Genomic DNA, 71,558 nt, shown 5'->3' on the forward strand with positions numbered 1-71,558 from the left:
CTATCTTTATTAGCCAAGCATCGTTGCCCTCATGGTTGGAGGAGGAGGGAGACGACATAGTGCCTGGCCTTGACAACCCTGACAGAAAACAGCTTGAAACAAAGACAGGAGATTTTTGCGTGATACGGGGGTCAAAACCTTCGGGAGATTATATAATGAATTTTTACCGACCAAAATACGTGTCGTGTAAGAAAACGGAGTCCGGAAAGCGCACGAGGTGCCCACGAGGTAGGGGGCGCGCCCAGGGGGGTAGGGCGCGCCCTCCACCCTCGTGGAGCCCTCGTGTCCTTCCCGGACTGCTTCTTATTTTTCTATTTTTCTAAATATTTCAAAACGGATAAATATTGCCTTAAAACTGTTTTGGAGTCGGTTTACTTACCGTACCACATACCTATTCCTTTTCGGAGTCTAAAACGTTCCGGAAAGTGTCCCTTATGTATTCCTCCGGGGTTACGGTTTCAATAACATTGGTTTCACCATTTATGGGATTACCTGAGATATAATGTTTGATTCTTTGACCGTTCACCACCTTCGGATTTGTACCTTCGAAGTTGTTGATTTTTATGGCACCGGAATGATAGACCTCCTCGATAACGTAAGTACCTTCCCATTTAGAGAGAAGTTTTCCTGCAAAAAATCTTAAACGAGAGTTGTATAGCAATACATAATCACCTACATTAAACTCACGCTTTGTATTCTTTTGTCATGCCATCTTTTAACTTTTTCTTTAAACAACTTGGCATTTTCATAGGCTTGGGTTCTCCATTCATCGAGTGAGCTAATATCAAATAACCTCTTCTCACCGGCAAGTTTAAAATCATAATTGAGTTCTTTAATAGCCCAATATGCCGTGTGTTCTAGTTCGAGTGGTAAGTGACATGCTTTTCCATAAACCATTTTATACGGAGACATACCCATAGGATTTTTATATGCAGTTCTATAGGCCCATAATGCATCATCAAGTTTCTTGGACCAATTCTTTCTAGATCTATTAACAGTCTTTTGCAAAATTAATTTGAGCTCTTTGTTACTTAATTCTACTTGGCCACTAGACTGTGGGTGGTAAGAGATGCAATTCTATGATTAACATCATACTTAGCAAGCATTTTACGAAAGGCACCATGAATAAAATGTGAATCACCATCAGTCATTAAATATCTAGGGACTCCAAACCTCGGAAAAATAACTTATTTAAGCATCTTAATAGAGGTGTTATGATCAGGACTACTAGTTGGAATAGCTTCTACCCACTTAGTAACGTAATCAACAGCAACTAAAATATGTGTATACCCATTAGAGGAAGGAAAAGGTCCCATATAATCAAAGCCCCAAACATCAAATGGTTCAATAACAAGTGAATAATTCATAGGCATTTCTTGACGTCTACTAATATTACCGATTCTTTGACATTCATCACAAGATAAGACAAACTTACGGGCATCCTTGAAGAGAGTAGGCCAATAAAAACCGGATTGCAATATCTTATGTGCAGTTCTATCTCCAGCATGGTGTCCTCCATAGGCTTCGGAGTGACACTTGCGTAGGATCTGTTCATGTTCATGCTCAGGTACACAACGTCTAACAACACCATCTACCCCTTCTTTATAAAGATGTGGGTCATCCCAAAAGTAATGTCTTAAATCATAAAAGAACTTTTTCTTTTGATGGTATGTGAAACTAGATGGTATAAATTTAGCAACAATATAATTAGCATAATCAGCATACCATGGAGCAGTACGAGAAGCATTTATGACATTTAATTGTTCATCAGGAAAGCTATCATTAATAGGTAGTGGGCCATCAAGCACATTCTAACCTAGACAAGTTGTCTGCAACGGGGTTCTCAGCTCCCTTTCTATCAACAATATGTAAATCAAATTCTTGTAGCAAGAGAACCCATCTAATAAGTCTAGGTTTAGCATCTTTCTTTTCCATAAGATATTTAATAGCGGCATGATCAGTGTGAATAGTTACTTTAGAATCAACAATATAAGGTCTGAACTTATTACAAGCAAATACAACTGCTAAGAATTCTTTTTCAGCAGTAGCATAATTTCTTTGAGCATTGTCTAGGGTTTTACTAGCCTATTGAATAACATTTAATTTCTTATCAACTCTTTGTCCTAGAACAGCACCTACAGCATAATCACTAGCGTCACACATAATTTCAAAAGGTAAATTCCAATCAGGTGGCTGAACAATAGGTGCAGAGATCAATGCTTTCTTAAGTATTTCAAATGCTTCTACACGATCATCATCAAAGACAAATGGTATATATTTTTGTAATAAATTAGTCAGAGGCCGAGAAATTTTTGAGAAGTACTTAATGAACCTCCTATAAAATCCGGCATGACCAAAGAAACTTCTTATACCTTTGATGTCCTTGGGACATGGCATCTTTTCAATAGCATCAACCTTGGCTTTATCAACTTCAATACCTCTTTCAGAAACTTTATGCCCCAGAACAATACCTTCATTAACCATAAAGTGGCACTTTTTCCAATTCAAGACAAGATTAGTTTCTTCACATCTCTGCAAAACTCGATCAAGGTTGCTCAAGTAATCATCAAAGGAAGATCCATAGACGGAGAAATCGTCCATGAAAACCTCACAAATCTTTTCACAAAAGTCAGAGAATATAGCCATCATGCATCTGAAGGTAGCAGGTGCATTACATAAACCAAAAGGCATACGTCTATAAGCAAAAGTACCAAAAGGGCAAGTAAAAGTAGTCTTTGATTGATCCTTGGCTGACACAGGTATTTGAGAGAAACCAGAATAACCATCTAGAAAGCAAAAATGTGTATGTTTGGATAATCTTTCTAGCATTTGATCAATAAAAGTTAAGGGGTAATGATCCTTTTTAGTGGCCTTATTTAATTTACGGAAATCAATTACCATCCTATAACCTGTAATAATTCTTTGAGGAATCAATTCATCTTTATCATTAGGAACGACAATAATATCTCCCTTCTTAGGGACACAATGGACAAGACTTACCCACTGACTATCAGCAACGAGATAGATTATAACTGCCTCAAGGAACTTTAGTATTTCCTTTCTTACCACCTCTTTCATTTTAGGATTCAGCCGTCGTTGATGATCACGAACTGGTTTAGCATCTTCTTCCAAATTTATTTTATGTTGACATAGAGTGGGACTAATGCCCTTAACATCATCAAGAGTATACCCAATAGCAGCATGGTGCTTCTTCAGAGTTTTCAATAATCTCTCTTCCTCATGATCTGAAAGGTTAGCACTAATAATAACATGATATATCTTTTTCTCATCAAGATAAGCATATTTAAGAGTATCAGGCAACGGTTTAAGCTCAAACACGGGATCACCCTTGGGTGGAGGAGGATCCCCTAGGATTTCAACAGGCAAATTGTGTTTCAGAATAGGTTCCTGTTTAAAGAATACTTCATCTATTTCCCTTCTTTCATTCATAAACATATCATTTTCATGGTCTAGCAAATATTGTCTAAAGGATCACTAGGAGGTACGGCAATAGAAGCAAGACCAATAATTTCATCCTTACTAGGTAATTCTTCTTCACGATTTTGTCTACTAAATTTAGAGAAATTAAATTCATGAGACATATCATCCAAACCGGTAGTAACAACATCCTTTTTGCAATCTATCTTAGCATTAACAGTGTTTAAGAAGAGTCTACCAAATATAATGGGACAAAAGCTATCTTGTGGGGAACCAAGAACAAGAAAATCAGCAGGATATTTAGTTTTCCCACACAAGACTTCAACATATCTAACAATTCCCATTGGTGAAATAGTATCTCTATTGGCAAGTTTAATTGTGACATCAATATCTTCTAACTCAACAAGTGCAATATCATGCATAATTTCTCTATATAGGCCAATAGGTATTACACTAGCACTGGCACCCATATCACATAAGCCATGATAATAATGATCTCCTATTTTAACAAAAATGACAGGCATGCCTACCACAGGTCTAGGTTTATCTTTAGCACAAGGTTTAGCAATTCTAGCAGTTTCATCACAGAAATAAATAACATGCCCATCAATATTACCAGACAAGAGATCTTTAACAATAGCAATATTAGGTTCTACTTTAACTTGCTCAGGAGGTGTATATGTTTTAATATTGCCTTTACAAACCACAGTTGAAGCTTTAGCATGATCCTTTATCCTAACAGGGAAAGGTGGTTTCTCAACATAAGAAGTAGGAACAATAAGATCATTATAAGTGATAGTCTTTTCTTCAACTTTAATAGGTGCAACTAGTTTTACTTCTATGGAGGATGATATTTAAACCACTTCTCCTTGGGGAGATCAACATAAGTAGCAAAAGATTCACAGAAAGAAGCTACTATATCAGAGTCAAGTCCATATTTAGTGCTAAATTTACGGAAAACATCGGTATCCATAAAAATTTAACACAATCAAACTTAGGTGTCATACCTGACTCCTTACCTTTGTCGAGGTCCCAATCTTCAGAGTTGCGTTTAATTATTTCCAATAAATCCCATTTGAATTCAATAGTCTTCATCATAAAAGAGCCAACACAAGAAGTATCGAGCATGGTGCGATTGTTATCAGAAAGCCGAGCATAAATTTTTGAATAATCATCTCTCTTGAGAGCTCATGATTGGGGCATGAATATAACATTTATTTAAGCCTCCCCCAAGCTTGAGCGATGCTTTCTCCTTCGCGAGGCCAAAAATTATATATATAATTGCGATCACGATGAACAAGATGCATAGGATAAAACTTCTGATGAAATTCCAATTTCAATCGTTTGTAGTTCCATGACCCTGTATCATCATATAGCCTATACCATGTCAATGCATCTTCCCTTAAAGATAAAGGGAAGACCTTCTTCTTAACAACATCTCCGGGTACCCCTGCAAGCTTAAATAATCCACAAACTTCATCAACATATATTAGGTGCTCATCAGGATGCATTGTTCCATCTCCTGCAAAAGGATTAGCTAGCAGTTTTTCTAACATACCCGAAGGAAATTCAAAGCAGAAATTTTCATTTTCATTTTCAGTAGGTTCAGTTGGTTGAGGAGCAACTCTTTGCTCTACTGGTCGGGGTGAAGAAACCCCGAACAAGCCCCTCAAAGGATTACTTTCCATAATAACAAGTGACAGTAAATTTCAGCACACTATATAAATTTTTCCTTACCAAATTCCAACTACCAAAGGCGCTTCACTCCCCGGCAACGGCGCTAGAAAAGAGTCTTGATGACCCACAAGTATAGGGGATCTATCGTAGTCCTTTCGATAAGTAAGAGTGTCGAACCCAACGAGGAGCTGAAGGAAATGATAAGCGGTTTCCAGCAAGGTATTCTCTGCAAGTACTGAAATAAGTGGTAACATATAGTTTTGTGGTAGGATAATTTGTAACGAGCAACAAGTAACAAAAGTAAATAAAGTGCAGCAAGGTGGCCCAATCCTTTTTATAGTAAAGGACAAGCCTGGACAAACTCTTATATAGAGAAAAGCGCTCCCGAGGATACATGGGAATATCGTCAAGCTAGTTTTCATCATGCTCATATGATTTGCGTTCGGTACTTTGATAATCTGATATGTGGGTGGACAGGTGCTTGCGTACTGTCCTTACTTGGACAAGCATCCCACTTATGATTAACCTCTATTGCAAGCATCCGCAACTACAACAAAAGTATTAAGGTAAACCTAACCATAGCATGAAACATATGGATCCAAATCAGCCCCTTACGAAGCAACGCATAAACTAGGGTTTAAGCTTCTGTCACTCTAGCAACCCATCATCTACTTATTACTCCCCAATGCCTTCCTATAGGCCCAAACAATGGTGAAGTGTCATGTAGTCGACGTTCACATGACACCACTAGAGGAGAGACAACATACACCTCATCAAAATATCGAACGAAGACCAAATTCACATGACTACTAATAGCAGGACTTCTCCCATGTCCTCAGGAACAAACGTAACTACTCACAAAGCATATTCATGTTCATAATCAGAGGGGTATTAATATGCATATAGGATCTGAACATATGATCTTCCACCAAATAAACCAACTAGCATCAACTACAAGGAGTAATTAACACTACTAGCAACCCACAGGTATCAATCCCGGACTTGTAGACAAGAATTGGATACAAGAGATGAACTAGGGTTTTGAGAGGAGATGGTGCTGGTGAAGATGTTGATGGAGATTGCCCTCTCCTGATGAGAGGAGCGTTGGTGATGACGATGGCGATGATTTCCCCCTCCCGGAGGGAAGTTTCCCCGGCAGAACAGCTCCGCCAGAGCCCTAGATTGGTTCCGCCAAGGTTCCGCCTCGTGGCGGCGGAGTTTCGTCCGAGAAGATGGCTCCTGATTTTTTCCTCATCGAAAGACCTCATATAGCAGAAGATGGTCATCGGAGGGCCACCAGGGGGCCCACGAGGTAGGGGGCGCGCCCAGGGGGTAGGGCGCGCCCCCCACCCTCGTGGGCAGGGTGTGGCCCCCCTGGTGAACTTCTTGCACTCGGTATTTTTTATATATTCTGAAAACATCTTCCGTGAAGTTTCAGGACTTTTGGGGCTGTGCAAAATAGGTCTCTAATATTTGCTCCTTTTCCAGCCCAGAATCCCAGCTGCCGGCATTCTCCCTCTTTATGGAAACCTTGTAAAATAAGAGAGAATAGGCATAAGTATTGTGACATAATGTGTAATAACAACCCATAATACAATAAATATCGATATAAAAGCATGATGCAAAATGGGCGTATCACCGCCTATCCCTTCGCTCGCCCCGCAGTTGCGCCCCTGCCTCGCGCCCCCTCTTGTCACGGCCATCTTCTGCCGGCCGCACCCTCAGCCACGCCGGCCGCTTGCCTCGCCTGCTGCGTGCTGCTTCCTGCTGCTATGCGCTGCTCTACCGCTGGTACGGTGCTGCGCCATGTCCTCGACACCGCCGTGGACAAACATGGCAGAGGGATTGTCAATGGAGTACGAGGAGGAGGTGCCGGAGAAGGTGTGGAGAGGCAGGAGGTCTGGGGTGGCGTCAGCTGGCTGTGGTGGAGGTGTTTATGCGAGAAGGAGCCGGAGCGGAAGGAGAGGTCACAATTGGAAAGAATCGCAAAAAAATCATAACCTGGAGATCTCATTCCAAAAAACAATGCTAATATCGATGGAGGGGTGATTTCCTTCTATAGGTGGAAAACATAGGAAATATTGGTTGTTATCAAGGAAAGGTAAAAATTTAGGAAAGTTAGGATTTTGAACTGATTTCTATGCAAATGGGGTTTTATTGTTTGGTAACGTGATATCAGTACCTGCCCGTTTGTGACGGGTCTGATTAGAAAAGTTTGCAAATGTTAAGAAACTATTTATTGGGAGGGAAGTTTGTGATGTGTCTGTTATTTGTTTCCTAAAACAAATTTCACTAATGAGAGAAATCGATTGATTTAGATAAGTTAGGAAATTTAGATCAAAATATAATATTTGTTTCCTAAAATCTGTTATTTGTTTTCTAAGACAAATTGAACCAATAAAAGGAATCGATTGATCTGTATAATTTAAGGAAGTTAGATCTGTGATTTGTTATACGTTAGGAAAGTTCTGGTTGTAATAAAGAGTGGAGAGAAAAATAAACCGATGGACCAGGGTGGGAGGGGGTGGTGGGAGGAGAGACGAAAATAAACTAGCGAAAATAAACCAGCGAAAATAAACCGTGGAGACTATTCACCAACTGCTCCATTAGGAGTAGAGATAAGCTATTTTTTGTATGCAACCCACAACCTAATTTTTCTAAGCATGCAACCTTATAACATCAGCCATGCTGAAGATTGCAAAGGGAACTTTATTGCTGCTACTTGTATCTTCTATGCTAATGCAGTCACAGTAGAAGCTATGGCTTTGGGGGATGAATTGGCATTTGCAAGTTATTTGGGACTTCAATCCATACAGGCGGAAACAGACTCCTTGGAAGTTATAAATGTTTGCACTGGCAACAACCAATGGTGGAACACAAGGGTTGTTGTTTGTGCAGAAATTGTGGATTTAGCTACAGGACTTGGGAAGACCATTGTAATAGAGAGGTCAATAATTTAACTCATGAGCTAGCTCAGTTTAGCTTTTATAATAAGTTATCTAGCACTTGGGATGGAGATCCCCCTATTTCCTTATTGGTAAACTAATAGACGATGTAAACACTTTGATTAATGAATAAAGCTAAACATTTTGTTGTATGTTTCATATGTTTACCATTTTAAAACTGCAAATAGATAACACTGTTGTATTTGTTTTTGCATTTTTATTTGTTTTTATCGCATACATAATTATTTAACAAGTTCTGCACACGAACGCGTGGGCATCGTCTAGTATATCTTGTTTCTAGCGATCAATTGTCTTCAAAACTTGGATTGCCGAGGGTGCTTGTAGGTGACACTTTTTTTTACTGTTGGTTTAATGCAATACTCAAGCTCCGATGGTCGTCATACAATTGAATGAAGAACACACATTTGGTATGTTTTTTATGTAATTTTTTTATTGCCATTTTTGTGTCGTGTTGTCTTTTTATTGTATCAGTTATTGTTTTTGTGATAATTATCAGATATAATATACCTTTTAGGTGTATTTTCTCAAAAAAAAACACCACTGCATACGGTGATCAGTTGTTTCGATTTCCTGCTCTGCTCAAGTGGTGTACCACCTTCTCCATTTAAAAGTTTATAAAGTCATGTGAAAAGGCCAGTATTCATCTTTGATTTGTTTTAAAGTACTAGCGTTTGATTAAAACAATGCAGGTTAGCTAGCTATATATGTTGTCAATAGATTTAGCGCTAAAGATCATTTCATGGTACATTTTCAATATTTCTAATTACATGCTCCTTCCATTCTAAAATAGATGGGTATAAATCTCAACTCTTTTTTTAAGTAAGGTTCCATATTACAATTATATTTCCACCACCCCTTAATCCAACCTTATATATATATATATATATATATATATATATACAATAATTAATCACCTTAATTTACATACCTAAACCGATTCTACTTCAATTTAATTATCAAACTTCTCATCAAACTATAAGGTAAATCACGGGCGGAATTTGATATACATTTATTTACACAACTATATTAATATGGGTAAGTAATCACAAGTTTTTTTAACACAATACATACGCAGACACTCGTACATACGCACATATTAGAATATTTTACATCCCGTTACAACGCACATGCATTGTCCTAGTTCAACTAAAAAGCAAATGATTTTTAACTTTGATCATGCATATATACAAAAAATATGAAGATAAACGATACCAAATCAATATCAATATATCCACCATTAGATATATTTTTATGATGTATTTGTTCAATAGTTTAGGTGTTTGATATTTTTCTTCTATATATCTTATCAAACTTATAAAATGTTGACTTTTTAATTCAATTTATGCGCCACCTGTTTAAGGACGGAGAGAGTACTTGTTCTAAAACAATGGTCGAACTTGAATGATGGAAAAATTTCATGGTAAAAGACCATGTCTATTTATAAAATGGGAAGGATAGATGACATGGGTTTATCTCCTCCTCGTTTCTGCGAATTTACCATACTTAGCATGTGATGAGATTCCTGTCAACGCATTATGGCGCTTCAGTGGCCATCCAATGCTAGTCCTTTATTTGGAGAATCACAATACAAACGTAAATTCTCATAACACGTGCTCATACTCACCTATATCAACGCACACTCTATTCTTATGAGCACCTATAAAGGACCGGGCCGACTGGTTTTAAGATTGATGAAGTTGCTACCTGGACCTTATAATAGACGAACACGCTATACCATTGAAATAATAGCACTGAAAAAAGGAACTAAACATCACATACAACACAATAAGGGTCGCGTGAATGGCGTCTCCTTGCGTGTTCCACCTCGTCATTTTTACTATGCTAGCAAGAGAGAGAGAAAAAAAGAATAGGTAAAAAGGGGCAGACGCAATTGAACGGAGACGCAATTGGGCAAGACCTAGCCCGGGGTCTCCGCACCAGCCCCTTCTCGCTTTTGATGCCGCCACCTCCTCTCCTCTCCCTCGATTCTCCTCGCGCCGCCGCTCCTACTCCGAGCCCCTCCTCTTCCCCGTGCCACCAGCCTCCCTCCTCTGCGTCTCTCCTCGTCGGTCGCGGATCTCCTCGCCGCGGTTGCATTGGCCGAACAAGACGAAGAGGAGCTGCAGCGTCGGGTCCGTGCAGCGGCCTCCTCGCGGTGGCCGGCTGCTCGACGCGCCGCGCCACCGCTGCGGGAGATGGTGAACACGAGGAGATGCAGGGTGGCCTTGCCGGAAGAGGGCGATGCCGGGAACCACCCACTGGTGAAGGACCATGTGGGCTGGCACTTCCCCGCGACGCCCTCCTTCCCTGACTTCACCGTCGCCACTGCCCACTCCCCTCCCATCGAGGCTGAGCGTGCACAGCGTGGACGAGCCGGTCGCGACGGAACCAGAGCGCTTGAGGCCAGGGTGCGAGAACGAGATGATGTCCAACAGGCGGAGGGTGGCCATGGGAGGAGCAGCCCACAATGAAATCCATTTTCTCTTTGTGTGTGTGTGTGTGTGTGTGTGTGTGTGTGTTGGATTTGGATCGAGGAAGGAGATGGCGTGGCCGCGTGGGGATGAGGCGGTGGACAGAGACATCGTCTCGTCTCGTCTCATCTCTGCAGGTAGAGCGGCCAGAGGAGCAGACCAACATCCCTCTTTACCTTCCACGCAACACCAACATGGTGAGCTTCCCGTCTCCCCCATCTACTCCCATATCTGAACATCAACTGCAGTTTGTACATTTTGGTTATACTTTGTTTCAGTTTGTACACATCTCGTTTTGGTTAAACTCCTGTCTTAGATGCTATGGCTGAAACTAGAGCAAACTGTGTGTGCAGCACATTTTGGTTCAGTTTTGGATGACTGAGACTAGGTAGAGCATACTATGTGTGTGTGTATCCAGTGTATCATGACGAATTGACTTGTGCTAAAATTAGAAACGAGAAATGGTACACAGACATGTTAGTCTATTTAACCACCTTCTCGGATCAACTTGATGCGATACTATTCTGATTTGTTTTAGTAACAGTGGTTATATACTCTATAAATTTATTCATCAACATGATTTCTCTATTTTCCGTGTCGTACATTTTACATATCTTTAGTCATCAAAAATCAAATAGGGGCAAGACTGTTACAGAAAAATTACTTGCAATCATAATAGCATATTGTGATTTACTTCTTTATAGAGTATTTCGTAATGCAATTATCTGTATAATCTCCTGTGTTTGCCTGATGCTGACCATCTGAGAATATGTGAAACTATTTTCTCTCTGTCCTGAAGGTTGTTGACTGCAGAATCTGTGGTGATCCACACTCTGTTGGTTCACACTCATTGAGTTCGCTCGTGAAGTTATTATATCTTCACATGGTACATTTATGTTTTTCGGCAGTTAATTGATGGTTTGATACATGATACATTTCATGCACAGGGTGCTAGAGCTGCACTTAATTTGCTAACATCATCGCCTTGTTCTTCTTGGCAACGTAAGGACCATCAACTTCCATATGCAACTCTAGCACAAGTTAAGTAAGGAAGCCATGAATATTTCTTTGTTTGAGATGAACGCTAATTAAACCTGGGCTGCCAACCCCTTTTGTCTAATTCAAAATAGTTATAAATTGTTAATGGTTGTCGTTGTCGCTGTTATAGGAGTGAGGATGGTGAGCCAACCGACCGCCGCAAGGTTCTACAAATGGTTCTCAGAGGTTTGAACCGATTGGATTGGGTTTGATGTGTATATTGTAGTGAGATGGGTTGTTGACCGCTAATTTGGTGTTTCCCCTTGTGTTGTGTGGCGTGCGTGTTGTGCTTGTAGGCGCAGTCGATCAAGTTTTGGTTAATGTTTCATGGCTCAATCAACGAATGGTGTTAAAACTGCTAATCCTGAAAGCAAGGTACTCTCAATTCATTCCTCTTTTGTTGCCGGTGCTTATTTCCTCGTGGATATACACATTTAATATCACATATGGTGCAGATTTTGAATGATTCCTACCTCGAGCTTCCGCTTCACTTGTTTCTTGGTTGTTCAAGTATGCTTGGTGGTTCTTCATCGAGGGTTGAGATGGACCATGCACTGGTTACATATTCTCCTATCTCCATGTTCTTAATTTTCTTGTGCAATGAGAGCTGTATTAAGACAGAAGTTTGTGCGGTCCATGCTTTTAACATTGAAAATGAGAAGGTGAAATTATGGGTTTGGACAGTTTTGATGGTTTTTTTTTCTGGGCATTACATTACTAAAATGAACTATATTTACAATTGTTGAACTTCCATAGCTAATAAGATGATTTTTTTCAGCATTCGATATGGAACAATTATACCATATGTGGCTGCTTTCAGGTTAGTAAGTTTTGTTCTTCATTATATTTTTCTTATTATTCTGAATGTGTGACGCCCCGAGACCGATGCTCCAGTTGCCTTCCATTTATTGTAGTTGTTGTCGTGTTTTTTTATGTTTGTTGCATTATCATAATTGTTTTGCATATTTCATTCCTATATGTTTATGCCATGATCATCATACCTTGGTTTGCATATTTAAATTTTGTTGTGTGTTCTTGTGCGAACCCTCTTCTTCTTATCTTCACCCCATTTCTTCACCATGCACATACCCGCAGCCATTCATCAAGTTCACCCAAGTTCCTATCCCATCTAACTTCTCCTTTCCTCTTTATTCCATTTATATTTTCTTGTGACATTTTTCCTGTTCAGGAAAATGTTCAGCCTTTCCCTATAAATCCCAAATGATGCCAATAGTCACCTCTCCAAATTTCAGCTCATTTGGATGTGTTTTGGTTGGGTTCAAAAATGGCTCAAGTTTGAATTTAATTCAAACATGAATTATTTTTCTAGCCTTAAAAATGCCCAAACCATTTTATTAAAATCCTTCATAAATCCAGGAGCCTAGGAATATTTTTACTTCCTCCTTATTCTTCTCCAGAAACCTTGGTCTTTTCCCTTTTATTTGTTTATTTATAAATAAACAGATATTTGAAAGTAACAGGAGATGGGCTTTACCTGGACCCCAGCCTTCTAGCACCAGTAGCATCATCCTCCAGCCCACTAGTGCCGCGGCCCAGCAGCAGCTCCTTCGCCGCCAGCCACTTTCACCCACGCGGGGCCTGTCTGTCAGCCTCCCTTCGTTACCGTGCTTCCTCCTCCTTCGCTCGTTTCCCTCTCACAGTAAAACTCCTCGACCAGAGGCACATGGCCACGAGGGCAGCTACGGCCTTGCGCCTCCCCTCCTTTAAAGACCGCAACCCCGCGCCCTAGGGTTTCCCTCTCTCCCTCTTCGTGCCGCCGCCACCAAGTAGGTCCAAGCCACGCCACCATAGTCATTGCCCCTTCCACCCAGAGAGCTTCCAAAGCACTCTCATGGATCCGCCGCAGCTATAGCCCTCCTTCGTCATTGTCTTCGCTCCTGGTCGGCTCCCCGACGGAGTCTCCTTCGACTACAAGCAGATCAAGAGCCAGATGGGGACAAGGGCAACGCGATCGTCTTCTTCCACGACGTCCTTTCCTTCCTCTACTTCGTCTTCTTCCCCTGCGGCCGATCTGCTTCTTCCTCGATTCCGACCGTCTCTAACCACCTCTCGGCAAGCCAAGCACGCCGTGGTGAGCACCCGATCCTCCTCATGCCTTTTTCTTGCTCGTTTGCGTCTTGTCCCTCCCGATTCCTTCCCGGCCTCGCATGTCGCTGTGCGTCATTGTCGCGGGAGCTCCTCCGGTGGCCTCCTGCCCATTTCCTTGCATTGCTAGGCTTAGGATCCTCTGTAGGTGCGTTTTTCTTCCAGCTAGTTACCCGTTTCACCCCGCCGTTCGCCGTGTTGGGTTGGTCTCCGCCGCCTCTGTCCTCCCGACGCCGGCGATGTCTTTGTCGTCGTTCGGTGCCGCGGGTGGCACGTGGGAGTGCGGATTTGTCCCGTGCATCGATCGCGCCCCTCCGTCGTGGCTTTTGGTCACCGGAGTTTCCTCCGACGAGCTTGCCCCTGTCCTGCTCGCACGCGCCGGTGTGCTCCTTTGTTCTCTCTCTCTCTTTGTTTCCTGCTTGCGCATGCCCGCGCGCGTACCACAACTCTCCCCGCAAGTGTCCGCCTCTGTGCTCCTGCATGATGTGTGACATACGTGCTCATGCACACAGCCAGCGCCTCGCCGTGCCTCGCTGTCGCGGCCGAGACGAGCTCCTGCTCGAGCTCATTCTCGAAGCCCTTATTCTGCCGCGCGCGCACGCGCATGACACAAGCTAGTAGCAGACGTTCGTTCCCGCGCCCTTGCAGCCTCACCGTGCCCCTGTTCCGCAACCCCGTTGTCGCATCCTGAGCCCTGCTGTTCCGCCGTTGCTCGCCGGCGTCGTCACCTTCTTCTCTGGCAACGAAGAGGAAGCCATCTTCCGCTTTGTGCTGGTTCAAAAGGAACCCTGCCTCCCTTGTTTCAAACACTCAGAGCCTAGCCCAGTGGCTCGACCCTCGCCCGCTTAACCCGCAGACCCTGGTTCGAACCCCCCTGGGAACATATTTAGAACCCCAATTTTGGCCTATCTCCCCTCTATGACAATGGGACCCCACTCGTCATCCTCTCTGTCTCACACACACTCAGCGCTCACTCGGGCCAAGTCCTCCTAGGCCGCTGCAATCCGGCCCGTGCATATTTTTTCCCAGTCTGTGTATTTTAGTATTTTCCAACGCATTCCTATTTACAGAAATGCCACTGTTTTGCATTGTTAATAACTAAATATGCATGCATTCAATTTAAACAAACTATATATGTAAAATGCTTAGATTTTCCTCTAGTTTCATAATATGCCACTTTCATCCATGTTTAAAAATGTTGTTTTTTAAATTTGCATAAATGGCATGTTAAAATGGCTCAATTCATAACTAAATAACCGTAATTCGAAATTTAATAAACTTTATATGCATCTTGTCTAGAAAAATGCATAGTTTAACATGGTGGCATTACTTTGCATGTTTAATAACTCTAAAATTGTGTTTATGGCAGAACAGTACCAAATTCAAATATTGCATATGGGGACTTTCTGGAATTATTGTTTGTTGCTTCCGGCCTCATTTAAATTGCCTAGATAGGTAGTTTTCTTATGCTTCACCTCTTGCCATGTTTAATAACATTTAATATTGTTGGGTACATAAACGGGAGAGAACTAAATAAGTCATGTGGTGTTTTGTCAATATGCAACTTGATGCATATTGAGCTCCACTTAACTTGTAGTTTTATTTGTTGCAAATTGCCTTGTCATGCCATGCCTCTTTAAAACGGACATGCATCATACTTGGTTGTGCATTGTGCCATGTTTATGTGATGGTTGTTTACCATGTTGTTTGCTTTTTTCCGGTTTGCTTCTCTCGTTAGCTTCGGTTTCGTTCCGGAGTTGTGAGGTTTCGTTCGACTATGTCCGTTTGTCTTCTTCATGGACTCGTTCTTCTTCCTAGCGGGATCTCATGCAAGATGACCATACCCTCGATATCACTTCTATCTTTGCTTGCTAGTTGTCCGCTCTATCGCTATGTCGCGTTACCTACCACTTGTTTATCATGCCTCTCATATTGTCATGTCAAGTCTCTAACCCACCTTCCAAGCAAACCGTTGTTTGGCTATGTTACCGCTTTGCTCAGCCCCTCTTATAGCGTTGCTAGTTGCAGGTGTCTTGCAAGTTGTCATGTTGGAACATGATTTTGTTGGGATATCACAATATCTCTTATTTAATTAATGCATCTATATACTTGGTAAAGGGTGGAAGGCTCGGCCTTATGCCTGGTGTTTTGTCCCACTCTTGCCGCCCTAGTTTCCGTCATACCGGTGTTATGTTCCTTAATTTTGCGTTCCTTACACGGTTGGGGTTATGGGACCCCCTTGACAGTTCACTTTGAATAAAACTCCTCCAGCAAGGCCCAACCTTGGTTTTACATTTGCGTAACAACCTATAACTTTCCCTTGGGTTTTCGCGAGCCCGAGGGTCATCTTTATTTAACCCCCCGGGCCAGTGCTTCTCTAAGTGTTGGTATGAACTGAGTAGACTGCGGGGCCACCTCAGGGAAACTTGAGGGCTGGTTTTACTCATAGGATGTCTTATCCGGTGTGCCCTGAGAACGAGATATGTGCAGCTCCTATCGGGATTTGTCCGCACATTCAGGCGGTCTTGCTGGTCTTGTTTTACCATTGTCGAAATGTCTTATAACCGAGATTCCGAGACTGATCGGGTCTTTCTAGGAGAAGGAATATCCTTCGTTGATCATGAGAGCTTGTGATGGGCTAAGTTGGGACACCCCTGCAGGGTATAAACTTTCTAGAGCCGTGCCCGTGGTTATGTGGCAGATGGGAATTTGTTAATATCCGGTTGTAGAGAACTTGACACTTGACTTAATTAGAATGAATCAACCGCGTGTGTAGCCGTGATGGTCTCTTTTCGGCGGAGTTCGGGAAATGAACACGGTTTTGTGTTATCTTTGAACGTAAGTAGTTTCAGGATCACTTCTTGATCACTTGTAGCTTCACGGCCATTGTGTAGCTTCTCATCTTACTCTTACTTGCGTATGTTAGCCACCATATTTGCTTAGCGCTTGCTGCAGCTCCACCTCATTACCACCTCCTACCCATAAGCTTAAATAGTCTTGATCTCGTGGGTGTGAGATTGGTGAGTCCTCCTGACTCACGGATACTTCCAAACAGTTGCAGGTACCGATGATACCAATGCAGGTGACGCAACCGAGCTCAAGTGGGAGTTTGATGAGGACCTTGGTCTTGTTTCCTGATGATCAGTAGTTGTGCCCAGTTGGGATGATCGGGGATCTAGCATTTGGGGTTGTCTTCTTTTATTTTGGTTCTGTAGTCGGACCTTGATTGTACTCTGGATGATGTATGTTTAACTTGTTATTTGTGTGAAGTGGCGATTGTAAGCCAACTCTTTATCCCTTTCTTATTCAGTACATGTGATTGTGTGAAGATTACCCCTCTTGCGACAAAACCACCATGCGGTTATGCCTCTAAGTCGTGCCTCGACACGTGGGAGATATAGCCGCACCGTGGGCGTTACAGAATGCCACCATGGACTCTTAATTTCTTTGTAGTATATGCTTATGCTTTACTCGAGACATACATTTCCCTCAAACTGCAAGGAATGATGTAATATAAGGAGAAAATCATATCTGTCTCACACCTACCTTCAATAATAAGAGGTCTGATTCTAATCTGTTGTGCTACCATGTACAAACATTTACAAATTAGTGTGAAGATTAGAATCTTATTATTATAACCATTTATAAATTATATGTACCTTGAACCCACATGCCATGGTACCATTTAATAACATGTACAAACCACCAAGGACTTTGCTAGATTTTTATATTTACATAGAACTAATATTGATCTAATCTGAATGCTCTTTTTCTTAAACTGAGTAGGTCATATAGATAGGAATGGAGAATTATTTCTGGAGTGGTCTGTCATAGTTAATATGCTCCAGCCTCAAATTTGAAGCTAGATAAGACTTTGTTATTTCTATGTGTAGCTCACTGCTTGATTCACCTGTAGATAGAGCCATTCCTTGCAGATGCCTTCTCCTATATTGTGTGGTCAGTTTCTTCAAGTTCTGTAGACAAAAAAAACAAGTTCATTTTAATTACAATGGCTCCTGGTTGAAAGCTTTTGCCTCTGTAATTGATCTGAGGCTAACCATTGACTTCGTGTAGCTTATTTGTAGGTTCTTTGCCATTAATAACTCAAATTCATTATGTGGTGTGTAGCTAGAACTGCACCTCAACTGATAGGAAGCAACAGTTGCTAGCACATGCAGTTTCTTATCTAAATATTTTTGTTGTCAGTAAGCGAGCAAATATTGGGAGAATGATGAAATAGAATGGACCTATCCTGTTAGGATCATATGATCCAGTTCCAAGCTTTGATCTCTTACAAATATTATAAACAAAGCATCATGGGATTAGTTTATTCTAAATCAGAAGTGAAAAACCAAATATACTTTAAAGTTTTGTTGCTTCATAAATGTTGATGTAAGCTTACCCTCACAGGTGCTTTGTTAGGTGACACCCGCGCCTTCATTTCAAGTGCAAGCCGCCTCTCTCACTGTGCATTATCTCTAGCTGCACCACCGTCGACATCAGCTACCGGCTATACATATGATACATGTGTCGTGTTTAGTCTCTCTCTAAGACTTGATATGCCTTAGTTCTGATGATCCGACAGACTCTGCCTCTTTTGAAGATCATCCACCTTTTGGAAGATGTTCATCTTTGATTTCAACCGCTGGACGTGTCTCATGTGCTTCTGTTAATATAGACCCACTAGCTTGCTCTGCTTGCTATGTTTTATGGCTGAACACTCTAATATTGCAGTTCTGTCAAGTGTATTTCCTTTTAAGCAATTGGCGCTCATTTGGACTGCACACAGACGTTAACAAATAATACAACAAGATTAGTACACCCAGTCACGCAAAGGAGGCACGGCAGGGCGCGCCCCAGCCACTAGTACTAGTCAAAGTGACACCTTTTCCTTGATGGATGTCATCCACGCCACATTTTTGGCTAGACTTGAAAAAGATCGTTCTACCACCGCTAATCGCTAAATGGGATATCATCTGTAGACCGAAAGATCAAGGGGGTCTTGGTATTGAGAATCTTGAAGTTAAGAACAGATGCCTTCTTAGTAAGTGGTTGTGGAAGTTGTCCACTGAAACTGATGCCACGTGGGCGCAAATCCTTCGTAGTAAGTACCTTCAGACAAAAACTTTGTCCCAGGTGACAGTCAGGCCGACAGACTTACCTTTCTGGAAAGGATTAATGAAAGTCAAACAATCCTTGTTTCATAGGATAAAGTTTATTATTGGCAACGATGCCGGTACGCGTTTCTGGGAGGATACTTGGCTCGGAGAGACACCTTTGGCCATTCAATATCCGTCTTTATATCGTATTGTTCAACGACGCGAGGTGTTCGTTGCGACGGTATTTCAATCTATCCCCCTTAATGTTCAATTCAGACGGTCGCTAGCGGGCAATCGTTGGGAAGAATGACTCCATCTAGTTAGGAGACTGATGGAGGTTCAGCTTTCTCAACAACCCGATGAATTACGCTGGAAGCTGACTAGGTCTGAGTATTCATAGTTAAATCAATGTACATTGATATTATTAATTCGAGCTCCATTCCTACCTTCAAGCATGTTTGGGCGGTCAAAGTTTCATTGAAAATAAAAGTGTTTATGTGGTTTGTCCATAAACAAGTTATTTTAACAAAGGACAACTTGATAAAGCGTAATTGGACATGACCTACTAGGTGTAGTTTCTGTGATCGGGATGAAACAATCAAACACCTCTTTCTTGATTGCCCGTTAGCCCAAGTTCTTTGGCGCTCGGTCCACATTGCTTTTAATATTACTCCACCGAATTCTGCCAACATGTTATTTGGGACATGACTTGATGGGGTTGAGCGTGACTTAGCGAGACATATTCGTGTTGGAGTTTGCGCTTTGCTGTGGACTATCTGGAATTGCAGAAATGATTTGGTCTTTAACAGAACATCACGTATTCACTTTTTGCAGGTTATTTTCCGAGCCACGGCAGTGATCCGTTCGTGGTCGCTACTCACTCCGATGGAGGCCAGGGAGCATTTGGTTACTGTATCTATCCGCTGGGAGATGGTAACTCGGGATATCTTCAACCGGTTTGGATGACGGTCATGTAATAGGATAGACAATTAGTTTACCTATCTCTTTTTAGCCAGCCGGTTGTGGCGTCTTCGTTTCGGCTAGTTTGTGTATCTAGCCCTTTTTGGCTCTGTGTGAGCTTTCTTTTTCAGTTTTTCCAGTTTGAGACTTTCGAGCCTTTGTGGAACCTTTTGTTTTGATAATAAGATGGCCGTATGCATCATTTTGATGCAGAGACCGGGAAGAATCCCTTTTCGAAAAAAAATCCTGAGAAGACACAAATCGAGTCAATGTTGACAAGCAGACCAGCTAGTCATCTTCTTGCCGAACAAGCCCGGCAACGTTCAAATATCGCCACTCCAACTGCAGTGTGCCGACACGTCCTCGATCGAGACTTAGCTAAAAAAGCATATCAACATCGTGAAGCGCAAGAAGATACGCAGTGGGATCACTATTTAGCAGACACGGGCCACGCAACGCCGGAAATCATAGCGCCGGAGGAAAATCATGGCAGCCCCCGAGGAGCCCAGGGAGGTGAAGCTGTACGGCGCGTGGGGGAGCGCCCACGCCGCCATGGCCCGGAACGCGCTGGAGCTCAAGGGCGTGCGCTACGAGTACGCGGAGGAGGACCTGGAGCGCAAGAGCGAGGCGCTGCTGCGCCTGAACCCCGTCCACGGCGGCAAGGTCCCCGTGCTCGTCGTCGACGGCCGCGCCCTCTCCGAGTCGCTCGTCATCCTCGAGTACGTCGACGAGGCGTGGGCCGGTCGTGCGGGGCGGCTTCTCCCGCCGCGGGACCGGCCCCGCGAGCGTGCCGCGGCCAGGTTCTGGGCGAGGTTCTTCCACGACGAGGTGTCGCCGCTCTCGCACCTCGTCTTGTTCGCGGCGGGCGGGGAGGAGCGGGCGGGGCTGGTGAGGGAGATGAAAGACCGGATGGCGGTGATGGAGGCGGGAATCCAGAGGGACTTCCCGCTCGGCGGCGGCGGCGGGGGCGAGGGGCCGTTCTTGCACGGGCGGGAGCCCGGGCTGCTGGACGTCGTTCTGGGCTCGTGCGCCGCCGGGACCAGGGTGCTCTCCTCCGTGGCCGGGGAAGAGATCGTCGAGGCGGGCGCGCTTCCGCGAGTGCACGCCAGCCTGGTCGCCTTCGACGAGCTCGCCGCCGCGTTCGGGACGAGCGTGCCGCACGAGAGCCTACTCGCGCGTCTTCTCGAGAGGAAGGAGAGAGCGCGCGGCGCGCCCGCGTGAGCTGTGTCTTCATGCCGGCGTGGCATCGACACGTACGCATGCTACGTGAAAACCTGCTCTCGAAAAGAAAAATGGAGCGATGCTATTCCTAGGTACTGCTTTTACAAAAATTTGTGTACTACTAGTACTAGTGACTAGTGATATCCGGTGACAGATCAGGAAATATGTTACTTGGGAGAACATGGGCGTTCTCATAGCTTAGCGATTACTGACCGTCGGATCCGTTTTTTGATGCGTCCTGGACTGTTTGATCTCCCTCCTGATCGATATCGGCCGTCGGATCGACCCGGTGACACTGCTACAATGAACAGTCGGCTTTCCCTCGTTTTCCAGCGTTTTTCCACACGCCGCGATATGGCTCTCGTCTCGCTGCTGGGTGGCCCTCTCTTCTGTGGGCCACACCTGTCGGTCGCCGTGCCTGGGCGTGGGCTGCGTATGTCGATCGGCTGCGCGGGCGGTAAATATCTCCTCCCCCCGCCCATGCCACCGCCTGTTAATTCGTCGCCCCGCGGAGGGTAATTTCGGGATTTCATTTTTTGTGGCGCTGCGTGTCGCCCGTGGATTGGTCGCGGCCTGGCTACTCCTCCTCCCATTCGCCTCGTTCGTTTCCCCTCCACCGCACTGCTCCTCCCATTCGCCCCGCTCGCTTTGCCTCCGCCGCTCCCCCTTGGTCGCTCCCCCTGCGCTCCTGCTCCGGATCTCGTCCTCCTCCTCTAACAGCCGTTCGTCCTCCTCGGTGCGCCGTTCTCAGGTGGTCTTCCCCCTTCTCTCTTCGCTTGTTCTATTCGCCTCTTCTCTTACGTTTCTGCCTGTCTTGCAATTGGGTCAGTGGCGCGGCGGAGGATCTGTCTTTGGAGTCGCCGGAGAGGCCTTTGAGATGGCCCAGGTAGTTATTTGATCGGTTGTTTGCCTGGGCGTTCGTGATGTGTTGTGCGGGTGCTGGACTGATTTTCCCCCCATGGATCTGCTTAGGTTTTGCTGGTTGATCCGTCCTGATTAGGACCTGTCCGTGGTTCTGGTTATCTAGCTGGTGGGTCGTGCCGCTGCTGGTGTACGGACTGTCTCGCTGGTTTCCTTGCAGGTGATTCCTCTCTCTCGCCTGACCTTCGCCGTTCCGTATATGCTGTAAAGGGATATGTGTTGTAGTCTGATAGTTCTTGGTGTTTTTTCCAACACGGATATTGATGATAGTTGCAGTCTGGTGATAGTTGTGATATGGTTATTGTTGTTGTCTTTTAGAAGGGCTTTTGCTTCGCTTCATGGTACAGGGTGTGGCCATTTTGTTTTGTCTGATGCCTTATATGCAGACAAGATAGCAGTACTGTCATGGAATTTCAGTTTTGTATTTTCTTCTGCTCGTCCAGACAATATGGCGTTGCGATAATGGAGTTAGCATCCTTATTGGTTGGCCTATATGCTCTTATGCCGCGCGCTTGCAGCTGAGTCGTATGTGTATTGCAAGGTCACATGTGTAGTTCAGTACTGTACATACTGCAAGGGAAACTATATTTAAGTTCTGTTTTCTTATTTAAAGGGCCTCTAGCCTGAATCATGAAGGTCTAACTTTTGTCCTTGCTTGATGTTTTTTTTGGTGTGGAGTTTGCTCATTTTGGGTTCTTTCTTGTGTTGGCAGGATGTTTGTCGTGAGTTGTTCTTATGTGCACATGTTAGATGTCGTTGCCTCACGGTGTCGTTTGCCCTTTCATTCGTACTTACGAGAGGTCATGGATGATGGGGTCGTAATCGGAGGGGTGGAAATAGAGGTCCATGTCCTTGGAAGCGATGCCTTGACTGTGAGGAGGTTTTTCTGGTCCCAGGACGGTGTGGGGTATCTTTCTCTTTACAATGATGCTGCTTTCCAGGCCATTTGTTTTTTACAGGGTTTGTATGGGTTTGTTGTCTTATATTACAACTACCATGGTATGATGACCTATCGAGAGCTTGCACGCTCCGCGGTTGTTTTAGCAGCCTCGCTGGTTCGATCTTCGGGTTCTGTTGTTGGTGGTGATGCATCTGCTGCTGTGGGTGACGTCAATGCTGCTTCACGGCAGCAGATGCTACATGCTAGGTTGGTGTCTACAGCCTGCAGCTTCTAGATGTACTTCATGGATAGGTTGTGTTATCTTTGGGGTTGTTAGCTAGTAGTTGTTTCTTTACTGAGTCTGTTTAGTCTACATTCAGATCGTTGTGTATGTACACTATGATACATGGCTGTTTGTAATGACGTGTGGATGGTAGTTGTTCCTTTATTCAATATAATTCTTATCCTTTGCCTGATTATGTTGCTGGTGCATGTCTATGATGTGGTATACTTTCTATACTTGAGTGCCTGACGTTATGCTGTGTGCAGTTACATGGGTCCAGCTTCTTATTTGTCCAGTGTTCGGGACGATGTTGTCTGGTTGTTGACATGCCTCGTGATCCGGTTGTGTCTCGGGGTCAAGGCGTGTTTGAGGCTGGTACTGGGTTGATAGGTGGTCGTGGGCGTGGCCGTGGGCAGGCTGCTACTGGTCGTGGACGGGGCATCGACCGTGGAGGTTCTAATACAGGCCGTGCCCCTGTTTCTGGTCATGTCTCTGGCCGTGCGGGTGCTGCTCGGGGGGTGCCTGGCGCTGGAGCCCAGCCAGTTGCCGGGCGTGGGCGTGCTGCTCGGCGGGTGCCTGGCGCTGGAGCCCAGCCAGTAGCCCGGCGTGGGGGTGCTGCTCGGCGGGTCCCTGCCGCTGGATCCCAGCCAGAAGCCGGGCGTGGGGGTGCTGCTCGGCGGGTCCCTGCCGCTGGTGCCTAGCCAGTAGCCGGGCGTGGGGGTGCTGCTCGGCGGGTCCCTGCCGCTGGTGCCTAGCCAGTAGCCGGGCGTGGGGGTGCTGCTCGGCGGGTCCCTGCCGCTGGTGCCTAGCCAGTAGCCGGGCGTGGGGGTGCTGCTCGGCGGGTCCCTGCCGCTGGTGCCCAGCCAGTAGCCGGGCGTGGTGGTGCTGCTCGGCGGGTCCCTGCCGGTGGTGCCCAGCCAGTAGCCGGGCGTGGGGGTGCTGCTCGGCGGGTCCCTGCCGCTGGTGCCCAGCCAGTACCCGGGCGTGGGGGTGCACCTGGGTCCGCCACCCCTGACGGATGTCCGTTGGTCCCTGGGATTGCTCAACGTTATGTGCCTCGCCGGCTCGTTGGGTTTCCTTCTTCTGGACGTGCGTGTACGTCCCTGTCCATTAGCCTTTTTCGTTTCGTTTCTTAGGTTGCTGTGACAGTTGCTTCACTCCCGTGATGTTTGTGACATGGTTAGGTGATGGTTGGTTTCCTTTTGTGAGCTCTGCCATGGCGGCGGTCAATCGCAGAAAACGGAAATTGTGCGTTCAGTTTCGGCGTGCTCGCTATGAAGGTGCATGTGGATTATTAGTTTTCTTTTTTCCTGTTTTCTATTGCCGGGCGTATGGTACCTTAACTGGTTCTGCATTTCCTCTTAGAGCATGTTGTCGATGGCCCCTTGCCAACGGTCTGGCATGGTCACTCTGTTTATGTCTGTTCAGAGGTGACTGGGATAGATCGCAACAAACGAAAAATACGGAAAGTGTCAATTAGATTGCGTCGTCCTGGAAGCGAAGGTGCATGACCATTCTTTGTTTGTTTCATAGTTGTTGTTGTTTGCCGTACGGTTTCTTATTTGGTTTTGCGTGTCTTTCTAGAGGTTGTTGTCAGAGGGGCTTTGCCGAAGGATTGGCAAGGTTACTCGGTCGGGTTTGCTGAGTCCCTTAAAGGTACTTGCTGACACGACATCTTTCCTTTGGTTATGTGATGATTGTCTTTCTTTTACACTCGGTCCGCGTCTGATGGTATTGTGCCTTGGTGGTTGTTAGCTTGCTATGCAGATAGGTCGTACTGTGGCCCTCCTGATTTCTTGTGCCAATACTGTGGTGCTTCCTTTTGGTTTGCTGAGTGTTCTAAGTCAAGGTCTTCATGGGTACAGCGTAAGATGGTTTACAATCATTGTTGTAAAGGCGCAAAGGTCTATATCCCTCCCTTTAAGGACCCCCCGGCCTATCTCCGGGAGCTCCTTCGATTCGATGGAACTTCTCGTGCTAAAAAATTCATCCGGGCTATACGTGAGTATAATTGTATGTTCGCTTTTACTTCAATGGGTGCTACCATTGAACGTTCGTTTGGTGGCAGCCGTGGACCTAAGGTATTCAAGATCAATGGTCAGGTGTCTCATCGTATTGGTTCGTTGGTGCCGAGCGGTAATGATACTCCTAAGTTTGCCGAGTTGTACATACATGACCCTGCTAATGAGATTAGGCATAGGATGAATGCCTTAAATCCAGACGATAAGCCCACCGGGGGTGTGGATGATAGCATTGTGGTTGGTCTTAGAGATATGCTTAATGAGTCTAATCCATTGGTTCAGACTTTTAGGGAGGCAAGTAGGATGATAGAGGGCCGTGGTGATGAACCCATCGAGGATATCTCGATTTGTATTATTGGGCCTTCGGAGGGTGATAGTCCACAGTTTAGCATGCCTACAACCACTGGGCTTGCTGCTTTAGTCGTCGGTGGTGACTTTACGTTAGAGGCGTCTTCTCGGGATATTGTTGTTTGCAGTCGTTCCGATGGTTTGCAGCGGATATCTTCTCTGAATACCACGTTCATGCCTCTGCAGTACCCGTTGCTTTTCCCTTATGGTGAGCGAGGGTTCCAAATAGATGTTCCCCACTTAGCTGTTCCTGAATATGGTGATGATGATGGGGATGTAGGTTCTAATCTTCCACCTGGGAGTCCATCCATTGAGGCGTCCTCTTCGTATCCTTCTGGGGGTGGTGACTCAGATACAAATAGTCGGAATAGGATGACCATGCAGGATTACTATCGTTTTATGTGCCATTACAAGGGTGATCAGCCCAATCCATATATATGTTATGGTCTCCTCTCCTCTCAGTCGGTTGTCGATGCGCGTGCGTGCATTGATGAGAATAGACTGGTATATCATAAGAAACCAGGACCTGTTTAGGTCAGAGCACATGCAGGTTATTGCCGATGCGGTAGGTGATGGGTGTGTCGATGGTGATGCTGTTGGGAAGAGGACCATCGTGCCTTCCAGTCACATGGGTGGTCGTCGTTACTTTAATGAAAACTTCCATGATGGCCTTGCCGTTTGTCGAGTGCACGGTGCACCAGATGTATTTACCACTTTTACTTGCAATCCTAAATGGCCCGAGATCACTGCTGCTCTGGAGCCGGGGCAGACGCCTCCTGATAGGGCAGATGTTATTGTAAGGGTCTACCACATGAAGCTTGCTGAGTACTTAGACGAGATCAAGTCAGGCCGGGCTTTTGGCCCCATTAAGGCTGGTACTATATATGCTGTTGTGCTTTGTGCATGGTCATTGTTTCCTATCAGTTCTTTACTGCTTCTGCTTGGTTGTTTGTCTAATTTATCTTTCCTGTTTTCCTTTCCAGTGATGTACACCGTTGAGTTCCAGAAGCGGGGACTGCCTCACGCGCATATACTTGTCTGGAGGAGAGGGGGCAGCGGTGAGATTGGTGTTGAGAATATTAATTCATTAATATCCGCTGAAATACCTGATGCATTGCTTGATCCTTTAGGATATGCTTTAGTTTCCGAGTTTATGATGCATGGTCCGTGTGGGGAAATGAATGATAAATGCGTCTGCATGAAAAAGGGTGTTTGTTCTAAATTTTTCCCAAAGGATTTTAGAGATACTACTGTCGTTGATGACAATGGGTTTGTCTTATATCGACGTCGTGACGACGGTCGAAGGGTATACAAAAATGGTCATTACCTGGACAATAGGCATGTTGTTCCTTACAGTATGGCAATGCTCAAGAAATTTCAGGGCCATATAAATGTAGAGTGGTGTAATAAAACTCAGGTTATGAAATACCTCTTCAAGTATGTCACTAAAGGTGCTGATTATTCTAAGGTCATGTTAGAAAGGTTAAAAAAATTGACTACAACTGGGTGTCGTACGGTAGATGAGGTTCAGGAGTATTTGATATGTCGGTACATATGTGAGTATGATGCACTGTGGCGCATATTTGGGTTTGAGATACACTTTAAAATGCCGTCGGTTCAAAGGTTGACTGTTCATATGCCTGGTATGAATAATATCTGCTATCGTACTGGTGCTGACCTCACGAAAATTGTTGGTTCTGACTTCTTGCAAAAGACTATGCTTACCGAATGGTTTGTTGCGAATGATTTGTTCGAAGATGCCCGGTCATTGACTTACTATGATTTTCCATCTGCTTGGACCTGGGATGCTAAAAGTAGATCATGGCATCCAAGGGGTAGGGGTGAAAAGATTGGTCGCGTATATTATGTGCATCCTTTGAGTGGTGAGTTGTATTACTTACGCATGCTTTTGATGATTGTTAAGGGGGCTAGGCCTTTCGAATGTCTCCGTACATATGCTGGTCATCTTTATCACACCTTTAAAGAGGCTTGTGCCGCACGTGGTTTACTAGGGGATGATAGTGAGTGGTACACAACGTTTGATGAGGCGGTTGTCTGGGGGTTTGGGCATCGCCTTAGGGAGCTGTTTGTGACTATGCTCATGCACTGTTCTATCAGGGATGAGCTTGGTTTTTTTGAGCGGTACTGCAGTGGCATGTACGATGATATCCAACATAGGCTGCGCCGTGCCCTAGGTAATCCAAACTATGTTGTTCCTCCTGAGAGACTGAGGAATCTGCTTCTTGATGAGCTGGCCGATGTTTTTTTGAAGCATGGATTTGATATAATTTTTTTTAACTTGTCGTCCCGTTCCGGTGAAGGTGAACATTCCGATGATAATCGTCTCATCTGTGATGAATTATGTTATGATGAACCTGCTTTGGCTACACAATCCTTAGTCATGTTTGATAGTTTAAACGAGGACCAACTGGTTGCTTACAAGACGATTGTACAATGTGTTCAGTCGGGGGAGCCGGGCTTTTTTTTGTCTCTGGGTACGGTGGTACTGGAAAGACTTACCTATGGAGTGCAATCTGTGCTTTCCTTAGGGGTGAGAGGAAGATAGTGCTAACTGTTGCATTGTCAACAATTGCATCGCTGTTACTGCCTGGTGGGAGGACTGCCCATTCTCGCTTTAAAATACCCATTCTCCTTGAAGATAATACGCAGTGTGATAGTAAAAGAGGTTCTAAGCTTTGTAAGTTAATGATGGTAGCTTCGCTTGTTATTTGGGACGAGGCGCTTATGACACTCAGGAAGTGCTTTGAGGCTGTAGATAGAACATTGCGTGATGTCCTCTCTGTGGGTAATCCAGACCTTGCGGATGTTCCGTTTGGTGGGATAGTGATGGTCTTGGGCGGTGACCTTAGACAAATCTTACTGGTCGTTGAGGGAGGTACTAGACCTCAGATTGTTGATGCGGCGATCACAAATTCCCCGCTGTGGCGCTCTGTTAAGAAGTTGTCACTCTCTGTTAACATGCGCTTGTCTGTTCATGGTGTGGATAGTCAGGCACAGCAGGATGTTGCCTTATTTAGCAAATGGGTTCTTGATCTTGGTGAAGGAAAGTTGCCTGTTACAAGGCGAGGCGATGATGTTGAGGCTTCTTGGATACAAATTCTGGACGACCTATTGGTTTGTACAGATGGTGATCCAATATCTGCTATTGTTTCTTCTGTTTACGGTGATTTCTCTCAAAACTACATGAACTCTGGATACTTGCAAGAAAGAGCCATTTTAGCACCCACCAATGACCATGCTGATGATTTTAATGATCATGTTCTTAAGTTGGTTCCTACTGATAGCAGAGACTATCTGAGCGCTGATTCAATTGACGACTCTGTAGATTCTGTTAGGGACAAGGATATTTACTATCCAATTGAGTACTTGAATTCAACTAAGATTATAAATTTCCCAAACCATAGGTTGACTCTTAAGGTTGGTTTTCCGATTATGCTTCTTAGAAACCTTAGCCAGGCAAATGGTTTATGTAACGGTACACGCCTATTTGTGAAAGAATTGGGTGATCGGCTTATCGAGGCTGTTATTATGACTGGCTCGCATGTGGGCGATACCGTTTATATCCCTAGGATTGAGTTATTAGCAAAGAAGGGTAACGCACCCTTCGTGCTTAGGCGTCGCCAGTTTCCTGTTCGTGTGTGCTATGCCATGACAATCAACAAGAGCCAAGGACAGACCCTGTCTGCTGTTGGTATATATCTTAAGGGTCCTGTTTTTACGCACGGCCAGCTGTATGTGGCGGTTTCTCGTGTTACTTTGAGAGCTTCTTTGAAAATCCTTGTATTAGATGCTGATGGTAAGTGTGGATCTAAGACTAAGAACATTGTTTTCCCTGAGGTCTTCCGGGCCGCGGGGATGGCCTAGGTTTGTGTTTGATGGCAATCTCCATTTTTTTTGGTCGTTGGCACATGCTTTTGGGAATTATCTAATGTTTTGGTAGATGACTTTTGTGTTACGCTTGTTACATATGTGGTCCTATGCGATGTGGGTTATATTCTGGGTTGTACTACCATTGTCTATATTTGTGGTTTGCCTTATGTCGTCCGAACTTACTTAGTTTAACGGTAGTGCTATATTTTGGTGATGACCCCTGTGTTGTAGATGGCGATGGCTGGTTTGCAGGGTCTTGTTGTGGGGAACAGAAACCCGACAGTCCGTGTGTATGTCTCGCGACACTGGCATCATCGTGGGACCACTGATAATGGTCCTATCAAACACACTGACATGGTCCTTCTGGATACCCGGGTATATGACTCATCTGGCTCCGTCCCCTGTGTTGTTTCTGGTTTTCTTCTGGCTTTTTCACTTGGTAACTGATGTATGTTCTTTCTTGGCAGGGCAACCACATCTATGCTGAGATCGGTGAGAATCTTGTGACCAAGTTTATGGGTAAACTGTAAGAAGGATGTGCATATGAAATTTCACAGTTCTTGGTGTTCCTGAACAAGCGTTACTTCAAGCCAATTGATGCAGTACACATGATCAGGTTCAATAGGTTCACCACGGCCAGTCCTAATACCAACCCAGAGGCTCAGTTTCCATTCTGCACCTACTCACTCACTGAACTGTCACGCCTGCCTGCCCCTCTCGATGCACCTGAATTCTTCACAGGTGTGTTAGCCAGACTATCGTTGTATTAATGTGTTTGGTGTGTGCACCCGTAAGCTGACCTCCCTTTCCCTGGTTGTTCAGATGTACTTGGAGTTATCACTGGTGTGTCTGATGTTGTTCAGTATCATAGCTCGAACAGGAGCGAGCCTTCCACAAAGCATACTATCAACATCAAGGACCTAAGGTATGTTACCTTTGTCTGTCAGGCGCTTGTTGTTTGTGTTGTCGCCTTGATTGGTGTGTCATTCTTTTCACTCTGCTTTATTTGTATTATGTGCAGTGGATACCAGATAACTGTTGTATTCTGGGGTGAACGTGCCACGACCTTTGAAGGAGACTACATTATCGAGCTAGGAAAATCTGAACCAGTTGTTGCACTGTTTGTTGGGACTCTGGTAAAAAACTCCATGTTCAAGAATTCATCCGATTAACCAGTTAACTTGCCGATTAATCCCTACTCATAGGGTCACCGAGTAGCCGATAAACCGAAAAATCATACGATTAATTGATTAAATGTCCGATTAACTTGCCGATTAGCCGATTAATCCTCTACTCACTAACCAACCGAGCAGCTACCAGTTAACGATTTCCTCAACAATGAAAAAACTACGAAGGTAATTACTCTTCCTATGTTGTCTGAATGACTGTTATTTTGCCCAAGTATATTTGTGTAACAAGCTACATCTTTGGTTGCATTTGTAGGTCGAAGGGGTGTGAGCGGGAGCGCGGCATGTCGGTGGTACATAAATGACGACATTTCTGAGATGATAGACTTCCATACGAGGTACATGCTGTTTGTTTATGCCCGTGCCTGTTATGTGGTGTCCTTTACCTAATTTGGTTTTATGCTCCTGTTGTCGATTTTGTTGCCTGCAGGCTCCATGGCAAGTCCTCTCCCATAGAAAAGATTGTTCTTCAGGGACAGACGTCAGCTGAAGTGAGCGCCCAGGTTGATCTACAGACCAAAACAGTTAGTGAACTTCTGGCCCTGCACATCTACAAGAACCAGGTAAATACTTTTTACCTTTCCATGTGTCCTGGCTTCTGTATTGGGTGGTTGCTTCGGTTTTGTTTAACTTTGTCCATGACGTGTATCGTGCCTCCTGTAGGACGTGCGTTTCCTTTGCTAGGTTACCTTAACTGGGTTGGCTTCCGGCCAGAGCTACTGGTTTATGTCATGTGCAAAGTGCCACAAATCTGCCCAGCCATATAGTACTGTCTACAAGTGTGCTGGTGTAGATTGTTCCTGCACCGATGCAGTACCGAGGTATCTCTCTTGCATGAGTGTGTATTTGTTTTCATGTGATCTGTTCATTAGGTGTGTACCTGATGCATGTTGTGATGCAGGTATCGGATATGTTTCGTAGGTGCTGACGACACAGGGGAAGCTGAGTTCGTCCTGTTTGAAAGGGCGGGAAAAGATCTTGTTGGCAAATCTTTGATTACTCTGATCCGTGAAGGAAAATCCAACCGTGTTCCACTTGATGAGATAGTTCGGATGGCACGTGGGGATGACACTGTGCCCCGAGAAATTACTGCACTCATTGGACAAAGATGTGCATTTGTGGTGTCTATCTCCTCAAAGAGCTTCTTACCTAACACTGAAGTGACCTCATTCCAAGTCAATAGGCTAGATGTGCCCAATGAAACATCCGTGAGAAATGCGGTTGTGTATCATAAGGCAAATTCACCCAGGCAATCTGAGAGTGATACTGGTTCTCTCACTGGTGCTGGGTTATCAACTGGTGCGCCGCTCACTGGGTCCATTCCACCATTATCACTCACAGATAGCGGGAATGCTGACGAGATTGTTCATGAGGGATCATACTCAAAGGTATGACTCCTATGTCAAAATGTACCATTCATGTTGATTTGCATTTACCCTCTATGTGTTGTTTTGCTCAATTGCCATGTGTCTTCTTTTTTATAGGAGCTTGCCACTCCTGAAGCCAATAAGAATCGTTCTTCACCAGCTTCTGTCAACAAAAGGTATGAGAATCCTTCTAGCAAAAGTGATCCAGGACGCCGTGCATTAACACTTTTAGATGGATGATATGACTTTGTCAAATTTGTGACCTGCAGTGCCACTACACATATGGTGACAGCAAGTGGTGTGCCTAAGTCTGGGCTGCGTAAACCTCTGTTTTCCGATGGCCGTGCTCAGGTACATCCTTTCATTTGCTTGGCGGAACTTCATTTAGATCTCTCTACGTACTTGCTTGGTAGTCGGTTGACACGATGTATCTGTTTATGCCTTCTAGGGGCCTGCAAAGATGGTTGGCGGCTCCGCTGTTCTCGGTGATGAGCTTGCTGCTGCCTCAAGGTATATGTCTGGTCTGAAACAATTGCTTAGCAGTATATGCATAATTCTTGCCTTCTTTTACATACTGGCTATTTGTTGTTGAAGCAGATCAACCGAAGGCCTGGTGGAAGATGAAGACGAGGCTCCTGCGGCCAAAAGGGCCAAGCTGTAGATCAGCCGCCCTTTGGCAGGAAGTTCTTTTGGTGTGCTCGCTAGGCACCATCTTTATCATCGGCTACCTCTTGTGCTGTACGTGGTTTGGTTCTTACCTGAACTTGTGTTTTTTACAGGAGCATAGGGCGGTTGTTAGGTGTGCGCTCGAAATGATGGCCCAGTAGATGGATGACTCGATGTGGGTTAGATGGTGAAGCTTCTCTTTAGGTCTATCGCCCCTTTTGTCGTGCTGTGTTGTTTATGATGTGATGTTCCGGTCTACCAGTCTCAAAAAACTTCAGTCTGCTGCTTGTGGGCGAACATTCGCTGTCGGTATTAGGATCAGCGTTGGCCTTTGCTATTGTGTGGTGTTTGCTTAGCTTCTGGTTGCTGGTGAATGTAAAGAGAAGCTTGGCTATCTTATTTAGTATGCCCGTTGTCCATGCTATGGTCTATGTTGATGTATGCGGTCTTTGTGAATTTGGGTTATACCTGTTGCCCATTGTGAATTAATCGTGCTATTCGAACTGGTTCTGCTGCTGGATAGATTGCCTAATCAAATTTAACTGGCAGTTGTGGTGCCCCTCGATGTTGTTTATGGTTTGTATTTGTGTTTTACAAGTCTTTACAAACTTCTACTCTGTTCTGATGGTCCTTTCTTAATATATTTATTTTCCTGTTATAGTTGTCTCTCCAATTTAAGTGATTTGGGATTTCGGTATCTGCCTCTGATTTGTAGAGTTAGAAAATTGTGGTCCATCACTGTTGGTGTATGCGCCTCTTACAGATTTTAGCATATATCTATTTTACTAGACCGTTTGTTCAATAATTTTCTCTCTACTTCTACTATTTGTAAATATGTCAACTCTTGGGTGTAGAATTTTAGTATACATAAGTTGCTATTCTATCTGACATCTATTTATAGCTCCAGTTCATTCAGACGTTGTTAGTCCCCTTTAGATACATGGTGATAATATCATGCTTTTATCGCCCTTTTTATCGTCTGAATAGTAACTTGAGTTACTAATAACTTAACATTACACGCTTGACCAAAACGTTCGGACAGGCACCCTCGTGCCAAGACGCGTTGCCGATCTAGTTGATAATATCGTGGGGTAGCTTGCAAGGAAGAATGCACGAAGCTCTGTTTTGTTGATTATTTTTGGTTAAATGGTGCCGTTGACTTAAATAAAATGAAACATTAAGAGGATATAAACATAATAATAATACACCGATCTTTACATTAGTTGGATGCACACAACCAACACCAAGCACACAAGAATCTCATTAGTAAAAAGCAAAATCATACAAGATCGAATGTATGCCCAAGCTGATAAAAGAAAGATCATCTCTTGGAGAAAAGTTCTCCAAGAGCAATGTCTTCAGAAAGGGACCAATGTTCAAACGTCGTCATCGTCATCGAGCAGATCCGAGCAATGTCTTCAACAAGATAACAATGCAAAATGCCGTCATTACCAGGGTATAACCAACTAGGATCATACCTAGGTTTTCACCCCGTAGCTCGAGACCAGGTACTCTAGAAGCACCATCGAATTAAAGTCATCATGTGTTATTGCGACCATTTTTCATGATCTTGACAATTACATGTCTAGCACAGTCTTGATGTGATATGCCACACAAAGTGAAAACCTTGCGCACACACGAAGTCAGTCAAGCCTTGACAAGAGATGGTTGCCACCAAAAGGCTCCGAAAGGCGAAGGTGGTCGTTCACATGAGACAAAGATTGATGACGGAGGAAGATCATCGATAGCATCAAAATCCCAATTCAAGATGCTACGACAATCCCACATCGTCCTAGTGCTCCGCCGTCCTCGCATGTGCAACATACTTGTTGTTTGCCACTAGATATGAAGGTCTAACGCCTTTCGCCTCATCTTGACAACCGTGTCACCCGCGCGCCCGATTGGAGGCCCGCCTTGTTGGGAGGCAAAAGTTGCCGCGGTGCGCGTACATGTAGACAACATCGCTGCCGCTGACAACTCACACTTGACCGTTGGCCCAGTAGGAAACGACACTGCTGCCGCTGCACAACCATACCTTCCTCCTCATGCCACCAACCATAGATCACATCTCGTCGCCAAGTCTCCGGAGTGGAGGCCTCCCCGTTGCCACCTTCATCGACTAGTATTGGTGCTTAGCCTGGCCACAGGCAGCGGCAAGTGGAAGAGCACCGACTGTTGGGGAGGGAGGACGGGGAGGTCGTGATCTCTATCAGGTATCAACTTTTTTGGTACTATGGTGCTCTCCTTTTGTCGAACGTTTAAGTAATTTTATGATCCCTTTTTAATCTGACATGCATTGTATTATAATGACACCACATGGTATGTGTACTTCATGCAATTAGGTTACCATTTATCAAACGAGTATGATGCATTTTTTTCACAATTTTTCCTGTTACAAACGTACATAGGCACAACATAATCGCAACTTGCGCAGTTTGCGGTCTCATAAAGTGATCACAACTTTGATGAAAGATCACGATAAGACCAGCACAAAAGTCATTTTTACAAGTTCCCGCTATAGCAGTCTATCATCCATTGAACAGAGTTTGTTTGAATATGCAATAGCTTAACTGCTTTGAAATAAAAGTTGTATTTTTACAATGGAAATTACCATATTGTCCTTATTATCCAAGATGTACGTGTAGATAATACCTTGTGTGTTGTTGCGATAATTGATCATGTCCTACCTTAAACTACTACCGGAATAATTTCAAGCATCGATAGATTTCCAACAAAATATATTTAACAGAAAGGACTAAATAGAAGAAAAATATCATGTCGCAATGATTAGCACCGCAAAGGTGTTTACTTGCTCTTTGCTCTTTCTTAACCGATGTTGAAAGTCACTTCCACCTTGGCTTAATACTAGCTTTGTCTACCAGCGATAATCATTTTGAGATGAACTCTCACAATTTTGGAAGTCAATGAAACAATGAAGGAATGAGGGCGATTGGCTTGTGTGGCTCCAAATTTTTTTATGACTGCTATCATCAATTTGTGTGGTGTATTAACATGTGTCCTTGAGAAGCCAATTTGTGTTACCCATGAATTAACGAAATGGATGAACATTCTTCTATGTAGTGGATTGGGAATCTCCAAATGTCTCCATTCCCCATATTCTCAATGAAATAAATCCTATTACAATTTGTTAAAGAAGAATTTTGGTGTAAAATGGGAGAGTTGCCTTGGAGAGCCCTTGCCAATTCCCGATCTGCTCCAACCATGTTGCAGTCAGAGTCGAGACATGAGAGGTGCTTGGGGTTGTCATCTATATAGTAGCTATATGATAGATCTGCCTCAGGGGCATCTAGTCTGATGCCAATAGGGTGCGAGCTGCATGGAGTGGCCAGAGGTTGTTGCATTGCTATTCTTGCTACTCATTGGGGAGTTGTCATACATCGAAGGCATTATAGACGCATGCCCATAAGCTCGTATGGTCCTCTAACTCTGGTGACCGTTGTGATGGTGAAAGCAGAGACGGGGAAAGGTGGAGCTTCAGATCCCGATGATTGAAAAGGAGATCACCTTGGCGACCGCGGAGAAACTATGTCACTTACCGTGGCCGTTGGGCTAGAACGGTTGACGACCGTTCCTCAAACCTCAAAAGCATCACCTTTGTAGTTTTTGGTCCCAGGGCGACCTATTGGACCATCGTCCACTGGAGATCGACGCCGACTCCCTTTATTCAACCCGGTCTAGAGCCCTAATCACAGGCAATGCAATATTACTTCTCATACTTTCTTATGGAGTTGGAGGTGGCTGGCTAGCTATCCCAAGTGGTTTCGTCCCCAGCCATGTGAGCCTGTATGTGACCGGAGGTTGCTTTTTTAGACCTACAACGAGTAGGAATCTTACATTTCAACATATGGTCCTCTTTGCAAAAGCCAAGGACTAGCTTGTTATTTTCTTTCTTTTAAGTCCTATAAAGAAAGTTTCATTTGGGGTCGTATGTGAGAAAAAAAATAGACAAGAACAAACCTGGCCACTAGGTCGTGCCCGGCAGGCCAACCCGTTAGCACGAGTGCCCGGCCCGACACATGGTTGATCGGGCCGTGCCCGACACGTGGCCCGCCTAGGGTCATGCCTGGGCACCCATTTAGTTTTTTTAGTATTTATAGACCAATAGGCAGCCCAATAGACTGAATAAAAGGTGGGCTAAACGGCTAAACGTGCTGATCAGACGCCCATTTAATAGTAGTGCCGTGGGAACTCCCTAGCTGACGCTCACTGCGTCAAACTGTCGGGGTTTCGCACAGCGATCGATCGGCTTGGGCCGGCCCAGTAAAAGCGTTCCACCGATCCCGGTTTTGGGAACCCGCTGGAAGGTTCCAGCTGGGTTTTCCTGGTTTTGGGTACCTTCTAGTAGTTTCCTAAACTGGCTTTTTCTTTCCTTTTTCCGTTTTTCTTTCTTTCTTTATTACTATTTGTTTATTCTTTTCTCTCTTTTTTCGTGTTCTTTTTTCTTTTTGGAAAAATGTTCTAAAATTTCAAAAAATGTTTTGATTTATCATTAAAATGTTATTTTTCTTTCTCTTCTCTTTTTTATTTCCTTTTCAGACAATTATAAATAAATCGTGTTTTCTAAAAAAATCGTGTTTTTGAAATTTTGTTCGGAATTCCAAAAACTGTTCGCGATTACAAACTTTCTTCTTATATTAAAAAAATGTTCGCAATTACAAAATTTGTTCTCAAATTTCGAAAAAAATTCGTGTTTCCAAAGTTTGTTCATTTTTTTCCAAAAAGTTAAATAACTTGGAAATTTGTTAACTTATTTAAAAAATGTTCTGGATTTCAAAAATTGTTCATATTTTCAATTTTTGTTCTTTTACTGTCTTTTTTTCATAAAAACATTTGTTTTTCAAAAAAAATTCTTGTTTTTTCAAAAAATGTTTGGAATTTTCAAAAATTATTCGCATTTTTAAAAAATGTGGACAATTTATAAAATGTTTCATTCTCTTTATGCTTTTTGAAAAATGTTTTTGATATTAAAAAATTTGTTCACATTTTTTAAAACTATTTTTATGAAAATGTTCGCTACAATGTCAGTTCACAACTGTCCAAGCTGGTTAGCTACAGTACAGATCTCTGCCGGCCGGTCCCCTGCAGTGCCAACCTTTTTTTAGAGAAGGCCGGTTGTTACAGTGCGGTCTGCTACAGTGTCAATCGCTACAGGCGTGTGCTCCCTCTTCACTCGCTGCATCACAAATGGGCCGGTCCAGTCGCAACACACCGTGTGCGAAGGGGCGACCGTTTGACGCACCGAGTGTCGTATAGGTGCTCCCAGTGTTGTGCCTTTTTTGACGGGTAACTAGGGACTTTATTAAGCAGTAATCAACAACGGAATACAAATAATGTCTGGTAATGTCCCTAGCCAAATGTGGCGACCTACATCTAGAGAAGTTGCCGCTTTCGCCAGTGCATGAGCTTCGAAATTATTTTCTCTATGCTCGAACTTGAACTTGACATGGTGGAAATCCCTTCTCCTCTCTGATATTTCATGTAACACCGGTGCATAGTGAGTTGCAGCTGTTGTGCCTATTTTGTTCACCACTTTCAAACAATCGGATGCAATCAGCAGGCGAGTTAGATTAAGGTCCATAGCTAGTGCTAAGGCCTCTGTGACGCCCTCAATTTGACCGTACACTAATCATACACGCAAACATGTACGATCAAGATCAGGAACTCACGGGAAGATATCACAACACAACTCTACAAATAAAATAAGTCATACAAGCATCATCTTACAAGCTAGGGGCCTCGAAGGCTCGAATATAAGAGCTCGATCATAGACGAGTCAGCGGAAGCAACAATATCTGAGTACAGACATAAGTTAAACAAGTTTGCCTTAAGAAGGCTAGCACAAATTGGGATACAGATCGAAAGAGGCGCAGGCCTCCTATCTGGGATCCTCCTAAGCTACTCCTGGTCGTCGTCAGCGGGTTGCACGTAGTAGTAGGTACCTCCTGAGTAGTAGTAGTCATCGTCGACGGTGGCGTCTAGCTCCTGGGCTCCAACGTCTGGTCGCAGCAATCGAGTATAGAAAGGGGGAAAAGAGGGAGCAAAACAACTTTGAGTACTCATCCAAAGTACTCTCAAGTAAGGAGCTACACTACATATGTATGCAATGGTATCAAATGGAATAAGGGTATCATATGTGGACTGAACTGCAGAATGCCGGAATAAGAGGTGGATAGCTAGTCCAATCGAAGACTACGCTTCTGTTAACCTCCATCTTGCAGCAGGAGAAGAGAGTAGATGGTAAGTTCACCAAGTAGCATCGCATAGCATAATCCTAAGCGATGATCCTCCCTTCATCGCCCTGTTAGAGAGCGACCACCGGGTTGTATCTGGCACTTGGAAGGGTGTGTTTTATTAAGTATTCGGTTCTAGTTGTCATAAGGTCAAGGTACAACTCCAAGTCGTCTTGTTACCGAAGATCACGGCTATTCGAATAGATTAACTTCCCTGCAGGGGTGCACCACATAACCCAACACGCTCGATCCCATTTGGCCGGACACACTTTCCTAGGTCATGCCCGGCCTCGGAAGATCAACACGTCGCAGCCCTACCTAGGCACAACAAAGAGGTCAGCACGCCGGTCTAAATCCTATGGCGCAGGGGTCTAGGCCCATCGCCCTTTGCACACCTGCACGTTGCGAACGCGGCCGGTAAGCAGAACTGGCCCCCTTAATACAAGAGCAGGCTTACGTTCCAATCCGGCGCGCGCTGCTCAATCGCTGACGTCACGAAGGCTTCGGCTGATACCACGACGTCAAGTGCCCATAACGGTCCCCGCATAGATGGTTAGTGCGTATAGGCCAATGGCCAGACTCAGATCAAATACCAAGATCTCGTTAAGCGTGTTAAGTATCCGCGAACACCGACCAGGGCCAGGCCCACCTCTCTCCTAGGTTGTCTCAACCTGCCCTGTCGCTCCACCACAAAGTAACAGTCAGGGGCCGTCGGGAACCCAGGCCCACCTCTACCGGGATGGAGCCACCTGCCCCTTCAGCCCCCATCTCCGAACATTATCATAAGTAATGTAACGGTATAAGTATATATCATATGCCCGTGATCACCTCCCGAAGTGATCATGGCCCAGTAGTATAGCATGGCGGGCGGACAAGAGTGTAGGGCCACTGATGATAATCTAGCATCCTATACTAAGCATTTAGGATTGCAGGTAAGGTATCAACAGTTGTAGAAACAATGACAGTCTATGCATCAGAATGGGATTAACGGAAAGCAGTAACATGCTACACTACTCTAATGCAAGCAGTATAGAGGAGAGTAGGCGATATCTGGTGATCAAGGGGGGGGGGGGGTTGCCTGGTTGCTCTGGCAAGAGAGAGGGGTCGTCAACACCGTAGTCGTACTGGGTAGCAGCGACGTCGGTCTCGGTGTCTAGCGAGAGAAGAGGGGGAAGAAACAATAAATATAATGCAAACAAATGCATGACATGACAAAGCGTGATGCTAGGTGTGCCCTAACGCAGTACGAGGTGATACCGGTGTAGGGGAAAACATCCGGGAAAGTATTCCTGGTGTTTCGCGTCTTCGGACAGATGAACCGGAGGAGAAAGTTGCGTGTTTGCTATGCTAGGGATGCGTGGCGGACGAACTGGTTGCGCAACCGGATTCGTCTCGTCGTTCTAAGCAAATTTCATGTTGAAAATAATTTAATCCGAGTTACGGATTAAAAGATATGATTTTCTAAAGATTTTATTAATTTCTGGAATTTAATTAATTATTTAATTTAATTCGAAATCGGATTTATGACATCAGCATGATGTCATGCTGATGTCAGCAGTCAACAGGGGTTGACTGGGTCAAACTGACGCGTGGGTCCAGTAGGACCCATCTGTCATACTCTATTAGGTTAATTAGGGTTTAGTTAATTGATTAGATTAATCTAATCATGATTAATTAGTCTAATTGACTGTTTAGTTTAATTAATCAAGATTGATTAATTATTTAATTATTCATTTTAGAAAAACTTTTTTTAAACGTTCCGGGCATGGGGGCCCACTGGCATAGGCCCCAGGGGGGCTAGCGGGCGCCGGGCTACCGGGCGCAGGGCGCAACGGCGGGGACGCCCGAGCGGGGCTGTGGGCACTGGGTCGCCGGACCCGGGCGCGTGTTGGCTGGCCGGCGGCCACAGCAGGACCCCCGCAGCCGACCGGAGCGGGGTAGCGAGGTGATGGGGCGGTGGCCAACAGGGGTGAGGTCAGGGCGGCCACGAGCGAGGCGGGATGCGGTGCGTCAGGCGGCGAAGGCAGTGGGCGGAGGGAGCCCGAGCGGCGCCAGGCATGGGGCGGCGACGAGCGCGGCGCAGTAGGGCGCGATACGTGGCAGGGAGTGGACGGCGCGGCGCGGAGCAGAGGAGCGAGTGAGCACAGGGGCAGGCGCGTGCGTGCGTGTGGCCGCGGCGAGGCGGGGCGCTGGTGTGCCGCGAGTGGAGTCGGGGGAGCGAGAGCGGCGAGCCGCGGTGCAGGGCGGGCGCGGTGGCACGGCCGGGCGAGGACGGCGCCGGAGCAGGGGACGGCCCCAGACGACGGCGGCCCTGGCGGGCACGGCCAGGCGCCGCGGGGCGTAGGCGGCTCCCGGGGCAGCGCTCACGGCCGGTGAGCGGAGCATCGGCGACAGCGGCAGTGGAGCTCGGTAGCGGTTGGCGTGGGCGGCTTCGAGGCGGCGCGGGATGGAGCCGAGCGTGAGGGGAGAGGGCGCGGCCACAGCAGAGAGGAGGGAGTGGGAGCTCACAGAGGAGGAGTAGAGACCGGGGCAACGGGGGGCGAGGAGGAGGACGGAGACCGTGCGACGGAGAGGAGCAGTCCGGCGAGGTGGAGGCGGCGGCGTCGCAGCGAGCCGGCACCGGGCGGCGAGCGGCGGCCGGTTCCCCCCCTCCCGATCCAATCGGGACAGAGGGGGAGGGAGATAATTCGGGAGGGAGAGTGGGTGTCGGTGGCGTTCAGGGTACGGGAGGACTGGGGGGTTATGGAGTGGGGGTGAGCCTTGGCCCAGTTGGGTAGGCCAGCTGGGCCGGAGCCCAGTGGGGGGGGGGGGGGGGGTCCCTTTTTTTTTTTTTTTTTTTTTTTTTTTTTTTTTTTTTTCGGGGGGGGGGGCCGGGGGGGGGGGGGGGGGTGCTTCCTCTTTTTTTTGTTTGTCTTCTCTTTACTTTTTATTTATTTATTTTTCTGTTTTCTATTTAGTCCCAGCTATCAAATAAATTTTGTTGAATACAAAGCTTTCCACATAAATATTGGGTCATACAATGGAGCTGCACGCAAAGTTTCAAAACATTTTGAAAAGGATAAATAATTGTTTATTTTTAAATGGTCAATTTAAATGTTGTTTGCTCCTGTTTTAAATATCGTAGAGGCCTATCAACATTCCCAATAATGTTGCTTGATGTTTTTTAATTGGTTAGTGAATACTTACAACCTTTTGAACATTTTTAATTCACTGTTTTATGAAATTATAATTTGACTTGTTATTTGAATTTGAATTTGATCTCAGTTTGAAACAAATGAGGTTGATCAAAAGTTTATTTATGATGACCTGGCATGATTAGCAAGGGTTTACTGTAGTTTAATTACCCGGGCGTCACAATTCTCCTCCACTACAAGAAATCTCGTCCCGAGATTTAAGAGGTAGAGAAGGGAGGAAAGGTCTAGTTACGGAATGCTAACGGATATTTTCGGTCTTGGTTCCTCTTCTCGCAGTGGTCGATCCATTATATTGATGTCTTCCTTTTTCTGCTTCAAGTCATCAAGATGAAGTCGACATCCTTTCTTCGGGGGTTCCATCGTACTTACGAAAGAATAAGGGGGTATTCCGGGAGAACGAACCTGTACAAGGTTGACTATCTGGTTGATAACATCGGGGAAGGTGGCAGAAAGTAACTCTCGAATTGAAACTTAAGAAAATATCGAGAGCAAAGTAATGAGGTTTCATGGGATGTTTCGAGCGAGCAGGCAACCGTTCGATGCCTGAAATCGGGCTCGAAAGGGGCTCGAAGCAATGGGAATAAGTATTGCGTCTGATACCAGAATAGATCACTAGGAAGGTGACTCATGAATTATATACGAGGCCATGTGTGAGGAACAACCTTGGAAATAGGGAGTGTACAGGAGAGTCAGGTTTCGATCCTATGGAACTGTGGGTTATGGGCCCACCTTTTGTATTAAAAGTAGGAAGGGCGATGTCATCTTGCACGATCATGTAAGCAAGGTATGTTAGAGGATAGCCTATCAGTTATGTCGGCAACAACATCAGTACCAAGGGCGAGGGACGAAGAGAACCATTTTCCTGCTCGTTGAACGAGGCGGACCATTAGGCAAAGTTCTCGTCATCAGTGGATACCGGAATGTCATCAACAATAGTAACAGGTTCTTACTGACAGAGTTGTACACCGAGGTGTTTACATAAGCAGGAGAATGTTACTGCTTAGATCATATAGATCACAAGAAAGGTTAAACCAAACAATGGAAAGGAAAATATGATTACCAGATTGACGGAACAATGGAAAGGAAAATGTGTTTAAACACATATTTCAGGAGTATGTCCTTCCCAAGGACAAACAGAGTATGATATCCGTGACAGGATATAATGTAGAAAACCCTCTAGGTAGGGGGAGGGAAATTTTCATGACATTACCCATACAACGGTGTTTGGATAATTGAGCAAGAAACAATTAGCATTGGGATAAGTGTTCTTGTTGAAAATCGGAGTACCACAGACATGCTTCGAGATAGCATTGACATGGTCTTCAAGCAAAGGTCAGACTTGGATACAAAAAGGATTCATCAGGAACAACATATAGAAGAAGTCTTTCAATTTCCTCATGGAAGAATGGTTAACCTTGCTAAAAAGGAAACTATAATAAAGGGTCCTCTGGCTAGGGGTGCTAAGCAAGGACACCGCCTTACCGGGTTATGTAGAGACCATTGTTATAACTTTTGGAAATATGTCCCAACCATCATATCTGACCGAGATTCAGATCTGATTGGTGTCAGGATACCTCAGACTCAGGATGCCTGAGAAGAAAAGGTGCAGCACAAATTGACGAGATGTCATTGTAAGATTCTCGGAAATGAACTATGGAAGCGAGTTCCAAAATAAGAGTTCATCATTAAACCAAGTAGAGGTGAGGAGGTGGCTGATTGACTCAGCGACAATTCATTGAGATTTCCAAAAAGACGGATTTCCACAGTTATGTGAAGAAGGAGGTAACATTAGTCAGATCAAATGATATAATGAGGTATGCTGGAGGAAAACATACACAGTTAAACATTGGTTGAAAGGTGCACCTGAAATATGGGCTGGGTTGCACGATCAATGTTTTAGACTGGAGATTCAATAACTAATAGGCTAAGAATGAACTATCGATCACTAATTTCAAAGCAATAGGGTTGCTAGAAGAGCACAATCCAAACAACACCGTTCACTTGTTGGTACCCCGGTTAGAACCAACACGGGGACCAAGAAAGAATGATGATGGGGAGAAGCATCACTATACCAAGAATTCTTAAGAGGTGGAGCAATCTCAAGACATTTCTGACATAAAAGATGGTAATACTCCAAGGTAAAGAAGAACTCAAGCTGGATAGCAAGGAACTCAAGGAATAACACAGAACACGAACAAGTTTGTGTTGGAGGGAAGGCAATAAAGTGGTCGATGACAACAAAAGTCATCGAGGCAAGGATGGTATTTCTCATCATGAATTCAATTGATATCTTGGAAAAGCTCGGAATACTAATGATGATCACGACACATTTGTCGAGAGATTTCACGAAGATGTAATCGATCGACGATGACATCAAGTCAAATGAATGATGAAGCGAAAGGTTATTGGAACCACGAGTAGGACACAAACTCGAGATCAAGTTTGTTGTTCAAGATGGAACGATAAGTCAAGGAAATCGGCGTAAGCTTAGCTCAATCGTCGAAAGTTGTGCTCCAGGAATAAGGACCAGGTAACATGGTTAAAATCAGCACGATAATGATATAGCTGATCAGGCTAGGGATGACGTGATCGAGTACAAACTCGTAAGCAAGAAGATTACTAAGAGTTGTTTAATCACGATGCGGACTCGATTCAATTATCAATGTCCTTGAGTGTTTAATAACTCAGAGCCCGTGAAAAATTGGAATCAACGAGAATGTAATACTTGATGGAGAACTCATAAGAAGTTATACAGTTCCGTGATAATCTCAAGATACCAAGGGGTAATACTCGACGACAAACCAAAGTAGAGGTTGGACTGGGGTATTGCTCTACAGAAGACATGTGCTTAAACTTGTACGAGAAATGGTATTTAAAGGAGAACATGGTCGGAACCACGATTGCAAAAGGCCAGATCCCAGCTATAAGATGAACTTATACCAAGGGAATAATTAATTTAAGAGAAGATTTAATGATAAGATCTACATCGTGTCCATGGGCATGAACACAAAGTTCAAGGTCGACTCCCACTTCTCCAATGCATAACCTTTCATCCACTGCTCTACTAAAAATGATTTGAGTGCGAAGATCTACCTGGTGAATTACCAGAGGAGTATGAACCTTGGAAAACTTTCGGGTTCACACAGATTAAGGAAGGCATAGGTTCAACCCATCGGGGCATCTTAGAAACATATACCACAAGCTTCGAGAGTAATTATCACCAGCTCGAAAACAGAGCATGGTTGGCCAAATCCGAGAATAGGATTTACCAATGGCATTATGTATCAGGGAAAGAACTCCCAAAGTGATTGAATAGGAAGGACGTTGCCAGATAAAATCCAACAAAGGACTTGATGGTCCACAAAGGATCTGATGTGAGTATCGGTACTCAACCAGAAGAGGAAAGAATGCAAATGCAACAGGTTATGGAATCATCTGATAATATGAAGCTTAAATGCAAATGAATTATGATTCCAAATCGAAGGATCAGAAATAGATGCTCTAATCAAGGATGGATAAGTAGAATAGACTTAGGGGCACAATCGACAACAATTTGATTGGTCGAGAACTAGCTCCTGTTCAAAATGACGTCTGAGCCGGAGGGATGATTTCTAGGACCTGATTGAGGATTGCGAGCATTCACAACATATTGAATCAACAGACTCAAAATGACAATGTCAAAGGATACTATGAATATTGCTAGCCATATGGAACGCATCCATAATGCAAGCAGACAAGTATTTGCCGAGAAATAGCGGGCAGAGGATACCGGAAGATCAGATCGTATTTCAATGTATCTTGTGAATCATATGAACAACGAGGGAAGAACGGATACTCGGTAAGAGCAAGGAATTATCCGTAGGAGGTATTCATGAGGCAAGAACTGCAAGGCAGTATCTCAAAGGATTTTCAGAACAATAAAGAGAATTTCGGGGTGTCTTGTAATAACAAGATTAACGGGAAATGATTGTATGAAGGACAAGTGCACGTGGTTATCCCTAGGGGGTTTATCGATGGGAGGGAATTGCAAAAGCGATGGCACAAAATCTTTAGAGAACATCGGAGAGTATCTTCGGAATCTTCTGGTGCAGCAGGCGATCATCTGTGATAAGGGGCTCTCCGGGTGAAAGTGAACACGAGATCCTAATGTTAGATTTAGTAAAATCATTTAACCAGATTAGAAGAGAGATCAGAGTCCCAGAGTATAGGTCGAGGAATAAAAGATCCTACTACCACCCAATGGCGACGTGTGCCCGTAAGACACACAACCATGTTAGTAAAAGTTTTGCAATGTCTAGACTCGACTTCGGCCAAAGAGTGTGGAAGAGGAATTCCTACAGGCAGTCGGCTCTGATACCAACTTGCGACGCCCCCAATTTGACCGTACACTAATCATACACGCAAACGTGTACGATCAAGATCAGGGACTCACGGGAAGATATCACAACACAACTCTACAAATAAAATAAGTCATACAAGCATCATATTACAAGCCAGGGGCCTCGAAGGCTCGAATACAAGAGCTCGATCATAGACGAGTCAGCGGAAGCAATAATATCTGAGTACAGACATAAGTTAAACAAGTTTGCCTTAAGAAGGCTAGCACAAACTGGGATACAGATCGAAAGAGGCGCAGGCCTCCTGCCTGGGATCCTCCTAAGCTACTCTTGGTCGTCGTCAGCGGGCTGCATGTAGTAGTAGGTACCTCCTGAGTAGTAGTAGTCGTCGTCGACGGTGGCGTCTGGCTCCTAGGCTCCAACATCTGGTCGCATCAATCGAGTATAGAAAGGGGGAAAAGAGGGAGCAAAGCAACTGTGAGTACTCATCCAAAGTACTCACAAGCAAGGAGCTACACTACATATATATGCAATGGTATCAAATGGAATAAGGGTATCATATGTGGACTGAACTACAGAATGCCGGAATAAGAGGTGGATAGTTAGTCCAATCGAAGACTATGCTTTTGTTAACCTCCATCTTGCAGCAGGAGAAGAGAGTAGATGGTAAGTTCACCAAGTAGCATCGCATAGCATAATCCTAAGCGATGATCCTCCCTTCGTCGCCCTGTTAGAGAGCGACCACCGGGTTGTATCTGGCACTTGGAAGGGTGTGTTTTATTAAGTATACGGTTCTAGTTGTCATAAGGTCAAGGTATAACTCCAAGTCGTCCTGTTACCGAAGATCACAGCTATTCGAATAGATTAACTTCCCTGCAGGGGTGCACCACATAACCCAACACGCTCGATCCCATTTGGCCGGACACACTTTCCTAGGTCATGCCCGGCCTCGGAAGATCAACACGTCGCAGCCCTACCTAGGCACAACAGAGAGGTCAGCACGCCGGTCTAAATCCTATGGCGCAGGGGTCTGGGCCCATCGCCCTTTGCACACCTGCATGTTGCGAACGCGGCCGGTAAGCAGAAATAGCCCCCTTAATACAAGAGCAGGCTTACGTTCCAATCCGGTGCGCGCCGCTCAGTCGCTGACGTCACGAAGGCTTCGGCTGATACCACGACGTCGAGTGCCCATAACTGTCCCCGCGTAGATGGTTAGTGCGTATAGGCCAGTGGCCAAACTCAGATCAAATACCAAGATCTCGTTAAGCGTGTTAAGTATCCGCAAACACCGACCAGGGCCAGGCCCACCTCTATCCTAGGTGGTCTCAACCTGCCCTGTCGCTCCGCCACAAAGTAACAGTCAGGGGCCGTCGGGAACCCAGGCCCACCTCTACCGGGATGGAGCCACCTGCCCCTTCAGCCCCCATCTCCGAACATTATCATAAGTAATGTAACGGTATAAGTATATATCATATGCCCGTGATCACCTCCCGAAGTGATCATGGCCCAGTAGTATAGCATGGCGGGCGGACAAGAGTGTAGGGCCACTGATGATAATCTAGCATCCTATACTAAGCATTTAGGATTGCAAGTAAGGTATCAACAGTTGTAGAAACAATGACAGTCTATGCATCAGAATAGGATTAACGGAAAGTAGTAACATGCTACACTACTCTAATGCAAGTAGTATAGAGGAGAGTAGGCGATATCTGGTGATCAAGGGGGGGGGCTTGCCTGGTGTTGAGGAACGTAGTAATTTCAAAATTTTCCTACGTACACGCAAGATCATGGTGATGCATAGCAACGAGAGGATAGAGTGTTGTCCACGTACCCTCGTAGACCGAAAGCGGAAGCGTTAGCACAATGCGGTTGATGTAGTCGTACGTCTTCACGATCCGACCGATCAAGTACTGAACGCACGACACCTCCGAGTTCTGCACATGTTCAACTCGATGATGTCCCTCGAACTCCGATCCTGCCGAGCTTCGAGGGAGAGTTCCGTCAGCACGACGGCGTGGTGACGATGATGATGTTCTACCGACACAGGGCTTCGCCTAAGCACCGCTACGATATGACCGAGGTGGATTATGATGGAGGGGGCACCGCACACGGCTACGAGATCCAAGGGATCAATTGTTGTGTCTTTGGGGTGCCCCCTGCCCCGTATATAAAGGAGTGGAGGAGGGGGAGGGCCGGCCTTCTCTATGGCGCGCCCTAGGGGAGTCCTACTCCCTACTCCCACCGGGAGTAGGATTCCCCCTTTCCTAGTAGAACTAGGAGCCCTTCCAAGTAGTAGGAGTAGGAGGGGAAGAAAGGGAAGGGAAAAGGAGAAGGAAGGAAGGGGGCGCCCCCCCTCCCTAGTCCAATTCCGACCAGCCCATGGGGAGGGGTGCGGCCACCTTTTGAGGCCTTTCTCTCCTTTCCCGTATGGCCCATTAAGGCCCAATACGAATTCCCGTAACTCCCCGGTACTCCCGAAAATACCCGAATCACTCGGAACCTTTTCGATGTCCGAATATAGTCATCCAATATATCGATCTTTATGTATTGACCATTTCGAGACTCCTCGTCATGTCCCCGATCTCATCCGGGACTCCGAACTCCTTCGGTACATCAAAACACATAAACTCATAATATAACCGTCATCGAACTTTAAGCGTGCGGACCCTACGGGTTCGAGAACTATGTAGACATGGCCGAGACACATTTCTGGTCAATAACCAATAGCGGAACCTGGATGCTCATATTGGCTCCTACATATTCTACGAAGATCTTTATCGGTCAAACCGCATAACAACATACGTTGTTCCCTTTGTCATCGGTGTGTTACTTGCCCGAGATTCGATCGTCGATATCTCAATACCTAGTTCAATCTCGTTACCGGCAAGTCTCTTTACTCGTTCCGTAATACATCATCCCGCAACTAACTCATTAGTTGCAATGCTTGCAAGGCTTTAAGTGATGTGCATTACCGAGAGGGCCCAGAGATACCTCTCCGACAATCGGAGTGATAAATCCTAATCTCGAAATACGCCAACCCAACAAGTACCTTTGGAGACACCTGTAGAGCACCTTTATAATCACCCAGTTACGTTGTGACGTTTGGTAGCACACAAAGTGTTCCTCCGGTAAACGGGAGTTGCATAATCTCATAGTCATAGGAACATGTATAAGTCATGAAGAAAGCAATAGCAACAAACTAAACGATCAAGTGCTATGCTAACGGAATGGGTCAAGTCAATCACATCATTCTCTAATGATGTGACCCTGTTAATCAAATGACAACTCATGTCTATGGCTAGGAAACTTAACCATCTTTGATTCAACGAGCTAGTCAAGTAGAGGCATACTAGTGACACTCTGTTTGTCTATGTATTCACACATGTATTATGTTTCCGGTTAATACAATTCTAGCATGAATAATAAACATTTATCATGAAATAAGGAAATAAATAATAACTTTATTATTGCCTCAAGGGCATATTTCCTCCAGTCTCCCACTTGCACTAGAGTCAATAATCTAGTTCACATCGCCATGTGATTTAACATCAATAGTTCACATCACTATGTGATTAACACCCATAGTTCACATCGTCATGTGACCAACACCCAAAGGGTTTACTAGATTCAATAATCTAGTTCACATCGCTATGTGATTAACGCCCAAAGAGTACTAAGGTGTGATCATGTTTTGTTTGTGAGAGAAGTTTAGTCAACGGGTCTGCCACATTCAGATCCGTAAGTATTTTGCAAATTTCTATGTCAACAATGCTCTGCACTAAGCTACTCTAGCTAATTGCTCCCACTTTCAATATGTATCCAGATTGAGACTTTGAGTCATCTAGATGAGTGTCAAAACTTGCATCGACGTAACCTTTTACGACGAACCTTTTGTCACCTCCATAATCGAGAAACATATCCTTATTCCACTAAGGACAATTTTAACCAATGTCCAGTGTACTAATCCTAGATCACTATTGTACTCCCTTGCCAAACACAGGGCAGGGTATACAATAGGTCTGGTACACAGCATGGCATACTTTATAGAACCTATGGCTGAGGCATAGGGAATGACTTTCATTCTCTCTCTATCTTCTGCCGTGGTCGGGTTTTGAGTCTTACTCAACTTCACACCTTGTAACACACGCAAGAACTCCTTCTTTGACTGTTCCATTTTGAACTACTTTAAAATCTTGTCAAGGTATGTACTCATTGAAAAACTTATCAAGCGTCTTGATCTATCTCTATAGATCTTGATGCTCAATGTGTAAGCAGCTTCACCGAGGTCTTTCTTTGAAAAACTCCCTTCAAACATTCCTTTATACTTTGCAGAATAAATCTACATTATCTCCGATCAACAATATGTCATACACATATACTTATCAGAAATGCTGTAGTGCTCCCACTCACTTTCTTGTAAATACAAGCTTCACCACAAGTCTGTATAAAACTATATGCTTTGATCAACTTATCAAAGTGTTTATTCCAACTCCGAGAGGTTTGCACCAATCCATAAATGGATCACTGGAGCTTGCACACTTTGTTAGCTCCCTTTGGATCGACAAAACCTTCCGGTTGCATCATATACAACTCTTCTTACAGAAATCCATTCAGGAATGCAGTTTTGACATCCATCTGCCAAATTTCATAATCATAAAAAGCGTCAATTGCTAACATGATTCGGACAGACTTAAACATAGATACGAGTGAGAAACTCTCATCGTAGTCAACACTTTGAACTTGTCGAAAACCTTTTTGCGACAATTCTAGCTTTGTAGATGGTAACACTACTATCAGCGTCCGTCTTCCTCTTGAAGATCCATTTAATCTCAATGGCTCACCGATCATTGGGCAAGTCAATCAAAGTCCATACTTTGCTCTCATACATGGATCTCATCTCAGATTTCATGGCCTCAAGCCATTTCGCGGAATCTGGGCTCATCATCGCTTCCTCATAGTTCGTAGGTTTGTCATGATCAAGTAACATGACCTCTAGAACAGGATTACCGTACCACTCTAGTGCGGATCTCACTCTGGTTTACCTACGAGGTTCGGTAATAACTTGATCTGAAGTTACATGATTATCATCATTAGCTTCCTCACTAATTGGTGTAGTAGTCACAGGAACAGATTTCTGTGATGAACTATTTTCCAATAAGGGAGCAGGTACAGTTACCTCATCAAGTTCTACTTTCCTCCCACTCACTTCTTTCGAGAGAAACTCCTTCTCTAGAAAGGATCCATTCTCAGTAATGAATATCTTACCTTCGGATCTGTGATAGAAGGTGTACCCAACATTTTCTTTTGGGTATCCTATGAAGATTTACTTCTCCGATTTGGGTTCGAGCTTATCATGTTGAAACTTTTTCACATAAGCATCGCAGTCCCAAACTTTAAGAAACGACAGCTTAGGTTTCTCGCCAAACCACAGTTCATACGGTGTCGTCTCAACAGATTTAGATGGTGCCCTATTTAACGTGAATGTAGCTGTCTCTAATGCATAACCCCAAAACGATAGTGGTAATCGGTAAGAGACATCATAGATCGCACTATATCTAATAAAGTATGGTTATGACGTTCGGACACACCATTACACTGTGGTGTTTCAGGTGGCGTGAGTAGTGAAACTATTTCACATTGTTTTAACTGAAGGCCAAACTCGTTAACTCAAATATTTTACTTCTGCGATCATATCATACAAACTTTTATTTTCTTGTTACGATGATTCTCCACTTTACTATAAAATACTTTGAACTTTTCAAATGTTTCAGACTTGTGTTTCATCAAGTAGATATACTCATATCTGCTCAAATCATCCGTGAAGATCAGAAAGTAATGATACCTGCCGCGAGCCTCAATATTCACCGGACCACATACATCAATATGTATGATTTTCAACAAATCTGTTGCTCGCTCCATTGTTCTGGAGAACGGAGTCTTAGTCATCTTGCCCATGAGGAATGGTTCGCAAGCATCAACTGATTCATAATCAAGTGATTCCAAAAGCCCATCGGCATGGATTTTCTTCATGCGCTTTACACCAATATGACCTAAACGGCAGTGCCATAAATAAGTTGCACTATCATTATTAACTTTACATTTTTTGGTTTCAATATTATGAAAATGTGTATCACCACGATCGAGATCCAACAAACCATTTTCATTGGGTGTATGACCATAGAAGGATTTATTCATGTAAACAGAACAACAATTATTCTCTAACTTACATGAATAACTGTATTACAATAAACATGATCTAATCATATTTATGATCAATGCAAACATCAAATAACATTTATTTAGGCCTGCCCATCTGGACAGGTTTGGACAAAGAGCACCCACCGACCCGATGCCGACTAGAACGAGGGAAACTGAACCAAAACGAAACTCCGCTGATTCAGGACCACCCTTCCCTCCTCTCGCACGGCTCTCCTCCCCCGCCCCGGCGCCTCCACTCCGGCAGCCCGCCCTACCCGCCGCCATGCCGACGCCGACCGCCGGCACGCGCCCGGACAACCCAGGCCCCGCCGCTGGCTCACGCGCAGTCTCGGCCGGGGTCCGCTCCGTCGCCCGCCTCGACGGCCCGGCCGGGCCCACCACGCGCCGCCTCGGGCGCGCTCGTATCCTGGTCGGTGCGGGCTGGGGCCTATATAAGCCCCTGGGCGCGCGCCCGCCCGCGCCCAGGCGCTTCCCCTATTGCGATCGAGGCAGTCGCTGCGGTTCTGCGAAGAGGCGGTGCGGTTCCAAGAAACGCCGAGATCGGAGGCTTTCGTTGGCGGCTTTCCCCGCTAGCATTGGCTGCCGGAGGTCCCTGATTCTGCGAACAAACTCGACGGATCGTCCTAGGTAAATTTCTTCCGCGTTTCTTGTGCTTGATCATGTCGATTCTTCATTGCTGTTCGTGAATTTAGGATTGTTCTTATCGAATTGGTGCCTCAATGCTTGCGAATTCCGGTGTAAAAATAGCATAACAAGAGATCTCGAGTTGGCTCGAGACTAAACGAATCTGAAAAATAGCTAAACTAAACTAATCTGTTATCCGCCGATATAATCTTCAATCTAAATTTATGAAACGTTGAAAGAATCATATCTTCCAGCACTTGATTGATCTATTTTTTTGCCGAAATTAATCGGAATAACCAATTAGAGTTGCGATCTGTAGAACAATCACAACAAATTTGGTACCTGTTCTATGTCAAGAAATCTAAAAAACAAAAATTGATTCCATCTAAATTTTCTTTCTGATTCCACATACTTGCTTCTATAATTTATGAATTAGGTGGTTCCACTTTTTCGTTGCAAACCAAATTGTTTAGATTTGAAGAAAGAACACTGTAATCTGCATCTAATCTGATATTGTTTAACAAGAAATTGGAGTTGGCTTGAGACTAAACGATACTGAGAATACCTAGACTAAACTAATCTGTCGATTATAATATTCAATCTTAATTTATGAAAACTGTGAAAGCTTATCTCTAGCAGTTGATCAATCTATTCTTTGCCGAAATTACTCCGAATAACCAATTAGAGTTGCGATCTGTAGAACAATCGCAACAAATTTGGTACCTCTGCTATGTCAAGAAATCTAAAAAACAAAAATTGATTCCATCTAAATTTTCTTTCTGATTCCACATACTTGCTTCTATAATTTATGAATTAGGTGGTTCCACTTTTTCGTTGCAAACCAAATTGTTTAGATTTGAAGAAAGAACACTGTAATCTGCATCTAATCTGATATTGTTTAACAAGAAATTGGAGTTGGCTTGAGACTAAACGATACTGAGAATACCTAGACTAAACTAATCTGTCGATTATAATATTCAATCTTAATTTATGAAAACTGTGAAAGCTTATCTCTAGCAGTTGATCAATCTATTCTTTGCCGAAATTACTCCGAATAACCAATTAGAGTTGCGATCTGTAGAACAATCACAACAAATTTGGTACCTGTGGTATGTCAAGAAATCTAAAAAACGGAAATTGATTCCATCTAAATTTTCTTTCTGATTCCACATGCTTGCTGCCATAATTTATGAATTTAGGTGGTTAACTTTTTCGTTGCAAACCATTTTTTTTTAGATTTGAAGAAAAAACACTGTAAGCTGCATCTAATCTGATATTGTTTAACAAGAAATTGGAGTTAGCTTGAGACTAAAAGAATCTGAGAATACCTAGACTAAACTAATCTGTCGATTATAATCTTCAATCTTAATTTAGGAAAACTGTGAAAGCTTATCTCTTGCAGTTGATTAATCTATTCATTGTCAAAATTAATCCGGATAGCCAATTTGAGTTGAGATCTGTAAAATAATCACAACAAATTTGGTACCTGTGGTATGTCAAGAAAACTAAAACGTTTTTGAAAACCTATGATTAAGATACTTAGAAACAACAAAAATTTATTCCATCTAAATCTATCATGATATGTTTCTGTAGCTAGCTCTAGTTAATTTTCAGTGCTTATTATGAATTTGATTTCGTACTGAATGCTTAGGATCTTCCATTGAGTTATATATAAATACTTATAGCAATTTAAAAAATGCAGCATAGCCCAGCTTTGTACCTATTGGTTGGTAACGTTGTCAGAAATTTAAACTTCTAGAACAAAATACAAGTTGATGACTAAGAATGCTGATTGAAAATCTACTTGTTGCTTCCTTTTCTGTGGGATAATCATAGTAAGATGGTCTTACTGTAGCATAGCCCAGCTTTGTACCAATTGGATGATAAAGTTGTCAGAAATTTAAACTGCTAGAACAAAATACAAGTAGATCACTAAGAATGCTGATTGACATTGTATGCTTGCAAATTTCCATATATTGTGTACTGTTCTCGTAGCTTACTAACCTGCTCGTTCTTAATGATTTTTTGGTTCATACTGTACTCACATCTTGTTTTTGAAGGTATTTTGGTTATTAAATGGCTATTATTGAAGCATTGGATAGAACACCGGCTTCTGTTACTGGGTCTTCTCCTGCAGTCAGTCCAGAAAACTTCATCAAATGTATGATGAAGTTTTATCGGCACTGGAAGGAGGATGGGACTGAGATATGGGGATCTTCGTGTGCAATTGCTGTTGCTACTCCTCCACCCTCTGAAGATATTCGATATCAGAAATCATTAGCCTTGAGCACGTGGTTTTTTGGTCATCAGTTCCCAGAAACTATAATGGTCTTTCTCAGTAGGCAGATTCATTTCCTGTGCAGCCAGAAGGACAGTGATGTGCTTAAACCTTTGAAGATGCTTGTTTCTAAAGAAGCCGATGTTGATATCGTGTTGCATATTCTGAAAAAGGGCGATGATGGATCTGACTTAATGCCTGAAGGCAAGTTTCTTGAAGCATGGTCTGAAAAGCTGCACAGATCAAGGTTAAAGCTTTTTGATGTGTCAAGTGGCATCTCTGAACTTCTTGCTGTGAAAGATGTCACCGAGATCATGTATGTGAAGAAGGCTGCATTTTTGGCTGCTTCGGTTATGCGGAAGTATGTAGTTTCTAAGGTGGAGAAGATCATAGAGGATGAAAAGAAGATAGCACATTCAAAGCTGATGGTTCTGACAGAGAAGATACTACTTTCCCCAATGAATGTAGATGTTAAACTGAAGGCAGATAATGTTGACATATGCTACCCACCCGTTTTTCAAAGTGGAGGCAAGTATGACCTTAGGCCATCTGCTTCTAGCAATGATGATGATCTGCACTATGATTCTGGAAGCGTCATCATCTGTGCTCTGGGAGCCAAGTACAGTGGCTACTGCTCAAATGTCGCAAGAACCTTCCTGATTGATTGTAATGCAGAAAAATGCAATGCATATAAAGTCCTCAGTCAGGCGCATGATGCTGCTATTGCTGCTTTGACACCAGGTAGCAAGTGTTGTTCCAGTTACCAGGCTGCAGTTACTGTGATCAGGGACAAAGCTCCTGAACTTCTTCCTTTCCTTACCAAGTCAGCTGGAACAGGAATGGGCATCGAGTTCCGTGAATCTTGGCTGTCCTTGAGTGAGAAAAATGACCGGATGCTAAAGGAAGGGATGATTTTCAATGTTTCACTTGGGTTTCAAAACCTTATAGACAAGACCAACAATGAGAAGACCAAGGAATTCTCCCTATGGCTGGCTGACACTGTTCTGGTCTGCAAGGAAAATCCAAAAGTCTTGACATCTTTTATCTCCAAGGCTGACAGCGATGCCTTCTACTTATTTGATGAGGAAAATGCAGGATTAGCTGCTGTGAAACAAGCTCCGAAAGCAAATGTTTTGGTCCCGGTTAAACCAGTGCTAAATCCATTGAGAGAAAATCTGCGATCCCATAGCAGGACACCTAAGGAGGACCTTAGGAAACAGCTTCAGTCAGAAATCTTAAAGAAGAAAACTAGTGAGGCAGCAGTGAGAAGTGACGTTGCTGATCATAAGTTGTTGGAGGGACTTGGTCGTTCCAGAGCTATGGATGAACTGGTTGCATATAAGAATGCAAATGATGTGCCTGTTTCCAATCGACTGGACATTATTCAGGTGGACAAACAGAATGAGGCTATCCTGTTACCAATATATGGAGTTACTGTTCCCTTTCATGTTTGTACCATAAAAAAAGCAGAAATTCGTGGGGAAAGCAGCAGTGGAGTTTATGTCAGCATTACATTTAATGTTCCTGGCACTGCTTCTGGTCTTCAAGATCCCCGCTTGCAGAACCTTATTTTTTTGAAAGCAGTCACCTTCCTCTCAAAAAACAGAAGTCATGCTGAAGAGGTTATTAAATCGGTGAAGACTGTTCAAAAAGGAGTCACTGAAAGAGCTAGGAGAGCGAGCTTGGTTAGTCAGGAAAGGCTTCAACTATGTGACGGAATGAAGAGGGATGGATTCAGTTTCCTGATTTGTGGATACGGCCATCATTTGGTGGCTGTGGGCGGAAGGTCGCTGGAACTTTGGTGGCCCATGTCAATGGTTTTCAATATTCTGCATCGAAAACTGAAAAGGTGGATATTATGTTCAGCAACATAAAACATGCCTTCTTCCAGCCAGCTGAGAGAGACATGATAACGCTGCTCCACTTCCATCTGTACAATGAAATCATGGTGGGCAACAAGAAGACTAGAGATGTGCAGTTCTACACTGAAGTGATGGATGTTGTGGACTCGGTTGGAGGTCTTAAGTGCTGTTCAGCACGGGATCCTGATGAGATTGAGGAAGAGCAGCGCGACAGGGCACGAAGGAAGAAAATAAATGGACAGTTTGAGCTGTTTGTGAAAAGGGTTGTTTCTGTTTGGTCCCAGCCAAGATTTCAGCAGCTCGGCTTACATTTTGAAAGGCCATCACAGAAGCTTGGCTTCAATGGAGTCCATGGCAGAACAACTTGTTTTATAGTTCCTACTCCAAGTTGCCTGGTGCAGCTTGTTGAATCACCGTTTCTTGTGACTTCGCTGAGGGAGGTCGAGATAGTATGCTTGGAAAGGGTGGCCCTGGGGCAGAAATCCTTTGACATGGTGTTTGTATTTCAAGATTTAAAGCGAGATGTTGTCCGCATAGAGGTCATTCCAATGGCATCTCTTGATAAGATCAAAGATTGGCTTAATGACTGCAACTTGAAGTACTATGAATCGAAGCTGAACCTTAACTGGCGAATGGTCCTCAAGAAGCTGGACGAGCCAGGTTGTGACACAAATGACAGGTGGGAATTCTTGAATCCAGATGCTACTGACTCAGATTCAGAGGATTCCGAGACAGACGATGATAAGTACGAACCTTCTGATGCGGAGTCAGCCTCTGATTCGGATGATGAAGACAGCGACAGCGAATCAGTGGTGGATTCTGGCGAGGATGAGGCTGTCTCGGCTGGCTCAGATGATGACGACGACGCTGCCGAGTCATGGGACGAGATGGAGCGCAAGGCGAGGGATGCCGACATGGAGATGGGCAGCGAAGACGACAGCGAAGACGAGAGGCAGCGGCGGAGGGAGAAAGCAAAACGGCAGTTGAATCCCCAGCAGTCCAATGGTGTTCCCCAGAAGAGGCAGCGTGTCAACTGAAGGCTAGATTTCGGTTCCTCCTAGCAGTAGCAGTAGTTTCGATTTCACTGCGAGTTTTTATCCATGCCCTTTTGGCGTCTGTCGTCTCCAGTAGTTGTGTTGACTTATTGCTATATACTTCCAGCTAGCAGTTTTGCATATTTCAAAGACTAAAGTTCTAAATATATGCCCCTGTCATTTGCTGGTGTTCACGTGAGCACACTACCTTTTCTCATTGTTCGTGACACAGTTGGAACTTACTCCTATTTTCGTGACTTTCTGCTGCCAGCATCAGAGTAAAAATTCATATGCATGCATCACAATGTCAGACACGTTTGACCAAGGTCAATTAACTCTTTATCCTACTGCTTATTTGTTTTTGCAAAGAGAACAAAAACAATTCTTCACTCGAAGTACCTCTGTACAATTATGTCTGTTGTTGTCGAGCCTTCATAAAGATGATGCTCATCACCTCTGAAGGTGAATCCATCCAGATACTAGGAGAGAACTTGGCCAACTTGGCAATCTCATGGGTAACCTGATTACTATCTCTGTTACAAGAATCAAACAAAACATGATTAAAATCTAAAGACATGTAATAACAATCATCGAAAATGGCACTTGCCACTGAGCTGGAACCTCCCTCCTTCAGAGCATTGACAACCTCTTCGTTATCGGAGACCACCTCAATTTTGCTACAGCACACGGTTTGTGCCAAATTTAGCCCAAATCTCACGGCAATTGCTTCAGCAGAAAACGTGTCATAACAAAAGTTCAGTCTTTCATTCGCTGCGGCAATGAATTTACCATTGTGATCCCGTAGAACAGCACCAACTTTACCATGAAGCCTTCATAAAGATGATGCTCATTTGGTTACACTCTTGAGAAGAGACAGCTCTCTGTTTGAACAACTGTCTGGCCTTCGAACAACTTCCACAAATGTGAAGTTTTTTGTTTTGGCCAATCTGTTGATAAACAAAGTCATTGTAGAGATAATTTTACTTGCAAAGTTGCCATTCCTCCACTCACTTATTTAGGGATCCCAGTAAATTCTACTAGGATCCTCAGCAAGTACTGTAAGAGTAGAGGAAACAGTTGAGAAAAAAATTAGAGCGCTGGCTGGGGAAAATGGTTTCCATTGGATCTTGGTTCTTTTCAATGCATGTCTCAGTTCTATCACCTTATATATGTTATCCTTTTATTGTGTCCTAGCGAATCTTGTTTACCTGCAACGGGCCACATTGATGTCAGTCGCATACCATCTGCAAGCAAAGCATCGGTTTAATCCTTAACCACCTAAAAAAATATTCACATACAAAATAGCTACATATTTCTTAGATATTCCTGGTGCCCTTTATCATTTATTTTCTCTGTTCATATTCTTTGTCGACAATATTTTTTTTTTAGTTAGAAGTGTTCAGAACCAGCTTCGGCCAGTCAAGGTCAGCGCGCGGGTCTGGGAAGCTCTTCGCTATCAGGCACGCCTACAATGAGCGCTGCAAGTGCTCGCTCGAGGAGGGCGTCGTTGCCCATGTAACCGGTGACTTCCCCAAGGTAATGTGTTGTTCCGTTCTTATCTTCCAGCACATTCAGTCTTGATACCATAGTCTGCTAGCCTATACCTGCATCCATGGAATAGTTTTGCCCACTGCAAAAATTGGCTGCGACGGGCGACGTCGCCATCACGAGGCCCCTGACGCACGCTCCATCGACAGCAAGCTAGTCCAGCGCCTACCGGACGGCGCCGTCATCCCAGCCTCTGGTAGGCGTGGCCGTCACCGCCCTGCAGACTGCCCGACACGCCTTGGGCGCTCTGGAGAGGTTGCTAGCCCGGTCAACGAAGACACCCGGGGCCGCTCGTCCCCTTCCTCGCCACGATCGACCTCCTGTGACGTGATTCAGCTCACCTCCGTGATAGGCGAGGACTCTTGGCTGCAGTGGATCACTCCCTGTTTTGGCGCCAAGCAACGACAGGCGGCTGTGTGCCCTGCTCTGGCTCCACAGACGCCAACACCTCCCCGTACCACGACCCTGGACATCATCGAGATCATCCCGTCCTCTCCTGCAGTGCAAGACAGTGGAGCTGCTGCTCCATCTCCTTCCTCCGAAGCTGAAGCTGAGCCGGCCACCCCGATCTTTGTCCCGGCGGTCAGCCCGGTTGCTGGCAATGCCGGCCACCCCTGTTTGTGGCCTGCCGGTCACCCCTGCTCGCTGCACTAAGCTCGCCCTCCCCAAGGCCAAGACCACCGACAAGGAGAAGGAAGACGCTGGCTGGGGTCGTAGGCTTCAACCTTGCTCGCTCCAGCCCGCGTCTCCAAGCCAAGGGGAGAAAGATGCCGATTGCGAAGATGGCGGAGAAGCTGCTATGCCAGCGCATGGGCGCCGTGGATGAAGGCCAGCAAGTCACAGAGGAAGCCATTGACAAATTTGTGGCCATGTTCCAAGGGCAGCTCCCTGACATTACAGTGGCGGCTCTCCGGGCGCTGTTCAACCTCGCGACGTGGTGGCGAGGCAGGACCGGAGTTGCAGGCGGTGACGGGGGACGCGTCCGGCTTGGCGGAGTGACTGGAGCGTTTGCAGCCCCTGTAGAAGAAGTGCTCTAGTTTCCATGATAGTTTCAAGCCCTCTACTTATGTGTGTGTACGCCTGTTTGCAATCGTCGACGTTGGCGTCGGCATCTGCAGGCTTTTGTGCTGATTAGTTTGTCCCGTTTCGGTACGTGTGAGCTGAATGTTGAGTGCCAGGCTGATGTTAGCTTTGTTGTGGCCAACTGCTACTTCACTTCTGAGTGCCAGGACTGATTTGTATGCCACCGACAGGTGGGCCAGAGGAGGACAAGTGAAGCAAGCCGCAGGCGTCCGCGGCATGTCCGTCCGGACACAAACTCAGTCCAAATTTGAACCGTAGTCGCATTGGGCCGTGGTAGACGCCATTGGGGGTGGGGCGGGACATAGGAGGAATTCCGAGTTTGCTTGCTCTTTGCTCAATTCGTCGGACCCGGGACTTCTTTACGCACTCGGCGTCCGAGTCGGATTTAAAACGAAACCCACAAGCGGCCCCGTACGTTCTGCTATAAATACATGCGTGCACCAGTTCACGGCTTGAGAAAAAGTCTATCGAAGCTACTGTAGACTAGATTGTTTTCGCCCGACGATCCGGCCTGCAAGCCGCTAGCTAGCTGCTGCGGCGATGGCTACGGCTAAGAGATCCAGGGCGAAGGCCGCGGAGGCAACCAAGACGGCGAGGGCGAACGCCCCTCTGGCCGCGGTCGCAGCTAACTGGGAGGCCGTCCAAGCCGCCAGGACAGCCGAAGCAAAAGCCCGAGAGGCCGAAGAAGCTGCCGAGACGGCCGCCGCCAAAGCCGTGGAGGCGGAACAAGCCGCCGAGACGGCCAGGGTCATGGCCGAAGAAGCCGCCAAGGCGAGGGAAGCGGCGAGAGAGATGGGCCGGCTAGAGGACCAGGAATCCGAGTGGGCGCAGTGCGACGAGGAGCTGTTCGCCTCCAGGTTCCGCCGTTACTGGAACAAATCGTACGCCTTCCGCAGCGTCCGTCGCTCCCGCACCTTCCTTCAAACCAGTAAGAGCTCGTTCTTCTTCCCTGCCTCCGTTCCAGAATTTCTCTATAGCTTTTCACAAAGTTTGTATTTTTTAAAAAAAATCTATAGAAACTACATCAAATGGAACAAAGCTAGTATATGTATTTTTAAATAAATCTTATTTCGTTCTTTCATTAACTTGGTATTAATGGATCAATGCAGCATCTATCCCCGCCATGCGTTACACGTACCCTGCTCCTGATGACAGCCCCAAGGCCATGGAGACTCTGCAGATGGTGTCGGTCAAGATCGCGGCAATCAAAGAGGGCTTACGCTGGCCACTGCAAGTGTTTGGTCTCGTTGCTGCTCGCGACAACTTGGATCACATGCGCAACATTATTTTTCACCGTTCGAGAAAAAACTGTCAAACCATCACCGAAGAGGTTTGTATGTTCTTACCCCTCCGTTTTCCTTTCCAAGTTGCCTTCTCTATCAATTGTTTGCTCTCATATATATGGAATACATTAGGGGTTGCTGTTGCACTATATCCACTTGATGCAGTCTTACTATTGATGAAATAGAGCATAATTACTCACGTACATTGTTGTTCCACTCATGCAGGATCCATATCTTGCATTGACCGGCCCTAGCCGAGCTATTGCCGTGTCGGTGGACCCTTCTTGCGTTGAGGTTTCCCTGAAAGTCAAGGGCGCCACTAAAGCCGAGGATAAAGACCTGAGCGATCTTGTTTTGGTGCACAGAACCGGGCGTTTTCTGAGCGGTCTTTACCGTAGTAGGCTCAGCACATTGGAACTTACCTTCGACCATGTTACCCGCTCCGTGGAGGCTACAATCTGTGTAAAACTAACTGATGGGTCATGGCCAACTAGTTTCCGGGGCGTGATCACTGCCAGCAGCGGTTCTCGTGATGACCTGAAAGTCAAGTTACTTGATTCCGGAGATGACGGGTTGCCCGTAGATGCCAATGGCAGGATCAAGCTCTCGCGTCATGTGGTTTCTGTTGGACATGTGGAGTCTCTGAACGTTTATGTCACTGCCAATCGGGTTGATGAGAAACAAGTTGTTGAGAGTGGCAGGGCAACTTTTAAGGCAAAGAGGTCTGGTGTTAGCCTCAGCGAGCTCTGCCTTGGCTTCTGTAGTATGAATGTTACCGTTGCTTGGTCCTGTTTCCGTCATGAGTGGTAACTCTCTCAGAAGGCTGCTTTTGGCGGGAAAGGAAACATCATTTTTTTTACCTAGGAAACACCATTATTTGAACCGACTTATGTTTCCCTGTATAGTGGGTGTTGTACCATTTGCATGCTCAAGTGGTGTATGGTGGTGGTGTTTTGTTGTAGTACTAGGTAATGATGATATGGAAATATGTACGTATGTTCTAGTGTTGTTGCTTGTATGGATCAGAAAGTAATATTTGGCCACTTCGCTAGCTCGAGTTTATACTTATGTATGTGTAGTAATTAATTCGACGAACTCATTTTGGCTCAAGGCATAAGTGAGATATAATTGCTTTTTTTACATGGGATATATATAATTACCTCTTCAATAGAAAATATCTATATAGTCTCTTCAGATGTGTGTATACTAGATGACACCCCGCTCGTTGCTGTCGGAGTTGCCTACAATATACTTCAATAAGATTCGGGTATATGAATATGAATATTTTAGATTAATAATATGAGAACTAAAGCTGAAAATACATGTAACTATAAAATATTCCCTCCGTTCCTAAATATAAGTATTTTTAGATATTCCAATGTGGACTACATACGGAGCAAAATGAGTGAATTTACACTCTAGAGTACGTGTAGACCCAATTAAATATCTAAAAAGACCTACATTTAGAAACGGAGGGAATATTATTGAATATAAGTATAGGTTAACATAATTAAAACATTTGACATAATTGTGTGTATGTAGAGATAAATATGCTAGTAGGAATCAACTACGAGTCTTGACTCTTAAGGGGTACATGATAAATTTGCCAACAAAATCACTAGCCGAGGGGTACCCATTTGCAAAGATAGCACAAACAAGTTGATACATTTGAAACGATATAATATGTTCTTGAGTTAAGGAACTACACTGAAAGTAAAGGCAGACCGCAGACAGCGGAACATTTGCATCTAACCAAAAGAACACGACACATCACGATGATAAACCAGGTTCAACTAGCTGAGATAGCGCAAACAAATTGTACAGCTCATTCCATGCTGTTTCCAGGAGGCCTCTTCTAAGATTGGAAACAGTGCAACATTGCACTTGCAGAGACAAAAGACCAGACCAGAGCCATGTCTCGAAACTGAAGCCTGTATATATACCAGACAAGGTAGGATCAAGTTGAGTGTGATATCATCTCGAGAAAATATTGCACAAAAAATTGACGAGTGTAATTTAGTTACAAAATGCATAATATCTATAATATCTGTAGCTTATCTAATTATTCCAATGTTGTGGATATGTGATTGAGATAAAACTTTGACTGATCACATAATGACTACTTCCCTAGCTATTACATCCACCATTTTCACCCCATCACGGTAAGAATGTCTAAATTGACCGGCCACAAGTACAAAAATATGTGCTGCTAGTTAACTTACATGTGGATAGTTGTGCAACCAGTTTGATGTTAATCTGCATAGCACTGACAAAACGACTCAACAACTTTAAAATCCTGCAAACCCTCCCATCAACATCTCTACATCTGATTCCCACCATATTAAGATGTTTGGATATTGCAGGTAATTTTTCCAATGGATAGCCCAGCACAGTAATAAACTCCCGTCTCTGTAGTGAACAAAAAAGAATCATCGAGATCTGAGCAATGATGCATAACAGAAATGTGAATCAAGATCTACCAACAATGCATAAAGAAAATGTCCATTAAGATCGATGAATACACGCACATACATATATTCAACAGAAGCAGTCGATTATGCACGGTGTCATGTAGATTCTCAAACTATGAAAATCGGCATACAAATCCTCGAAGTGCAGTAAGTGTGTCATTCAGGTCCAAAATATGTCCGACCACGCCTGACCGGCTAGCTGGCGTCGATGACCTGTGACACGTCAGACCAGGGGTCCGCAAGTTAACTGCAGTGACGAAAATACGCGAATAAATTCAAATTCATGAACTTTAAAAATATGTTCACGTCGTTCGTGAATATTGAAAACAATGTTTGCGTCCTCCGCGACTATGGAAAAAAACCTTCACGACTTTAAAAAATGTTCATGAATATGGAAAAAATGTTCGCAAACATTCATATACTTTCATGATTTTTCAGAAAATGTTCATAGATATGGAAAAAAAATTCACAACTTTAAAGTAATGTTTGCGTCATTGGTGAGTATGGAGAGATGGTCGGCGAACATTTATATACTTTCACAACTTTAAAAGAATAGTTCATGAATATGGGGGGAAATGTTCACAACTTTAAAAAAATGTTCACGTAGTTGCGAATATGGAAAAAATGTTTGAACATTCATATACTTTCACGACTTTAACAAAATATTCTTTAATATGAAAAAAAATGTACATGACTTTAAAAAATGTTGGCGTCGTTCGCCAATATGGAAAAAATGTTCGCGGACATTCATGTCCTGTCACAACTTTTAGAAAAGTGTTTGCGGATATGAAAAAATGTTAACGACTTTAAAAAAAATGATCACATCATTCGGAAATATCGAAAAAACGTTCATGAACATTCATGTCCTTTCACGAATTTTAAAAAAATGTACGCGGATATGAAAAAAGTTCATGAATTTTAAAAAAATGTTCCGCGTCATTCACGGATATTGAAAAATATGCACGAGCATTCATATACTTTCACGACTTTAAAAAAATATTCGCAACCAACATTTTTTTCCATATTTAAACATTTTTTTAAAGTCTTGAAGATTTTCTTCATATTCGTGAACACCTTTTGAAACCATGAACATTTGAATTCATTAACATTTGTAAATTAATAAACGTATTTTTAAATTCGTGAACTTCTATTTCAACCCTGAATGTTTTTGCAAATTCGTGAACAATTTTAAATATATAAAAGATTTAAAAATGGCCAACATTTTTAAAAATTCATGAACATTTATTAAATTTGTGCCAAGGTTTTTAAATTTGTGAATTTTTAAATACAGTGCACTTTACTCCCGTAAACAGTTAACGGAGATTTCTTTGTGAAACAAACACCTCTTTATGGTTATTGTAAAAAAAAAATCTCTTAATGGTATGTTCCTGCAACCTCATTTGTTTGGCATGACGTGCCAGAATTAACTCTTCTTATCACTAGTGTAGAACCGGGCAATAGCACCAGTTCGTAAGGGCCTTTAGTGCCGGTTCGGTAACCGACACTAAATTGTAGGCACTAAAGCCCCCCCCCCCTTTAGTACCGGTTCAGCACGAACCGGTGCTAAAGGGCAACCACATGGCACGAGCCAGCTCCGTGGGCGCATAGGACATTAGTACCGGTTGGTAACACCAACCGGTACTAAATATTTTGGTGTGTTTTGGTTTTATTTTTTATTTTTACTTTAATTTTGTGTTTTCAATTTAATTTAGTGATTGTTTTACAATAATGAGTTGTTAAATCATTAGGTGATTAGTTTGACTGGATGCGTGTGGATCCTAGCTAAGTCATCAAGTATATGTCATATCCATATTATATATACTTGATCACCTACTTAAGTGATCGAGGTAATATGGATATGGCATATACTTGATCACTTAGCTAGAATCCATCCAGTTGAAACTAATATGCAATTTCTTTCATAAATGATATAGTAACTCATCATCATCATTATATTAATTAATATAAAAACTCTTGCATCATATATATCATCACCAACGGTTTTCATAGCAAAGATATCATCGAGTTCAACATGGTAATGATATTATAAGTGTTCATAACACCACAAAAGCAAATCACTCTTTGAGATTAAGTTCAGGACGAAGAACACGGACATGAGAGGACAAGTACTAAGAGCATGAACTAGCTAATTAATCACTCTTGGTGCTCTCTCTCAGGTAAAATAGCATAGAACATGTATAGCTTTGCTGATTCATCATATTGGAGCATGCAGATGAACCTGTCTCCTAATCGTGGGTTGTGCTTCTGATTGCTGCCCCCTAGTACTTCTCTGTGATCGTTCACAATTTTGCTCCAGTCTTTTACTATTAAGCATTCCTCGCTATTAGAAATCCTAAATGCACTAAAGTGCATTGTAGGATATCTTGGCCGTAAGCTAACAATATTCATGGTACCTTTAGTCTCGATCCAATCAGGCACAACATTCATCGGGAGTCCCTATTGAAGAACATCGTATAGTAACATACTTAGCAATGAAGTTTAGATTAAAAAAATAATGTATGCAAAAGATGCACTGAGGAGAAATAGTAGAAATCTTACCATCTTTCCTAAATATATGTGACCGTAGTTCAGCAGTACGAACACTATTGATCGCACGTTTTGAGTACTAACATTTCTAAGTGCAGGAAAGAAATTTGTCTTGACAGCATCAAGATCCTCAAGTCATGAAACATAACGACTTGTCTCCTCACAGTTTAGTTCAGCCCCGGGACAGTGGACGGTCCTGTCTACCAAGCGCCGGACATGTTTGCTTGATTGGAAGTAAGCTGTCAATATAAATTGAGATCTATCAATTATTCAACTGGTTCAAATAATCTCATATCGAAGACATAAATATGGTTGATAAACTCACATAATGGTAGAACTGGAGGCGTCTGCACATCGACCCAGATGTCTCTATTACCTTCAATATCATCTTCCGGACGAATATCAAAGGTGATAACCATATGAGGCTCAAATGCATAAGCCTTGCATAGTGCTTGCCAAGTTTTGCATTCAAAATAGGTGTATGTGTCTGCATTGTATAATTTGACGTTGAAGGTATAATCATGCTTGGTCTTCAAGTAAACTCTTTTTACCTTCATAGTTTCGTTAGGACTGAAACCTATCTTATCCAAGACAAAAATTCTTGCATGGCAGAGGATACGCTAGTAAAATAGTGAAAAATTAAAATTAAAAAGTGAAGCAAATGAAGCATAAGTCATGCTTAATTACGAAAAAGACTTGTCGTTGTGACTTACTGTATCCACTTCGAAATTCTCATCCAGCTTGATGCTGAAGCGTCTATCATCAACTAGAAAATTTCTGCCGCACAGGCCGCGCTGGTCTTCGCAGTATTTGCACATAATGAAATCGTGTTCGTCGTCAGACGACATTCCTATGTTCATAGGTGAAACATTAAACACTTATTAGTTCTATTAATTCAACTAGTTCAACTAATTAATTGAACTAATTGAACTAAGCACTTACGAAGAATATACCTAATTAATTGAACTAATTCAACTAACTAGTTCATCTAATTAATTCAACTAAACTAGTTCTATTAATTTTCTTACTAAAAATAAGGTAGCTAGTTCTATATAATAAAATGTTTATTAGATAATGAAATCTCATATAACTAAATTAAATATATATCTAACATATAATTTATATCTAATATCTAACATATATGTTCATATATAGGTGAAACATTAAACACTTACTAGTTCTATTAATTCAACTAAATAAACTAGTTCTATTAATTCAACTAAGCATTTACTAAAAATAAACTAGTTCTATTAATTTCTTACTAAAATAAAGTTGGTAGTTCTATATAGTAATATTTTGATTAGATCATCAAATCTCATATACCTAAATTTTCTTCTTACTAAAAATAAACTTGTTCTATTAATTTTCATACTAAAAATAAACTAGTTATATTAATTCTGTTGGAAATATGCCCTAGAGGCAATAATAAAAGCATTATTATTATATTTCCTTGTTCATGATAATTGTCTTTATTCATGCTATAATTGTGTTATCCGGAAATCGTAATACATGTGTGAATAATAGACACCAACATGTCCCTAGTAAGCCTCTAGTTGACTAGCTCGTTGATCAACAGATAGTCATGGTTTCCTGACTATGGACATTGGATGTCATTGATAACGAGATCACATCATTAGGAGAATGATGTGATGGACAAGACCCAATCCTAAACATAGCATAAGATCGTATAGTTCGTTTGCTAGAGTTTTCCAATGTCAAGTATCTTTTCCTTAGACCATGAGATCGTGTAACTCCCGGATACCGTAGGAGTGCTTTGGGTGTGCCAAACGTCACAACGTAACTGGGTGGCTATAAAGGTATACTACGGGTATCTCCGAAAGTGTCTGTTGGGTTGACACGGATCAAGACTGGGATTTGTCACTCCGTATGACGGAGAGGTATCACTGGGCCCACTCGGTAATGCATCATCATAATGAGCTCAAAGTGACCAAGTGTCTGGTCACGGGATCATGCATTACGGTACGAGTAAAGTGACTTGCCGGTAACGAGATTGAACGAGGTATTGGGATACCGACGATCGAATCTCGGGCAAGTAACATACCGATTGACAAAGGGAATTGTATACGGGGTTGCTTGAATCCTCGACATCGTGGTTCATCCGATGAGATCATCGAGGAGCATGTGGGAGCCAACATGGGTATCCAGATCCCGCTGTTGGTTATTGACCGGAGAGCGATCTCGGTCATGTCTACATGTCTCCCGAACCCGTAGGGTCTACACACTTAAGGTTCGGTGACGCTAGGGTTGTAGGGATATGTATATGCAGTAACCCGAATGTTGTTCGGAGTCCCGGATGAGATCCCGGACGTCACGAGGAGTTCGGGAATGGTCCGGAGGTAAAGATTTATATATGGGAAATCCTGTTTCGGCCATCGGGACAAGTTTCGGGGTCATCGGTATTGTACCGGGACCACCGGAAGGGTCCCGGGGGTCCACCGGGTGGGGCCACCTGTCCCGGGGGGCCACATGGGCTGTAGGGGGTGCGCCTTGGCCTACATGGGCCAAGGGCACCAGCCCCAAGAGGCCCATGCGCCTAGGGTTTCAAGGAGGAAGAGTCCTAGGAGGGGAAGGCATCTCCTAGGTGCCTTGGGGAGGAGGGATTCCTCCCCTTGGCCGTACCCCCCTAGGAGATTGGATCTCCTAGGGCCGGCGCCCCCCCCTTGGCCCTCCTGTATATAGTGGGGAGATGGAGGACTTCTTACCTTGATCTTTGGTGCCTCCCTCTCCCTCTCCAACACCTCCTCCTCCTCCATAGTGCTTGGCGAAGCCCTGCCGGAGTACTGCAGCTCCATCACCACCACGCCGTCGTGCTGCTGCTGGAGCCATCTCCCTCAACCTCTCCTTCCCCCTTGCTGGATCAAGAAGGAGGAGACGTGACTGTTCCGTACGTGTGTTGAACGTGGAGGTGCCGTCCGTTCGGTGCTAGGATCTTCGGTGATTCGAATCACGTCGAGTACGACTCCCTCATCCCCGTTCTTTGAACGCTTCCGCTCGCGATCTACAAGGTACGTAGATGCATCTAATCACTCGTTGCTAGATGAACTCCTAGATGGATCTTGGTGAAACCGTAGGAAATTTTTTGTTTTCTGCAACGTTCCCCAACAAATTCAACTAGTTCAAATCTCATATATATACCTAATTAATATCTAGCTATACTAATTCAACTAGTTCAACTTGTTCTAATTCATGTAAAATATATTTGACATTAATATTTAACATCTTTTCCATATAATTCATCTAACATTAACATTCTAACATTATTATCTACGTAATTTATCTAACATTAATCTAAACAACAGAAAATAGAAAATAAGTAAAAACAATGTGTGTGTGTGTGGTGTGTGTGTGTGTGTGTGTGCGACCGGGGGGCGGCGGCGTACGGGCGGCGGCGGGGGACGACGGGGACGGGCGCGGCGGGCGAGAGGCAGCGGCGACGTACGGGCGTGGCGGGGGCGACGGGCCGGGCGGTGACGGCAACGACGGGTGGCGGGGGCGATGGTGGTGACGGCGACGACGGGTGGCGTGGGCGACGGCGGTGACGGCGACGACGGGCGGCGGGGGCGGCGCGCGATGGGGCGACGGGCGCGGCGAAGAAGTTGGATCGAGAAGAACTACTGGTGGTCGATGAAACTGATTTTTTCGTAGGTTCCATATATATAGGAGGGGTCTTTAGTGCCGGTTGGAGCCACCAACCGATACTAAAGGCCAATTTTCGCCAGGCCAAGGGGCGGGAAACGGCCCCTTTAGTACCGGTTCGTGCCACGAACCGGTACTAAAGGTTGTGCGCTGCCACGGGCGGTGCACAATGTTTAGTCCCACCTCGCTGAGCGAAGGGCAGCCGCACTGATTTATAAACCCAGCCGCGGGTGCTCCTTCGAGCTTCTCTATATAGCAGGCTTCTGGGCCTAATTAATTAGGGTGCGCTGCCCTGTGAGCCTGCTGGCCCTTCTGGGCCTGCATTTGCACACCCTAGGTCTGGCAGGCCCACTGGGCAGCGCGCCAACAAATTTTTTATATAGTTTTTTCTTTCCTGCATTATTTATTTTCTTTTATTTATTTTTGAGTAGTTTTTTATATAGTTTCTTTCTTTTCTGCATTATTTATTTTCTTCTATTTATTTTTGAGTAATTTTTTTGTATATTTTTTTTATTTTCTGCATTATTTCTTTTCTTCTATTTATTTTCTTCTATTTCCAGTTTGTACACGAAGTGCGTACAGTTTTTGCCGTGACCCTCTCTACTCTTTCGCACATGCTATGCGGGTGAA

General features: G+C 44.2%; 2 protein-coding genes, 1 long non-coding RNA gene and 1 pseudogene across 20 annotated transcripts; all 4 read left to right on the forward strand.

Moving 5' to 3' along the window:
* The first annotated feature begins 10,606 nt into the window (after window positions 1-10,606).
* On the forward strand, window positions 10,607-18,190 carry LOC125525076. 3 transcript variants are annotated; one of them, XR_007291135.1, is made up of 6 exons: window positions 10,607-11,592; window positions 11,721-11,776; window positions 11,887-11,965; window positions 12,046-12,252; window positions 12,369-12,410; window positions 18,107-18,190. It is a non-coding gene; the product is annotated as an uncharacterized LOC125525076 (long non-coding RNA). The 3 variants fall into 3 exon arrangements; XR_007291137.1 differs by lacking the exon at window positions 18,107-18,190 and adding an exon at window positions 16,752-16,810; XR_007291136.1 differs by lacking the exon at window positions 18,107-18,190 and adding an exon at window positions 16,752-16,786 and having other exon boundaries at window positions 12,046-12,147.
* A 1,954-nt stretch (window positions 18,191-20,144) lies between these two features.
* LOC125520269 (glutathione S-transferase U10-like) lies at window positions 20,145-33,099 on the forward strand. 16 transcript variants are annotated; one of them, XM_048685135.1, is made up of 15 exons: window positions 21,501-21,727; window positions 21,806-21,862; window positions 21,949-22,057; window positions 22,610-23,044; window positions 23,327-24,340; window positions 24,426-24,563; window positions 24,645-24,716; window positions 24,816-24,926; window positions 26,413-29,695; window positions 29,788-30,061; window positions 30,143-30,245; window positions 30,342-30,675; window positions 30,764-30,845; window positions 30,938-31,070; window positions 31,171-31,196. In XM_048685135.1, the coding sequence occupies exons 5-9, from the start codon at window positions 24,226-24,228 to the stop codon at window positions 27,993-27,995; spliced, it is 2,019 nt and encodes a 672-aa protein (XP_048541092.1). In that variant the 5' UTR covers window positions 21,501-21,727; window positions 21,806-21,862; window positions 21,949-22,057; window positions 22,610-23,044; window positions 23,327-24,225; the 3' UTR covers window positions 27,996-29,695; window positions 29,788-30,061; window positions 30,143-30,245; window positions 30,342-30,675; window positions 30,764-30,845; window positions 30,938-31,070; window positions 31,171-31,196. The 16 variants fall into 16 exon arrangements, with proteins under 16 accessions (XP_048541105.1, XP_048541092.1, XP_048541094.1 ...); XM_048685137.1 differs by lacking the exon at window positions 31,171-31,196 and having other exon boundaries at window positions 29,788-29,839; window positions 29,937-30,061; window positions 30,938-31,067; XM_048685136.1 differs by lacking the exon at window positions 31,171-31,196 and having other exon boundaries at window positions 29,788-29,812; window positions 29,937-30,061; window positions 30,938-31,067.
* A 19,578-nt stretch (window positions 33,100-52,677) lies between these two features.
* On the forward strand, window positions 52,678-58,533 carry LOC125519867 (annotated as a pseudogene).
* Window positions 58,534-61,510: 2,977 nt separating this feature from the next.
* On the forward strand, window positions 61,511-63,233 carry LOC125518569. Its single transcript, XM_048683383.1, has 3 exons — window positions 61,511-61,898; window positions 62,080-62,300; window positions 62,479-63,233. Exons 1-3 carry the CDS (start codon window positions 61,511-61,513, stop codon window positions 63,061-63,063), a joined length of 1,194 nt encoding a protein of 397 aa, XP_048539340.1. The 3' UTR covers window positions 63,064-63,233.
* The last annotated feature ends 8,325 nt before the right edge of the window (window positions 63,234-71,558 follow it).

The sequence above is a fragment of the Triticum urartu genome, chromosome 7 (assembly GCF_003073215.2).
Source record: "Triticum urartu cultivar G1812 chromosome 7, Tu2.1, whole genome shotgun sequence".
Classification (NCBI taxonomy): Eukaryota; Viridiplantae; Streptophyta; class Magnoliopsida; order Poales; family Poaceae; genus Triticum; species Triticum urartu.

Excerpts from the sequence above, each read along its gene's own strand:
- LOC125520269 (XM_048685135.1), top strand. The coding sequence starts at position 24,226 with ATGTTTGTGACATGGTTAGGTGATGGTTGGTTTCCTTTTGTGAGCTCT. Across the intron at positions 24,341-24,425 it reads TCGGCGTGCTCGCTATGAAG|AGCATGTTGTCGATGGCCCC; the intron begins GTGCATGTGGAT and ends ATTTCCTCTTAG. Across the intron at positions 24,564-24,644 it reads GCGTCGTCCTGGAAGCGAAG|AGGTTGTTGTCAGAGGGGCT; the intron begins GTGCATGACCAT and ends GTGTCTTTCTAG.
- LOC125518569 (XM_048683383.1), top strand. The coding sequence starts at position 61,511 with ATGGCTACGGCTAAGAGATCCAGGGCGAAGGCCGCGGAGGCAACCAAG. Across the intron at positions 61,899-62,079 it reads CCGCACCTTCCTTCAAACCA|CATCTATCCCCGCCATGCGT; the intron begins GTAAGAGCTCGT and ends GGATCAATGCAG. Across the intron at positions 62,301-62,478 it reads GTCAAACCATCACCGAAGAG|GATCCATATCTTGCATTGAC; the intron begins GTTTGTATGTTC and ends CCACTCATGCAG.